General features: G+C 43.6%; 2 protein-coding genes and 1 long non-coding RNA gene across 6 annotated transcripts; 2 read left to right on the top strand and 1 right to left on the bottom strand.

The window, feature by feature from the left end:
- Window positions 1–18,929: 18,929 nt before the first annotated feature.
- HOPX (HOP homeobox) lies at window positions 18,930–50,437 on the top strand. Of its 4 annotated transcripts, XM_040238271.1 has the most exons (4): window positions 18,999–19,348; window positions 25,893–25,901; window positions 41,611–41,789; window positions 49,624–50,437. In XM_040238271.1, the coding sequence occupies exons 3-4, from the start codon at window positions 41,646–41,648 to the stop codon at window positions 49,699–49,701; spliced, it is 222 nt and encodes a 73-aa protein (XP_040094205.1). In that variant the 5' UTR covers window positions 18,999–19,348; window positions 25,893–25,901; window positions 41,611–41,645; the 3' UTR covers window positions 49,702–50,437. The 4 variants fall into 4 exon arrangements, with proteins under 4 accessions (XP_040094204.1, XP_040094205.1, XP_040094206.1 ...); XM_040238270.1 differs by lacking the exon at window positions 25,893–25,901 and having other exon boundaries at window positions 18,930–19,353; window positions 41,607–41,789; XM_040238272.1 differs by lacking the exons at window positions 18,999–19,348; window positions 25,893–25,901 and adding an exon at window positions 23,078–23,192 and having other exon boundaries at window positions 41,630–41,789.
- LOC120862153 lies at window positions 36,684–42,039 on the bottom strand. Its single transcript, XR_005720705.1, has 2 exons — window positions 41,943–42,039; window positions 36,684–36,944 (listed from the first exon to the last, which is right to left on the bottom strand). It is a non-coding gene; the product is annotated as an uncharacterized LOC120862153 (long non-coding RNA).
- A 7,778-nt stretch (window positions 50,438–58,215) lies between the features above and the next one.
- LOC120861586 (40S ribosomal protein S11-like) lies at window positions 58,216–63,890 on the top strand. Its single transcript, XM_040237315.1, is given in 2 exon segments — window positions 58,216–58,312; window positions 63,329–63,890. Coding segments are annotated over 2 exon segments (570 nt in total). The 3' UTR covers window positions 63,802–63,890.
- The last annotated feature ends 7,927 nt before the right edge of the window (window positions 63,891–71,817 follow it).

Genomic DNA, 71,817 nt, shown 5'->3' with positions numbered 1-71,817 from the left:
TCGTTGCCAATATAAACGTTTAAGGGGTTCTCCAGTAAATACGTCAATGGACTTCCCATGTGGCATATTAGTAAAGAACCTGCCTGCCAATGCAGGAGACTCGGAAGACACAGGTTAGATCCCTGGGTTGGGAAGACCCTCTGGAGAAGGAAATGCCAACCCACTCCAGTATTGTTGCCCGGAGAATTCCAGGGACAGAGGAACCTGAAGGGCTATAGTCCATGGGGGTCACAAAGAGTCAGAGACGAATGAGTGACTGAGTATACACACACACACACACACACACACACAGGTAAATAAATCAATACAGCATCTTTCATCTGAAGGGGCCAGATACTGTGCTTCTTCATCTCAGATAAATGGCCAATGATTTCATGCCAGGGGGCACTTTTTTAAATCAGTTGGTTTCCAGAACCTTCTTCCTCCCTCTCTCTCCATCTGCACTGGACCTCCAGTGAGAAATCAGGAGCAGATTCTTTGACCCAGAAAAGTATCAGGTGTTTGTTTTTCCTAAAAAAGCCAAGTCTGGGACTTCTCTGGTGGTCTAATGGTTAAGAATCCACCTTCCAATGCAGGGGACGTGGGTTTGATCCCTGGTCAGGGAACTAAGATCCTAAATGTTTTGGAGCACCTAAGCCCATGCATCACAACTAGAGAGTCCATGCCCATCAACAGAAGATCCTGTGTGCTGCAACTGAGACCCAATGCAGCCAAATAAATAAATACTTTTTAAAAAGCCAAGTACTCAGGTTTCAGGTGCACTTTGAGTGATTTCTGCAGGGTCATTGCTTCCTCTCCATCTGAAAGTCTCATTGCTGAGGGAAAATTGGATGAGATCCTAATCGCTCAGGTCTGTGCTGCAAAGAAAGTGAAGTATATGTGTCCTACTTCCCTCTGCCCTTGATCTCTACAGGAAAGGGGGGAAAGCCCCAAGGAGTCTGGTTTGGGGTAAAAACATGCACCGTACAAGATTTTCATGAAGATTAGACAACTTGGGCCAAGGGCTTGACGACTTGGAAGCTGCCAAGGGCTCTACAGATGAGATATACAGAAGTCTTGGCTGAAAACCGACTTAGATTGACAAGCCTAATGCAGACACAAGAAACTGAAATGGCCTCTGTGGCCTCTGGAGGGGTGAGGGGCAGTGGGTGTTAGCTAGGCAAGGATGGGAAGGGAATCTCCCAAAAGAGGACTAGAATTCTCGACCCAGCAAAAAGCTGAGGAGAGGGGACTGCAAGTAATGTAAGAGGATCTGTGGGGTTTTCCCATTTCTAGTCTCTAGGGCTTTATATGTATGAAGGACACACTCAGTGCTGAGGGCACAGCCCAGGGGCCTGTGGGAAACCAGCCCCGGGAGTCCCTGTCATCTCTCACAGTGCACAGGGTGAAGGACATCCAGAGCGTGGGATCTGGGAAGCATAGGGAATTTTGGCTTCTATATGGTGTTTCCAGACAAAATATTTCTTCCTTTCTGTTTATGAAGCTTTTTTTCTGATGATCCTGGCAATGCAAGCTAGCACAAGGACTGAGCTGACCATGTCTGTCCCACATCTTTCCAGCTCTTTCCAGCGGTGCTTGGCAAAGGAAAACGAGGATGGAAAGTGTGACAGCAAAAAGCCTCAGAAACATGCAGAAGGGGCCACTACTGGGGAGGATGAAGACAAAGCTTAATGTAAGCTAATTGATGACTTGCTATGGGCCAGGCATTCTTCTAAGTATTGTTTATGTATTAGCTCACTTGATCTACAGTACAGTCCTATGAGGCAAGATAATTCTTGTCTCCATTTAATGGACGAGGAAGCCAAGGCACAAAAAAGTAGTTCTCCCAAGGTCACGAGGGTAAAGTCAGGCTTTGAACACAGATCACCTACCTACATAATCTTCCATTCAGTGGATATAACATATTTCCCTAGTTTTGTCATCAGAAAACGAGGAAAAAACATGCCAGAAAGGGTAAGACACAGGGTGGACTATAAAGATGTAGCTAAAGGTATAGCATCACAGCTTAGAAGGTAAAATGGTTTTGGCTACCCTATCAGTAAGTTACTCTACAAATAACAGAATATCTATGGGGCTTCCCAGGCGGCACTAGTGGCAAAGAACCCACCCACCCCTGCAGGAAACTTAAGAGATTCGGGTTTGATCCCTGGGACTGGAGATCCCCTGGAGTAGGGCATGGCAACCCACCCCTGTATTCTTGCCTGGAGAGTACCACAGACAGAGGAGCCTGGCAGGCTACAGCCCACAGGGTCAAAAAGAGTCAGATATGACTGAAGTGACTTAGCATGCACACACACAGAATATCTAACCAAAATTAATTAAACATAAGGACATTTATTCTTTCACATAGCAGTAAACCTAGATTCGGTCCAACTTTAAAGGACTGGATCAGTGATGTCTTCATGGATCTAGATATTTCCCATCTCTTGGCTCTGCCTTCCTGGGTATCTCAACCATGTCTCCCTCCTACTAACAAAGATGGCTGCAGCAGTTCCAGGCACCACGTGCCAACAAGAATATATCCAGCAAAGAAGGAGGTTCCCATAAGGCTCTCAGCAGATGTCACAGGTCAGTTGTACTAAATTGGATCTCATGTCTGTGCCTTATGCTGCAGGAGAATCTGAGGATGTGAGTAGCTACAATTCACAGCTCTACTGAAGGACAAGCACCTCCAACAGTCAGAATGAGGTTGCAATAAGGGGTATAGTGCCACTAATTCGACCACCTACTTATTGTTTTTATATTTTACTTGTCTTTATCCCTAAGGTGTGGATGCACGAAGAACAAAACAAGGTCATGACAACACAAATTGCTAAACCATGACCCAAAGCCAGCTCCAGTCACGTTCCTGATCTGAGGCTGGGTTTAGATTCACATTGCGCAAAACATCCATTTCTGGTGCTGCTACTGGTTCCCTGAAGAGACTGTGCCAACAGTGAGACCCAGGGTCCCCATGGTGTTATGGATGATGGCAGCCTAGAGTCCCTAATTTTAGTCCTACTTTCCCCCACCCATTTAGAAAGAATCTATGTTTCTCTTTTATTCCTCAATCAAATATCTTCCTGCTCACTCAAAGAGAGAGCTGAACAGTTAAATTGGATCATTTCCTCTTAATAGAATGTTTGCAAAATCCTAGAAATTTCTCATGGCCACCAGAGAGATGTTAGCTGTGTGCAGCACTAGAGTGACAGGAATCGTGACTGTTAGAATTAAGTTCAGCTGCAACAAGGATGTTAAACATGGCTTAAATATGACTGGTGTGTATTTCCGTCTCATGTAAAAGTCCTGATTTAGCATTTCAGGGCTGGTTGGAGGGTTCCATAGCGGGGCTAGCTAGGGCATGATCCTCTTACTTCATAGGGTAGATGTTCAGATTAAATAAGATCATTTATACAGTGTCTAGTATTGATACATCATAAACCTTCTTTTGTTTGATAATGAAAATAAAGGTAACTAATATTAACTGAGCTTTATCTATTAATATGTGTCAGTCCTGAGTAAGAGCTCTTTACATATTCACTCATTTAATCCTCACAACACCACTATAAGGAAAGGATCGTCATTATCCTCACCTTACAGAAGAGGACACTGAGAGATTTGTTGTTGTTCAGTTGCTAAGTCGTGTCTGACTCTGTGACCACACGGACTGCAGCATGCCAATCTTCCCAATCCTTCACTATTTCCTGGAGTTTGCTCAAACTTATGTCCATCGAGTTTGTCATAGCTTTTCTTTCAAGGAGCAAGCTCTTTTAATTTCATGGCTGCAGTTACTGTCTGCAGTGATTTTGGAGCCCAAGATTAGGTGTCTTAATAAGACTGTGTCTTTAGTTAGTGCAGAGCTGAGAGTGAACCCAGCTTATATGATTTCTGAGCCCAAGAGCATAACCACCCATCTGCACCACTGTAGCCCACATCACAGGCCTCCCACAACCCCTCTCCCTCAGTCCTCTGGCCGTAAGACAGTCACAACAGGGAAAGTAAAGCATATGCTAAGGGCTAATTGGTAATATGAGGCAGTAGGGGCTGAGTGCTGAATGCGAGGTATGATTCGAACAGGGAGAGGCTCCATTCCCTGGAGTGAGCAGGGAAGGCATCACAGTAGGGAAGGGCTGAGCTGGGCTGTGACAGCTGGAGGAGGGTGAGCCAGGTGTGGGGACTGGAGTGGGTAAAGGCTTGGATTCCCAGGTGGCTCAGTGGTAAAGAACATTTCTGCGATGCAGGAGATTCAAGAGATGCAGTTTCAATCCCTGGGTTGGGAAGATCTCCTGGAGAAAGAAATGGCAACCCACTCCAGTATTCTTGCTTGGAAAATTCCATGGACAGAGGAGTCTGGAGGGTTACAGTCTGTGGGGTCACAAAGAGTTGGACACGACAGAGGATGCACCACCAAAGGCTTGGAGGAAGGAAATAGCATGTTTAAGGAATAACAAGGAAACAGTCGTGGCTAAATCATAGGATTCTTACGGAGGAGTCCTGAGGAAAGCATTTGAAATGAAGATTGGAATTAGATTAAAAAGAAACCTGAATGTTGTTCTAGAAAGCTGAGCTGTATTCAGTAGACACTGGGTAGTCATTAGGGGGTTTTGAACAGTGAAATCACATGATGGAAGCAGTTTCTTGAGGAATAATGTGGTGGAGGGAGGGGTGACATGGAGCCTGGGAGACAGGCTAAGAGGCCCTTGAAATGGTCTGGACATGTTGTAATGTGAACTTGAAGTGTTAGCATAAGGTATGGGTGGAATGGAAAGGACATGAGAGGCATCACTAGAGCAGAAATTCGGTGACTGGTGACTGGAGCTGGGAGCGAGGGAACAGGAGGCGTTGGGAATGACTGCCAGTTTTTAAGGGTGTGTGATGGGAGAATACTGTCATAAACAGAAGCTCTGCCTCTCGTAGTCAGAGGGGAACCCTGTGTGCCATCCTCTGAGAGGTCTCTATCAAGGTACCTGGACCAGCCAGTTGTCTTCTCTTTCTTCTTTGCTGCAAAGTCTCACTTCCTCCAGAGAAGAATCTAGGGTGCAAGGGAAAGCATGGATTTAAGGTCAAAGATAGGAGTTTAAATCTTCCCTGATTGTTACCAGCAGGGGCACATTTCTTATGGCACATTTCTGCCACCTTGGACACATTTCTTCATTTCTCTGAGATTCAGTTCTTTTAAGTTAAGGATGATAACACATACTTGATAGCGTTTCAGGGGGTTTCAATAACACAAAGCAACCCAGTTGGTGCAGTGGTAAAGAATCTGCCTGCCAATGCTGGCAGTTTCAGTCCTTGGGTCAGGAAGATCCTCTGGAGTAGGAAACGGCAACCCACTCCAGTGTTCTTGTCTGGAGAATTCCGTGGACAGAGGAGCTTGGTGGGCTGCAGTCCATAGGGTTGCAAAGAGTTGAACAGACTGAAGTGACTTAGCACACACGTACACACTGTGAAGATTTTATAACTGAAAACCTAGACTAAGACTATGTAACGAAGCTGAGCACTAAACTGGGCTCTGAGTTTCTCAGCAGGCAATGTGAAATGAGAAATAGGATGAATTTCCTAGTAGCGATTATGAAAATAGGCCTAAAAGATTATATCCACATGCTTAGGATTTGTGTGCAAGACACAAAGACGGTACCTTGATATGAACATGAGATACTTCAGTTTATATTCTCGCTCATAAAGAAGTCCACATCGTGTGCTATTCCACCTTAGTATCATATAATCAAAGTATCATATAATCAAAGTGAAGCATACCTTACTAAATATACTTCTGCCTAGTAAAAAGCCAGTCACAGTTTTAAAGTAAATGACTAAAGAAAAAAGCAAGGAAAAGGTATGTTTGATACCCCAGGAGAGGAGAATGCAGTTTGGTAAATGTAATTTTGCTTCAATGGTCTGCCTAAGAGGAATATGCTGGTCTGAGTGGCATCTTGAATTATCTTAAACAAGATAATGTGCGTGCCATTGGTTTCCCTTCACTCAAGTATAAGACCAGCCAATTACATGCAATCTTTCCTCACCAGAGAAATAACAGAGAATTGGGCAAATACTACAGGGCATTATGGTGCCTATCAGTCTTCAGGGAAAGGCTGCCACATAAGATGTCTGGACCTCTTTCCTGCAGAAACTTCCTTGAATTAAGAATACAGGTTGCTATCATTGTTTCTGCATAACACAAGACCAAAGTACTGGCTGCGGGGCTTATTTCTAATAGAGTCCCATGATAAGAAGATGACAGTGTTATACGAACACATTCCGCATCTTTAGCAGTATTGTTATCATACGGCCTGAAGTTCCCAGATTCACTACTCAGTAAGTACCAAAGAAATTGCACTGGGATGCCCACCTGCTGACTCATATTCCAAAATCTTTCCTTAAGATTTCTGGGACTTACAGGGGAAGTTTTATGAACACTAATAACAGGCCTACTCCCAGTGGGTATCTATCTGCTAGTCATCCTCCTTGTTTGCTGGGCATGGGCTAAAATCTGCCTTTCCTGCTGCCCCTCTAATGACAGCAGAGCAAGGGGAAAAGTAGGCATGTGGCTTCTGGGAAGAGAAGATAAGGATCTGGCCATGAGAATCTGTCCCTGGACTTGCCCTGGACAAAGCTTTAGTTAATGGAATGGCAGACCTCTGCGTCTACTCCTGATTTGTTATATCACCTTGCACAGGTCACCTTGGTGCCTTGACTTCAATTTCCTTTACTAAAAATGGCAAGAATGTTCACATTTTACAAAGATGTAGTGGGAACTGGCTATTTAATGATTGGATGGTATTTTGAAAACAACAAGTGCAAGGTAAGTGCTAGGTCAGGAAAGCCAAAGACTTGTGGCTTCCCTAATGAGACAGTGAGATGAGCTTTTTTTTTTTTTTTTTGCTTTAGACACACAAAGAAAATAAAATTTAAAATGTGTGTATAATATTGAGAGAGACCAATATCAAATCCCCTAAATCAATAGATTATTCTTCCAGTCAGTTCAGTTGCTCAGTCATGTCCAACTCTTTGTGACCCCATGGACTGCTGCACGCCAGGCTTCCCTGTCCATAGGCAACTCCTGGTGCTTGTTCAAACTCATGTCCATCAAGTCTGTAATGGCATCCAATTGTTTAAACCTCCTTAAATGAATTAGGTTGCTGCATATGTGAAACCCAGGTTATAAGGAGACCAGATGGTCAACACCGAAATCAGATTGATTATATTCTTTGCAGCCAAAGATGGAGAAGCTTTATACAGTCAGCAAAAACAAGACTGGGAGCTGACTGTGGCTCAGATCATGAACTCCTTATTGCCAAACTTAGATGTAAATTGAAGAAAGTAGGGAAAACCACTAGACCATTCAGGTATGACCTAAATCAAATCCCTTATGATTATAGAGTGGAAGTGAGAAATAGATTTAAGGGACTAGATCTGATAGATAGAGTGCCTGATGAACTATGGATGGAGGTTTGTGACATTGTACAGGAGACAGGGATCAAGACCATTCCCATGGAAAAGAAATGCAAAAAAGCAAAATGGCTGTCTGGGGAGGCCTTACAAATAGCTGTGAAAAGAAGAGAAGCAAAAAGCAAAGGAGAAAAGGAAAGATATAAACATTTGAATGCAGAGTTCTAAAGAATAGCAAGGAGAGATAAGAAAGCCTTCTTCAGTGATCAGTGCAAAGAAATAGAGGAAAAACAACAGAATGCGAAAGACTAGAGATCTGTTCAAGAAAATTAGAGATACCAAGGGAATATTTCATGCAAAGATGCGTTAAATAAAGAACAGAAATGGTATGGACCCAACAGAAGCAGAAGATATTAAGAAGAGGTGGCAAGAATACACAAGAAGAACTGTACAAAAAAGATCTTCACGACCCGGATAATCACGATGGTGTGATCACTCACCTAGAGCCAGACATCCTGGAATGTGAAGTCAAGTGGGCCTTAGAAAGCATCACTATGAACAAAGCTAGTGGAGGTGATGGAATTCCGTTGAGCTATTTCAAATCCTGAAAGATGATGCTGTGAAAGTGCTGCACTCAATATGCCAGCAAATTTGGAAAACTCAGCAGTGGCCACAGGATGGAAAAGGTCAGTTTTCATTCCAATCCCAAAGAAAGGCAATGCCAAAGAATGTTCAAACTACCGCACAATTGCACTCATCTCACACGCTAGTAAAGTAATGCTCAAAATTCTCCAAGCCAGGCTTCAGCAATACATGAACCATGAACTTCCAGATGTTCAAGCTGGTTTTAGAAAAGGCAGAGGAACCAGAGATCAAATTGCCAACATCCACTGGACCATCAAAAAAGCAAGAGAGTTCCAGAAAAACATCTATTTCTGCTTTCTTGACTATGCCAAAGCCTTTGACTGTATGGATCACAATAAATTGTGGAGAATTCTGAAAGAGATGGGAATACCAGACCACCTGACCTGCCTCTTGAGAAACATGTATGCAGGTCAGGAAGCAACAGTTAGAACTGGACATGGAACAACAGACTGGTTCCCAATAGGAAAAGGAGCACGTCAAGGCTGTATATTGTCACCCTGCTTATTTAACTTATATTCAGAGTACATCATGAGAAATGCTGGGCTGGAAGAAGCACAAGCTGGAATCAAGATTTCTGGGAGAAATATCAATAACCTCAGATGACATGCAGATGACACCACCCTCATGGCAGAAAGTAAAGAAGAACTAAAAGGCCTCTTGATGAAAAGTGAAAGAGGAGAGTGAAAAAGTTGGCTTAAAGCTCAACATTCAGAAAACGAAGATCATGGCATCTGGTCCCATCACTTCATGGGAAATAGATGGGGAAACAGTGGAAACAGTGGCAGACTTTATTTTTTTGGGCTCCAAAATCACTGCAGATGGTGACTGCAGCCATGAAATTAAAAGATGCTTACTCCTTGGAAGGAAAGTTATGACCAACCTAGATAGCATATTCAAAAGCAGAGACATTACTTTGCTGACTAAGGTCCATCTAGTCAAGGGTATGGTTTTTCCTGTGGTCATGTATGGATGTGAGAGTTGGACTGTGAAGAAAGCTGAGTGCCGAAGAATTGATGTTTTTAAACTGTGGTGTTGGAGAAGACTCTTGAGAGTCCCTTGGACTGCAAGGACATCCAACCAGTCCATCCTAAAGGAGATAAGTCTTGGGTGTTCATGGGAAGGACTGATGCTGAGACTGAAACTCCAATACTTTGGCCACCTCATGCAAAGAGTTGACTCATTGGAAGAGACTCTGATGCTGGGAGGGATTGAGGGTAGGAGGAGAAGGGGACAACAGAGGATGAGATGGCTGGATGGCATCACCGACTCGATGGACATGAGTTTGGGTAAACTCCGGGAGTTGGTAATGGACAGGGAGGCCTGGCATTCATGGGGTCTCAAACAGTCGGACACGACTGAGCAACTTAACTGAACTGAACTGAAAGTCGTGAAAAACTCTATGCTATGTGAAGTTCCATAACTAGGGGCATTAGGATGATAGAAAATTTGGAGGGGAATGAAATCCCATAGACAACATTTGATCATTACATTTTAACAAAAAGGACATTTAATCCTAAGATATTCTAATGGCATTAACAGCCTTAGTGAAAACCTTTCCTTAAAATTTAAAGAAGGTTTTAAGGAGATGCAAGAATACTGGAGTGGGTTGCCATTTCCTTCTCCAGGGGATCTTCCTGACCCAGGGATCAACCCTGGGTCTCCTGCATTGTAGTCAGATTCTTTGTCCTTTGAGCACTATCCTGCTAATGGGTATGGCTTAACATTCTACTCTGATAATCAAATTTCTTGACTTTTAAACTAATTATTCTAGATTTTAATTGTCTTTAGAAAAGAGTAGGGCACATAGGAGAAAAGATGATCTGGTAACCTAGAAACATCTACTTCTCAGATTTCCCCAGAATCTGGGGGGCAGTTTTGCACACTCCCTAAAGCCAGCACTGTTGCTCTCCTTGACATTCAAAATGTGAAGGAGGTTGAGAACGAAAATGTAAAGGAGGTACTGTAGGCTGGTTTTGACACCTCCGGTTATACTCTCGTTTGTGTAAATCAGTAAATTCCTCATTGCAGAGTTCTTTTTCCTTTCTACTCCCAAAGGCGTCCTAACTATGCAAAATTATTCCATCAGTTGCTTTGAACTTCCCTCGTGGCTCAGACAGTAAAGAACCTACCTGCAGTTCAGGAGACCGGGGTTTGAGCCTCAGGTTGGGAAGATAACCTGGAGAAAGGAATGACTACCCACTCCAGTATTCCTGCCTGGAGAATCCCATGGACAGAGGAGCCTGGCGGGCTACCATCCATGGGGTCACAGAGTTGGACACGACTGAGTGACTAACACTTGCCTTGGACACAAGCTAGTTAGTTATCATTGTGCCAGAGTCTTGCATGCTGAATTTTCCAATTTTTGAAGACTTCTATTTTCAGTTAGACCCTGGCACTAATTGTAATGATTCTTATTTCATTTGCGGTCAGGGTGAGAGGGCTGGGGTGGTGATAATGTTTGTACTTTAAATAATCCCCCGGCCTTCGGATCTTCCTAAATAGGGCCTCCTCCTGTCCTTAGCACTGACAGAACTCTGCTCCATCAATGAAGGACCATTTCCCTCCGTCATTTCCTTCCTTTCAGAGAAAGCCTGGATCCCTTTGACACCTTCATGTTCCAAATACTCCCTATCAGCCTGCGGCTTGTTTTCTATAATAGCATCTTTGATTAAGGCCTTCTTCTATCAAGGCATTTGAATACACAATCCCTACCCCCCCCCCCCACCCCCCCGCCTCTCTTTTGTCATCCAAGTTCTTGCTTGATGCTTCTGGTCTCCAAGACAGCCCTCAGCTGTCACTGCCAGGGATTAAGATGCCTGTGAAATCCACCCTTGTGCTGCAAATGCCTTGCAAAGGAGTCTTTTGAAAACATTGACTTCTTTTCCTTTTTCAGCCCCGAAACAGTAGTTACCAGGAGATATTCGGAACATGGCTATTAGGTAAGACACTCTGCAGACAATAGCTTAGGGGCAGCAAAGAAATTGAAAAGGCTTCATAATCCCTTATTTGTGCCTCCCAAGTGGTAGCTGCTAAAAGTGACTTCTGCAAACAGGCATCTGCTTCTGCCATTTACACTTAATCAGATAATCATAGAGCTGGGAGAGCCCTTAATCTGCCCTTTCGCATTAGCCAGGGCCTGCAAGACTTTCTGCAGACTGTTCCAGAATCTTCAAGTGCTGTCCTCACGCCTACACCTGGAAAAGGAAAAACGCCTGGGGAGACGAGACATCCACTCCTTCTGGGACCAGAGGAAGAAAGATATAATTTTTCTCACCCAATCCTCTTTTCTTCCTGAACAATCTCTGGGTGGATATCAACCCCAGCCCTCAAATACCATATAAGGTTCTTATAATTATCCTCATTTCACATATGGAGAAACAAATGTTCAAAGAGGTTAAATTACCACCTTCCCTGGTGGCTCAGGCGGCAAAGAATCAGCATGCAATGGGGCAGACCCAGGTTCGATCCCTGGGTTGGGAAGATCTCCTGAAGAAGGGAAGGGCAACCCACTCCAGTATTCTTACCTCCTTTAGACAGAGGAGCCTGGTCGGCTAGAGTCCATGGGGTCTCAAAGAGTCAGACACAACTGAGCCGACTAATATTTTGTCACTTTTGATGAAGTGGAAGAACTAGGGTCAAGTGACCATACCAGACGGACTAGAGGGTTTTCTGGGACAAGGAACTTTGAGAGCTAAAACCAGGACAATGATGGGAAAGGCAGGAAGATTGTTTGCCCAAAGGTTGAACCAGGTCTCTAGAGCCTTTCCCCTGAACCCTGAATCATCCTCAGCCTGAGTTCTGACCTTGGAACAGTTGGGACACCATGCAAAATGCAGAGTTCATTTCCCTTTGAGTCAGAGAACAAAGTCAGGGCCGTCGGATTTGGGAGATCAGCTCGGTACACCCAGTTGCAGGCTCCTCAGAACCACCGGGATGATGAGTCTGGGAGCTCCCTCTGCAGAGAGGTGAAAGCCAGACACAGAGCACGCACCAGCACTTATGCAATTCCCCACATCATGAGACACTTACAGGAGACCTCAAATCACTGCCCACTGCACTGCCAGGGCCTCATTACAGAAACCTCAGAGAAGGCCACGGAGGAGTCAGGCTTGTGCTGAAATGCACAGAGCAGGATTGAGCTGAATTAGTTTACAAAATCAGACCACAGCATATTTTTTTCAGGGATGATCTACAGTCCCTTCCCTCTTTTCTCCCCGCACCCTCACCCTCCGGCTTTCTCTTTCAAGATGTCTCCCTGGATGACAGCAGACTAAACAATGATTGGCTAAACACATGGTGGAAGTGTTGTCGGTGGAGTCCAGTCCTGAGTGGGTGGTCCCCCTACACACACACACACACACACACACACACACACTGTGTCAGGTGTTACCCTCTCATTGCTGGATCCTAGGAGGGTAGGGGGTCCCAGGTTATTGAAGGGGAGGACCAGGGAGTGGATACTTACCAATGATAAGGGAGTGGCAGGTTTCAATGTTATAACAAGTGGTAAAGCTGGGCCTGGGTATTGAGTCTCCTTTCAGCCCTAAGTTGGGGAGCCATCCTTCTACTCTAGCTGCTGGGGGTCCCTCCTCTCTACCCACCCGTGCCTGACTCTGTCTTCTTGGAGGACAGAAGATTAAAATAGAAAGGGCTTTGAAGAGATCACCTAGCTGGATTCCCTCCTCACACAAGGTTGAGGCAGCGGAGGAGCCAAGAGCTGGCAACACGGCCAGCCCGGGAGGCCACGGGCGCCTCTGGGGTGGAGAGGAGGAGGCAGGAGGAAGAAGGTCTGCAGCTTCTGATCAAAACTCTCCTCTCCCTTCTGCTGATTCAGTTTTAGCCTGAATTATTTTCAACCCTTTTTCCTCCACTATATAAAACATGAAAATCTCTCTGTTTTGTTTTGTCTTAAAACATCATATTTTTGTTAGCTCTGTCCTTTCTTCTTCCTCTCTGCTCCCAACTCCAATCATTCACGGAAGTCAAGTGTCTTAAATAGACGGAGCTCAGAGCTGGGGGGATCAGGGGGGAGGAGGAGGGGCCGCTCTTCCTCTCCTTCTTGGGGTTCTGCAAGTTGCTGTTAGAAGAGGCTGCAGCATGGGCTCTGGGGGGCGTGGGCTTCAGTAGTCGCAGCACCTCGGCTCAATAGCTGTGGCTCACGGGCTCACCGCAACTAGAGAAAAGGCCCAGCAGCAACCATCAATAAATAAATAGACTTATTTATTTAAAAAAAGAGAAACGGCTGTAGAGATCATCCCACGCAGTGGTCAGGAAAGTGGACTGTACCTGGGTTGGACACCCGGTCAAGCAAGTTTCTACCTAAGGGTTTTGTTTTTCTTTACTCCACTCTCCACCACCTGCTTTCTAAAAGCACAGGGCCCATCCCTGAAATTTCAGTAGTGGGTGTGGGGACTCTTTCCTCACCCCATGTGTTAGGGGATTACAAGTAGGCTGAGGTGGCCCCAAACTGCAACATCTTCCCATTATTCATGGACTAGAAAGCCTCTCTGGTGAGGCTCTACCCTGAGAAAGTCACCATGCTGATTCTCTTGCAGCTCATGTCAGAGATGGTAGGTCCTCATGCTGAGGGAGGCAGGGGTGAAGAAAGGCATCTGGGCTGAAGCGTTGCCCCCCTCCCTCCTCATTTCACAGATAGGGTGGTGCTCCTCATTACCAAGGGCCTTTCCCTCCTCTAACCATTAGCTGAATGGGACTTCAAAGGAAAACAAGGCCCCTGCCCTCCCCATTCATTAGACTCTGGATGAAACTAAATGGAATGAGAAGAAAAGGCAGCGCAGGCCACACCAGATGGAACAGCCTTACCCAGGCCACTTTGTTAATGGGTGCTGCTTCCAGGCAGCAGCATTCTCACCCCCAGTCATCCGCTGACTCAGAACTCTGTACGGATAACAGATGGATTAGGTAAGATGATGGATTCCACACTGAGGATGGAATACCTATGGTTCACCGAGAGAATGACCTAATCACTACTAGGTATACAACAAACTACAACGAATAGAGTGTGGTTATGTTGTAACCGCCAGCCCTATTTCACCAGGGAAAATGTGACACCCACTGATGGGAGCAGCCAAGGGAGACACCTCCTACCCAGGCCAACTGGCATCCTCTTCTGGATCCAGGTTCTCTGTCGTCTGCAGATCCTTTTCTGCCTCCCACGCTGTTCTGTTCTGCACCCTGGACAGGCTGGACCAGGAAGGGCATGCAGGAGTCAGAACTTCCACATCATCTGTAGAGAATTCTCAGTCTCTCTGTCTACAGGTTCATACCTTGGGGGCAGAACGTCCAGCAAGTATGCTTCTGTATTTTAGTTACCCCCTCTTCCCCATCTGCTTCTGTACAAGTCAGATTTGGGCCTTTGGGAGGTTTGTATCCTTCACAGTGAATTTTCTTAAATGCTTTTGATAGTTTCCTGACTCCCAAGGAATGACTTCTCTCTCTGCACTATTGCCCTGTTGCATGTGCTCCCCATTCATACGGGGATGCACCCAGTGACGTCTAGCTTTGGACAGGAAGACAATAGCTATTCAGATATCACTGCCATCTATGTGACTCTACCAAACACCTTTGTTTATTGTAGTACTTGGGGGTTTTAGGCTCAAATACTTTATGCCCACCATGTGTGGGTTCTGCAAAGAAGACCAAGGAAAATCTGGGGTCCTGTTTTAAGTATTAGCAGTAGCTACTAACTGTTGGTCATATACCATGTTCTAGGCACTATACTATAATTTACCTGTATTATATCTGGTCTTTATAGCAAACCTGTGAGATAAGCATCATTATTCCCATTTTACAGCTGAGGAAACTAAGTCTGAGAGAAGTTACACAACTTTCTGTGGGTCACATGGATGGAAAGTGGCAGAGATGGGGCTTAAATCCAAGTCTGTATGATTCAGGAGCCCATGCACTTTCCTTTCTACCATTTTTCCAGTCGCTTGGCAAAAACTTTTTTTTTTTTTTTTACCAATTCCCGGACCTTGTTCCTTCCTTGTAGAGCATAACAACTAGCTCACTTCATTCCTTATCCTAATTCTCTCTCTCTTTTTCCTTCTGGGAAGACAGCAAAAGAGATGATTTATTGTACACGTTACATTCAGCCACATCTGGGAAGAGAACTAGCCCAGAATGTCACAGGTCCAGGGCAAAGGACCAAAAGGTACGGCTTTGATGTGAACAAGGCGAGTCTCCCAAAGGTGGTGGAGGGGATCAGAATGGCCATAGACATTCCAGATCCACTGAGACAAGTTCTAGATAGTAGGCAATTCAACAATTTGTACCACCGTCCCTGGCCTCTGGCTTCTCTTGTTTCTGCTTTGGTGGCTTCCATGGGGTACAAGTTTACTTGGACCTCTGCCTCATCTTTCTTCTTTTGCACTTTAGCCTGCACTTTCACTTCTTTCCTCCACTTCGTTCTGCTGTTTCTCAAAAGATGGCACTAAGGCTGAGAGCCATCCTAATTCTCTTGATGGTGACAACAGATAATTCCTGAAGCTCACCGCAGGGAAGAGGTCTAGAACAGCAAAGCAAGGGAAAGTAATTTCCCATCTGCAGGTGTTAATTTGAAGTGTGTTAACTACCAGGAGGGAGAAGGCAGTGGCACCCAACTCCAGTACTCTTGCCTGGAAATTCCCATGGACAGAGGAACCTGGAAGGCTGCAGTCCATGGGGTCGCTAAGAGTTGGACACAACTGAGCTACTTCACTTTCACTTTTCACTTTCCTGAATTGGAGAAGGAAATGGCAACCCACTCGCACAGAGTCAGACACGACTGAAGCGACTTAGCAGCAGCAACCACCAGGAGAAAAAAAAAACACGTGAGAATTACTGTATCAACCATATATTTCTAATTCACACATCCCAGGCAATAGCTGAAGCCCTCAGGCAGAGGCAGATACATGTGGGATTATGTTGTTCACCAAAAAATAATAAACAAGAGGAGGAGCAGGAACCTGAGCCTTAAACTCCCATACCTTGTTTTGTAATCCTTTTTATAATTAGTTGCATTATTGGACTTGATGTTTCTAAGAAGTCAACAGCTCCATCAACCCCATTTGACATAGGAGAAGATGAGAGGCTAACAGATTATATGCTATTCCTTGGATATGCAGAAAATCAGTGGTCATATAAAGACCTAGGATCTAAATCTATAGAAAAAAACCACTGTGGTCAGCTACTTCTCTTAATTATGCCTTCGTGAAATTGTTTTAATTCTGCTGAGAGCCAAAGCAAGCTTTTCTCATTTAAAACAGGTGCATGCATGCATGCTAAGTTGCTTCAGTTGTGTCTAAACCTTTGCAACGCTATGGACTGTAGCCCGACAAGCTCCTCTGTCCGTGGGGATTCTCCAGGCAAGAATACTGAAGTGGGTTGCCATGCCCTCCTCCAGGGGATCTTTCCGACCAGGGATTGAACCTGTATCTCTTATGTCTCCTGCATTGGCAGGCGGGTTCTTTACCACTAGCACCACCTGAGAAGCTCCCACTTAAAACACACCTACACAAATTGAAAACCTAATTTTTGAGGCCTGGATGGTGCCTAAGCACTAAAGCCGTTGAGGTTGTCATACTTCAAAGGACTTCTTAGATTGACAGAACTGTTGGTAGCACTTCTGTACTACCTCTCTATTCACTGAACCCTGATTTTGTTTAGATAACAGGGAGACTTGTCTGAGGAATATGGAACTTTTCCTCTGGGCTCATGAGATAAACTTTGATCAGTGTGATTCATTTCCTCCCTGCAGATGATGGATTTAGCCAATGTGGTATTCATATGATCCACTTCTCAGCAAGAAGACATAACTGGAAATTTGCTGATGGTTTCTGGATAGATTTTTCCCTCTGACAAAGAGAGATACTAAGGAGAAAGCCCACATTACCTCCCACCTGTCTTGTTGTTGTTTAGTTGCTAAGTCATATCACACTCTTTGCAACCCCATGGATTGCAGCCCACTAGGCTTCCCTGTCCTTCACCATCTTCCAGAGTTTGCTCAAATTCATGTCTATTAAGTCAGTGATGCCATCCAACCATCTCATCCTCTGTTGCCCCCTTATCCTCCTGTCCTCAGTCTTTCCCAGCATCAGGGTCTTTTCCAGTGAGGCAGCTCTTCACATCAGGTGTCTAAAGTACTGGAGCTTCAGCTTCATCTAAGGATGAAATGTACCAAACTACTGCAGCAACCTTGCCACCATGAGGGGTGGTAACACTGCCACTCTGAAGGCTACAGAATGAAAAATAGAAAACTCTGGGTCTTGAGGACCTCATTGCACCACTGGACGAACTGAAACCACATACCTGCAGAGTTCTTAATTGATGTAAAACTGCTCTGTGGTTTCAGCCACTTTTAGTTTCATCTCCATGATACACTGGATAAAGAGAAACAGCTTGAAACCAGTGCATTATACAAGAGCGAAAGAAATGTGTCTGGAGCAAGATAAGACTCTTTTGATGTCAGACTCTATCTCTTGGGATACACAGCCTTCAAAGGAATTTAGAAACTGAACAAGTAGCATATACTTATTGAGCAAGCACCTGCTTTGTACTGTACACTGTGCTGGGGGCTGGGTTTACAGGATTGGACAAGTAGGCAAGGTCATTAAGGTCAAGGAAATCACATTCTGGGAGACTAATGATAAACAAGTAAACAAATAAGAATGGGTGAAAACATTCTTAGGCAACTTTCAAAATATTGCTTCAAATCAATCCTGAGTATCATCAGACGCTGGAACCAGAGGTAGGGATTCAAATTCTACCTCTACCACTTGCTGTGACCTTAGGAAAGTCATTTAATTTTTTCTGAGTATCAGTTCCCTCATCTGTGAAGTGATGACATTAAAAAAAAACTAACTCATAGAATTGTGAGGATTAAATAAGCAAGCAAACTCTCTATAAACCATTTTGCCCAGATGCTGGCATGTAGTCAGTTTCTCTAGATCCTAGATGATGACGATGATCACCTTCATTGTCACAAGAATTTGTGCCAGGCACTGTGGGTGTCAAAAGATGAACAAGACATAGACCTTGTATTCAAGAAACCTGGGAGGTGAGAATCCAGATTTGGCCACAGAACAGTCAGAAGTTAGCCAATGAATTAGGAGAAACAAAAGAATTCCTCTGGTAACCAGGGATGGGGTGGGCTAGGCTCCCTGTCTCCGCTTTTCTCCCACACATGTTTTATGACCATTATCCCCTTTTCCAAGAGAGAAAGAAATATTCTGAATGATTGCTGCTCTTCTTTCACCTACAGCCGCTGTTCCCAAGAGAATCAAGTGGGCCTTTTCTTTCTCCAGTGAAGTGAAAAATATAGGTTGTGTTTATCTGGATGGTACTTACCAGTATGGGCTACGTACCAGCAAATATACACAGATGCTTTCAGAAATGATCTCACCAAACCCTGTCTCCCTTCATCCTCTTAAAATCAAACCCACTTAATGTGTTTAGCGTCATGCAGTTGACTATTAACTCCTGTATCTAGCTGTAAAATCCAGATAAACACTGACTAGCTGGGTCCCCACACCCACACACATACCCTCACCCTTAGGAAGCTTTCCTCTGATGGCCATACAAACCACTGAACATGCACTCTGAGAGAGCATCTTCCCACAGCCTTGCTCACACACTGGTTATTTATTTGAGCTCTCATGGGGAATCCTGCAACTCTCAGCTAGGAATTTCATTAACAAAGGGAGAGGAGGGACAACTGCGAGGACAGTCTAGATGCAGAGGGAAAGAAATTAAAATCTCTTTCAAAAGAGACCTCACGTTGTATCATCCTAGCCTGATCCTCCCTTATAACTGTTATTTGTACATTCTGTGCCTGAAGAAAAAAAAAAAAAACTTTTCATTGATTGGGCTGTTGCCCAGGCTTTTAGTTTGTCATCCTGTCCACGGAGCTGCAAAACCAACCTCACCAAGCCTATGCTTTGAAATGAGGCAACATTTAACTGGAAGTCCACTCAAAATAAGGAGCTCAGCCCAAGGGCCCAGGGTCCTGCGTTTCTTCCTTTTTCTCTCAGCTGCACCTCTCTCATTCGATCTTGGTGAAGAGTTCTCCTTTGCCAAGAAAGAGATCAGGGATAAGAAGGCAGTGCCAAGAAAGTTCCACGAGACTCTCAGAAGTCACCGCCTGAATACCAAACCTGAATTACCAGGAGGGATGGAACTCTCGGCTGTTCTCCTCCTGCCCACGCTGCAGGTTTTTCAGGCCCCTGCTTGAGCGTGCACTCACAGGCGTAAATAAACGTGCTATCCACAGCCTGCGTCAGCCAACCCAGCTATTTAAGCAGGCTGGCATCAGCTAACTCAGCATCCAAATCCAGGGCTTCCACGTAAGTAACTTTCAGAGGTTTGCTTTTCGGGCAGAGGAATGAGCTTGTGTAGAGACTGGACTGAAATGCTGTCGCGACCGTGTTTGCTATTCTGATAGGAAAAGGTAGAGGCAAATTGAGAATTAAAGAGCCGGCCCCAAGCAGGGAGCCAGAGAACGCTGAGGGGTGTGAGGCGTTAGATATTTGCAACCCTGCCTAGGGGTGGAGGGGGATTTGGAGCCAGGGGGAGTCTGTGTTGACCTTTTGACTAGCAGGTGAGATGTTTTTCTTTTTCTCTCTTATCTCTGAAAGACGCAGTGAAAGCAGCGCTTGTGCTCAATGCATATGAATTTCTATCCTTTAGAAGTCGATATTGTTATTCTACACCTTAGTCTAAAATCAGATGTAGTATCATTTAAAAATATTTTTTGACCCAAAAGGAGTCAAAATTTCTCAAAGGGAAGGTGTCTCTGAGTTGATTAGAGGTGGCTCTGCTGAGAATCTGCAATGCTGTTTGTTGTTACTTCTGGTTCTCATAATCCTTATCAGTTATAACAATGAAAACATTGATCTTGTTTAAGATGAAAATAAATATGCTCTGGGGCTTTCAGAAATGTAACTGTGTGATATTTGAGCACCAGGTATCGAGGCAGATTGCTAAGTAAAAGTGGAATAAGAATTAAAAGGCACAACATACCACAAAGCTTAGGTGAGAAGATCTTAGACTAGGAATGCAAAAAAATTTCCATGAGGTAGCACTGACAGTCAACAGGGCCCTGGAGTGTGTTTAGTTCAGTAGGGTTAAGGATAACCAGAGTCCAGAAAACAAAACACAGGTACTGGGGATTGGGGAAGGAAAAAGTAGGGGGAGCAGATAGTAGGGGTTTATAATTAGACCTCATGTTCATAAATGCATAGGACTAGAATAAGGAATGAAACGTGATGTGAATTCCATGTGTGTGTGTTAGTAGCTCAGTCGTGTCCAACTCTGTGCGACCCCATGGACTGTAGCCCACCAGACTCCTCTGTCCATGGAATTCTCCAGGCAAGAATACTGTAGTGGGTTGCCATTCCCTTCTCCAGGGGATCTTCCCGACCCAGGGATCAAACCCGGAATTCCATAGTTCCTCCTTTTGTATCAAGAGTCTGGTGATTAAGAATCTGGGGAAATCCAAGAGCTTTTTCCATGTAGTTCCCCTGCCCTCTGCCCCCAGTACTAATCTGGACGTTCGTTTTCTGGATCCCTAGCAGTCCATGACCCTAAATAAAGACTCAGATTTAAGAAAGTGCATAATTTTTTAACTGAGCTGAAGCTGCTGACTAGGAACCTACAGAGAAGGAGTGAGGAGTCGAGATCATTAACACAGCAGGCACTTCTTGCCACCAAACCGAAGCTCAGTTGTAAGGTCATAAAGGTCTGATTTCCATCGAGCAAATAATGATTAAGGGGCTTCTCTGAGCAAAGGTTAGTTGGGGGCCGAGAGGAAGAGAAAAGAAATATAAGGTGGCTTCTATTCTTAAAGAGTTTGAAATCTCAAGTACAAGGATATAAGAAGCCAAGCAAAAAGTAGTACATACTGCATGGCACAAAATGATAAAATATTCAAACTACTCTATAGTAACAGCAAGCAGCTCAGTGGTTACCTGAGACAAGGGAGCTGGAAAGACAGTTACGCAGATTAGGAGGGTTTGGGGATGATGGGTGTGTTCACTATCATGATTAGGCAACCATTTCTCACTTGTGAAAACTGATCAGATCGCACACTTTAAACGTGCAGTGTTAGAAGCCAGTTATATTCAACAAGCAATAATTTAACAATTCAACTTTTTTTAGATAACTAAAGGCATTTCTAAGAATCTGCCTATGCAGCATAATGAAAATGAAAAACGAGTATTTTGGGGGAAAATTAACTCAGTAAATAGAGTGAAGGCTCAAACCATCAGGACTGTGGACTTTTATAGAACTGGAAGGGTCCCAGAGATCATCTCAGGCAGTGGTTGTGCACCTGGAGAAAAATACCTGGGATTGAGCCTCGCCCCAACCTATTAAATCAGAACCTAGGAATGGGTGGTTCCAGTATTACTTTTTAAAGCTCCGCAGGTGATTCTAATGTGCAGCTCGGGATGGGAACCAGTGAAACCCAAATCACTCACGAGACACATGGACAGGGCAGGGCCTGCCCTTGGCCGCATGACCCCCCAACCCCTCGACCATCGTGTCCCAGGGACCAAGTTGGATAGTGATAGGACCTCAGAGGATGAGGGACCCCCAAGACCACTGCTTCTGAGTCCTCAGCACCACACTTCCAACTCTAGCTAGGGAAGGGTATCCGGCGCATTTCCAGCAAATTCTTGGAACCCAGACATGTTCCCGGTGGCAGGCGTGACGAATTAGTTAGAGCCTCAAAGGTGCATTATTTAAGGATTGTGCTAACATGTGAGAAGGGATGTTTCAAAACTAAAGCTTCCTTTTGTTTCCTACATAATATCTAATCTAAGCCAGGGGATTATAATTATTGAAAAGAATCAGGGCGGATGCACCAGGCGCTCTGCTCTGGGGGACAGCCAAGTCGGTCTTTTGGGAGCTAGCCCGGGTTCTCAGCATTGGGATGAGTCTATTTGGCACCACGGGTCTTTTCATCATGATTCCCAGGGCAGCTCGGGCATAAACATGAGCGGAGTGGAGTTTGTGGTTTCTGCTCTTGCTGTGGGGCCCTCGCCTTGGCACCTGTGTCCATGCAGGGGCGGCTGTGGGGCTGCCCTTGGGGCCACAGAGCCTCACCTGCTCTGCCTGGGCCACCTGCCATATTTTAGGTGGTTTCTTCCATTTCTCCTCCAAGTCCAATAATTTCTAGGGTCTCATCCCCATGGGGCTTTGCTTATCCAGCTCTGGAAAACTAATTAAAGTTATAATGTTAATAGACAATGATTGTTTAATGAGTTACGTCCCTCCCTGGTATATTACATAGGTTCCAGCAAGATAACACATCTGGGAGTTCTTTGAATATAATTACCATTGGGAGTAATCAGCAGAATCAAAGTTTTAGGCAAAATGTGCTGTGCGGGAGACCTGGGTTCAATCCCTGGCTTAGGAAGATCCCCCAGAGAGGGGAATGGCAACCCACTCCAGTATTCTTGCCTGGGAAATCCCATGGACGGAGGAGCCTGCCAGGCTACAGTCCATGGGGTCGCAAAAGAGTTGGATATGACTTGGCAACTAAACCATCACCATAATGCCTATTACTCAGAATCCCAGGCAACTTGATGGGGGAAATTATACCAAGATTGGGAGTTTTCAGTAGAAGTCCTGCAGTCACTTCCCCTATGGACCTTCCTACACATTGTGGGCCCTAAGAGATTTCTTTTTCTGAATGAGTCTATTCTTTGTTAAATGCATTCATCCTCTTCAGAGAGGGCTGCCTTTCGTGTATCTTTCTGAGAAATGGAAAGTCACCGTCAGGTTACTATAGTAGAGATTAAGAAGTCAATAAATTCTGCTCTCAGGGCTCTATAAATATTACCTTCTTCCTTCTCAGGGCAGGAGGCTGGCACTGGCAGAGCGACTTGCCCAGGCTTAGTGACAAGGGGCCTGCTCCCTTGGGGACCCAGTCCTGCAGCCTGGGGCAAGGTGTCCCCTTAGTTCCTGTGACTCTGACAGACTTTCTTCCATTTGGAAAACTCAGATTGCTGCAGCTCTTGTTGGCAAGTGGCCCTATACTAGGTAGGGCCAGCCTCTGAAGAGGGGTGTGGTCGGGGTGATCTGAACCTCTCTTAGCGAAAGCAGAGTCTGCTGGATACAGCAGCCACACGGCACAGAGTCCTGACTGCTGAGAACAGCCGTGAGCGAGGAGGGGAAAGGTGAGCATTGTCCTGGGCCCCTGGGGACCAGAAGACAGCAGACCCAAGCTCTGGGGTAAAGGATTAGACTGTTGTCACCAGGGTAGCACCCTCAAATTTGGCTTAATGCTGCAGATGAAGCCAAATGTTTCTTCTTCTTACCATTCAGAGTTTCACCAAAAAAAATAATAATTTTTTAAAAAATAAGTGACAGGTTTGCACCACTGATGAAATAGGGGTGTAAAACAATGACAGAATTTCATCCTTCTTGGTATGACATGTCTGGATATTTTCCCTTTATCTTTGTTTCTAAATTTTCTCAGTGTGGAATGGCTTACTTTTCTTGGCTATACATATATATTTTAAGGCTTGTCATGATCTGTCACCCAGATCAGTTTTTGGATTTCGTTGATGGTTTCCTGCAAATTGAAAAAGCCAGGTGAACAGGGCTATGCAATGATGGAATTGTTAGAGGGGTGGCCTGTGGCCCGGAGTGATTTATGAAGTACTAACCTGTGATCTTGCCTGGAGAATCCCAGGGATAGGGGAGCCTGGTGGGATGCTGTCTATGGGGTCACACAGAGTCGGACACGACTGAAGTGACTTAGCAGCAGCAGCGGCAGCAGCAACCTGCCTATTAAAAACCAACACCTGAGGAGGGACTCCATGCTTCCATGCAGGGGGCACAGATTAAATCACTGGTCAGGAACTAAGATCCAGAACTCCATGTGATGCGGTACCTCCCACCCCCCACCCCCCATAAAAACCCCAACAACTGAGGATCCCAAGGCAGCCCCTGGACCACACCTGTCCTGTCCACAGGCCTTGGGCCAGTGGAGAACAGGCTTGAGGCTGCAAAGAAGAGGGCCTGTCCCCACACAGGGGTTGCCTGCATCTGCCCTCTTCCTGGCCTGGCTCCTTTAGCCTCCCCTGCCTGCCAGTGACCTTGATGTGGCTTTAGGGTTCCAGTGCTGTAGATTCTGAACACAGGCAGGGTCTGGGTCATATGAGTGCCTGACCAAGCAGGTGCAGATCAGGCTATCCTTTTTAATGGCTGGGGAAGTGCCCTGATCTTTAGGTGATACAGTAAACACTCCTCCACAGATCTCCAAGGTAGACAGGTCCTCACAGTGCAGACAGCCTAGCCTGGGAAGCAGAGCAGGAGTCTGGTGGTCAGGAACCTGTTATATTTTCAGCTCTACTTCAGCTATTATGGAATTTTAAGTGGGAAGGAACATCTTAAAACATCAGTTGTTCCAGTGGATTACTACTAGTGCCTCCTTTCATTCCAGAAAGTACCCGACCTTGAGCAATATACTATTTGGTCACCTGTGACTACAGTATATGAAGGTACAAGAGAGTAGGGTGAGTTGCCCTCTATCTTGAGTTAGTTGGAGGCTGAGCTGACTGTGAACCCAGGCCTCCTCACTCTTCATTCTGGCCTCTCTGCCAAGTCACTCACTCCCCAATGACTCAGGTTCCCTGTGGGAAGCACTGTATCCATCCTGCCCGGCCAGAGAGCTGGTTTATTTATACTGGCACACCAAAAAGAAGTTCAAAATGAATGCTAGGGGTTCAAGGAAACATGTGATCAACAAATCACAAGGTCAAGTTACTCTGATATTTGCTTTAGGCTCTTGCTAGCGCATGGCCATGTTTAGGACATGATAGAAGGTCTTTGAAAGCAGAGAAGTTAAGCTTTTCAGGTGGCACTAGTGGTAAGGAACCCACCTACCAATGCAGGAAACTTAAGAGACTCCGTTTCAGTCCTTGGGTTGGGAAGATCCCCTGGAGAAGGACACGGCAACCCACTAGTATTCTTGCCTGGAGAATCCCAGGGACAGAGGAGCCTGGAGGGCTACAGTCCACAAGGTTGCAAAGAGTTGGACACAACTGAAGAGATTTAGCACGCACATTACTTTTACCCATCCTCATATAATTTCTTGTAACTTACTTCTGGTGGTTTTGATAAAAAGCGATCAAACATAAAAGTCCGGTCAGATCATTCATGAATGAACTATTCTATCTTTATATGTTAAAACAAAAACAAAGTCACATACAACGTAAGGCAGACACTGATCCACTCTAATCTCTTTGTGTACACTGGGCAGGAAACTAATGGCGGTCATTCCAGCTATTAGACCTAGATGGATCATGAAGGAAGCTTCCTGTAATTCTTAAGGGCATGACAGATCTGTTTAGACAGTCTAGTTTTTGTTGATGTATTTTTATTTCCTTCCTGTGTGCTTGCTCCCTGAGGAAATTTACATAAACGACTTTCCCTGGTGCTTATATTCCCTCCCTCCTTTCCAAATTTCTAGTCCACTGGTTCAGGAGTGAAATCTGTTTTTTTTTTTTTAATCTTTAATTCAATAATTTATGCCTGTAAGTGTCTATCACTTTATTATGTGTTCTTCACGCTCTTTGTGAATAGTAGAATAGCATCCTTTGGAGATGACTAGAACTGAGGTTTATGAAGCATGTGTGAAGAAAGAGGGAGGTCTTCTCCTGCCTTCATTAGCCTGATACCCAGTTTACGGTTCCACAGCTTAAAAGGAAAGAGAGTCTTTCCAACTAGCTCAAAAGAAACAAGTCTATGAGAAGTGGCAAAAGGACCCTATACTGTTTCAACTGGGTGAGAGAAGGCTAGAGAGTCATTTGATGATGGCACTGAAAAGCATGGAGTTATGTGGATATGGAGGTCAATAACCAGCTATTCACCTTGCCTTTCGGGAAAAAAAGCCAGCCCAGGTAGTCTGCAGCATGAAGGGTATGAGGTAAGCTATAATATATTCCCTCATTACGCAGCAAATGCATTGGAAAGAATTATACAGGCAAGCTCTGAAAGATGGGGCAGTCCAACAATATTTTCATCTTCAAAGTCTTTTTTTTGTCTTTAGGCTCATGTTGAATTAACACATTCCTTAATTCATAGTACACCACATTTTTGTGGTCTACCTATGTTGCCAGTTATATTTCTAATATTTCCAATGCATTATTTCTAACTCCATTTTAATAGTCTGCTACTTAATCCATTGGTTTATCTAATCCTCTAGTTTTAGACATTTCTTCTGCCTACAATTCTCGCAAATGTTGCTATAATGAATACCCTCACAGGTATATTCAACCACCATTTAGATCTGGTTGGTGGAAGACAGGGGAATGGAGTGGAGTGGGCTAGCTGTCCTGTGTTTTCTCTAAGCAATATGGAATATTGAATCACCCATACAAAATGGAGATGCCGATATTGTAAGTTCTAGTCTAGTATATCACGGAGAAAGAAATGGCAATCCATTCCAGTATTCTTGCCTGGAGACTCCTGTGGATGGAGGAGCCTGGTGGGCTGCTGTCCATGGGGTCACACAGAGTTGGACACGACTGAAGTGACTTGGCATGCATGCATGCATTGGAGAAGGAAATGGCAACCCACTCCAGTGTTCTTTACTGGAGAATCCCAGGGACAGAGGAGCCTGGTGGGCTGCCAGCTATGGGGTCGCAGAGTTGGACACAACTGAAGCGACTTAGCAGCAGCAGCAATCTAGTATTTCAAACATTAGGAAGCTTCACTAAGTTTCTTTTATAAGACTTTAAAAACTGATTGAAATAATTTTCTAGAACTTAAAGAGCATGATCTTTAGCAATCACTCCTCAAAATGTTATTTTCTTAAACTTGGGTTGGCAGTTTTAGAAGCATTTCATTTCTTTGTATTGCTGATTACTGGACAAAGCAAATGAAATATTTTAAGAAATCTTATTAGGAATAAAGCAGAGTAAAGTTTTTATGGTGTTTTGTCAGATTAATGATCGCAAAACCTGATGTTATCAGTTGCCCAGCGTTGTATCCTGAACCACTGAAAGCTGGATTAGAACCTTAACAATGGTATCTTATATCTATACCATGTTTATAATCTATAGTGATATTCATAAACTTAATCTGTCTCGCTGAATCCTACAACAACCCTGTGAGACAAGTGGAGTAGCTTCAATTATAGATGAAGAAATGGAGGTTCAAAACAATTAAGTGAGTTGTCCAAAGTCACTTGGAGACTTAAGTGCTACTGTTGGAAGGAGCATGCAGGTCTTCTGATGCTCCATCCAGGCTCTTTCTGCAAAATTATATCTGATGCTCAGAGGAAATATCTACTGTAGGTTCAGAGCTAGCTTTCTGGTATATCTGTCCTTTCTAATTATTTTGTGATGTTAATTGTTAGGCTAGAGCTGCATGCTCTCTGTTTATCCCATTAGCTGAACACCTGTTCATAAAAACCACTCAATGGGGGAAAAATATAAGGCCCATATAACTGAGTATCATGGCAACAAGCAGCATGCATGGTTGGACTTTGGCTTAATTTGGAGCTCTACAAAGAAACCAGGTGTGTGTCATTTTATCCATTACTTAAAGTACAGTCATAAAATAAGAATGGTAGTTGGACCATAAAAAATAATAATTGATTCAAGTGTATTTGTGCAAAGAGATAATTCCATTCTATCAAAGAACCTTTCCAGCAAATGCACAAACAACCAGAAGGAGTTACGCCTGCTTGCACTGGGCAGGTTTCAACAGCCGATGAGCCAGCAGCCTGAACATCTACTGATCATGCATGTGTAGTCCCATGAAGGTGCCCAACTACTGTTCCTTACTAGGTAATTAGGACTCAGGCAAAAATACTATATAACCCAGCATACATTTTGAAAACAATAAATCATGGTGACGTGTCCCCAGAATTACAAATGAACAGCCCTCTTCAGAGTCAGGCACAGGAGTGAGAATATTTTCAGAAAGAAACTAATTTTTTAACATTCTAAAGTGACAGGATGATGACAGAGAAATATGACAATTCTACTTTATTCTCAATTATCTATGCATGGTTTAGAGGGACCAAATTTTTAAAATACCAGATTGATTTCCATTATCAGAATTTAAAGTTTATTTTTATTTTTTATTTGGCTGTGCTAAGTCTTATGAGGGATCATAGTTGCAGTATGGGAAATCTAGTTCTATGACCAGGGATGGAACCCAGACCCCTTGCATTGGGAGGGCAGAGTCTTAACCACTGGACCACTAGGGAAGTCCCAACTTTTAAGTTTTTGAGCATCCTTCCTTTTCTATGCAACAAACACGTGCACCTCAATACTGACTTAATATAATTAATGTTCTAGATAAAACATAATTAGGAAGCTGAATGGGTGACATAAAAACTAATATTAAAAATATACTCCAAAACATAAAAAGAATGTTAATCTGCCCTTTTGATTTATTTGTGCCATTTTTCTTCTCCACAAACTTCAGAAAGTTGATCTTTTGTTACTTGATTCTGCAAATTTGTCTTTATGTTTAATGGTTCTCTTTAGAAATACCATAACAGAAGTCTAATTTCTTCGTGTGTTAGAGCATCAGACATTTTTCAAACAGAAGGTTTGATGATTCAGTTTTCTTCACAAGTCTCATGCCTCCTGTTTTATCTGGTTTGAAAAGGCTTGGCTGTGATTCATGGAAATCTCTAGTACAAGCTATTTTCGTTTTATTTATGTTTGATCATAGGACCAATCTCTGTTTGATATGTAATAGGTATTCACACTTACTAAGCTCTAGTACAACTCTGCTAACAAAACCCAAAGCAGGCAGAAGCCCAAGCATTATTCACTCTTTGAGATAAATTCTATTCTGTGTATTCAAACTGAAATAAAAATGAAAGTTAGGAAATTTGAAGCTATAGTGTATCCTCTTACCTTTTAACCATAGAGCTGCAAGAGTATGCTTTCTTGAGAGCAAAAAGCAGCTTCCTATTCAATACTTTGGGTAGGTATGTGTGGTCTGTCCTCAAGATCCTAATAAGGCCTGCATCTTGCTAATACATAACAGTAGCTCAGATCCCTAAATTCAAAGGAGAATTTTTACTATCCCACACCAAAATGAGAAATTAAAAATTTTACATGTAATGAGGGGACTAGACGTCCAGGTTTGCCTGGACATTTTTCATATATGCCTGTGGTTCTGGTGTAATTATTCAAGTATCCATTTTACACTTAAATGTCACCACTCAAGTGATGACAAATTATATAGCCATGTTAATTTAACAGATAGACTGAATATTTAAAAAGCACTGTGGCTCAGAATGTTTCTTGGGTCCCTCAGTTGTCCTTTGAAGTACAAACTAGGTACAAAGTGCTGAGTAGATCATGGACATGCTCTAGGGGGACCCCTTTCTCAGGTCCATGACATCATTAAACTGCTGATGAAGAATAACATGAAAATTCAAAACCCAGGCCATTCTCATCATCAGAATTTAAAAAGAGAAACGATCTCAGAGGTCATCTGACCCAATAACTTCACTTTTTCTGGCTGAAGAAATAATCATAACACTCTTAGAAATGTGTATGTTATTTTACAGCTTTCTAAGTTGTTTCATGAGCATAATATTCAGCAAGTGCACTGGATCACAACCAGAGTAAATAGGCAGGAAGGGAAGTTTTTATTCACATTTTACAGAGAAGAAAACTAAATTTCAAATAAGTTAAAAAAGAAAAAATCCCCCAACTGAAAAAACCAAACCTCAGCCAAGATAATGTAACTATTAAGTAGAGGCGTTAAAGTTAAAATCAGCTCTGACTTCTTGCTCAATGATCTTTCCATTATTCAATACCAGTTTAGTATTTTCACTCATTAATGAGGATTTAACATGTATCCCCTACATATAATTCATCTGTTAAAGAAACACAAACATTCCCTCTTTCAAGAGAACTTTATTTCTGCTTCTCTTTCCCTTCCCACCTACAAAGAGCTCTGGCCAGCAACTAAACTGTTCTTGTCTGACAGCGCCACTTAGGGACTGGCTAAAAGGATGAGGAGGAGAGGACCATGCAAAGTAACCTCTGGCTTTTTCTTTACCATTCACATCATTCATCGTATCTCAGATGACCTGCTTTTCTCATCAATCCTTCTCAACATTCCCCTTTTCTTCTTCTTCCTCTTTCCCCCTCCTTAGTTCATCTAGGACACACAGACAAAACGCAGTTCTAATTACTATGCCTTCGTATCAAGACAAAGATAAGTCATGATTTTTGAAAATAAAGTTCAGTCAACATGTGTTTGATCATAAGCCTTCACTACACACCCAACAAAGTGTCAGGGACTATTCTGCATACTTCACATGCATCAAAGTTGTGCTATAAGCATCTAATATTCTCAAAACTTCCCCTGCCAAACCCCTTTCATATCTGCACCAAAACCTCATCTCTCTTAAGTCAAATTTTAATTAATACTCCTTTTTCTTAAGCATTGCTTTCAAAATAAAGAAATGATTTCTTATTAAATTTCACTAGGATAATTTATCAGGATTATTTTCTATTTTTTTCCAGTTGTGAATTATATAGCATTTCAGTTACATTCCCCTTTGTGGGTTAACCTGGGATTCTATCTACTATAATTATAATACTATAGTTTATAGTATTATTTCTAGAGAAAAATTTCTGAATTCATAACAATCATAGTGGAAATAAACCTTTGAAAAGCAACCTGCTTACAAAATGGAGATCTCCTCTAAGATGACTGTGGAAATGGGATTGCCCTCTTTCATTTGCCCATTTATTTCTAAGGAGGTAGACTGAGTGCTCCACTTATTTCACAAAAGGAGTCTAAGGTTTTATTATCGATTTTCACTGTTTCCCCATGTTTCCACATACAAATCTTTGGATTAGAACATGAGTTGGGCTATCAGTGAAAAGAACTCAGTGTTCAGGCAAAGAATTTTATGTCCAAAGTTAATTAATGATTAATTCACTGCTGGAAGTCATTCACTCCCAACAGTTTTTCACAATATCTTGCTATTTTCTGTAAATGGCTATAGAAGGTCTGGACTGCTGAAGGATTTTTTCCAACCATAGTCTTAGGAAGTTCCTTAATCAAGTCAACGAAACTGTGTACATGTAGGGGTTAAAATAGCAGCAATACTCACTAAGATCCAGCTGATCTGGTTGGAACCAACCCATCTGACCCATTCTGTCAGATGCTGTAACTCTTTCTCATTTGTATACTGTATTATTCATATAATGTCATCTTTCAAGTACATCTATACTAATTAAAGAAGAGCATGTGTGGGGGGAAAAAGAGCCAGCCTGACTGGTGGTGCTGCTGGTATTAACTGAAATCACAACTAATCCATTTAGCTGGGTCAGAGTCATGTCTGGTCACCAGGGTTGAGAAACGTGTCACAGGGAAGAAGCTCTGCTCTCAGACCAGCCCCACCCCACAGAAGCTGGAGCAGACAGGGGACACAGCCCACTCCTGTCCCAGGAGCACCACTAACTGCCCCCCTTCCTGCAACCACCTATCAGGGTGCTTCTATCTACCTAGCTACTTGGTACACAGAGGAAAGGCCGTGCAATGGTTAAAATTATGGATGCAGAAATTACACTTTCTGGGCTTTAATGCCTGCTCTGCCACTCACTTGGTTTGTGACTTGGAGAAAGTTACACACATTTCCTTGGGGGAAAGTGTATAATTTCCATCAGTTTACACATGTATTAAGTGGAGACAATAATTGTGTCTATCACATAGTGTTATTGTTCTTCTAACACTTAAATGAGTCAATATGTCTAAGACATTTAGGACTGTGCCTGGCACATAATAATTACTCAATACATATGTTGTTGTGAGGTTTCTGTATCTGATTCAAAAATAGGAATCAGCTCTGTGTTGTTTGGGGCAGTGAGAACCAAAGGGCATTATTAGGAGGCTAGAATGTTATTTTTTCCAGTATTATGTTTTGGTTTTGATCATGGCAGGTCCTGATTGTTGAAAACACAGAGCACTGTCTTCCTAACTTTTGTCCTAAATCAAGTCATGCCAGATGCCACTGGCTACATTCAGTTCAAAAGACACTTAATGAGCACCTATTAAGTGGTAGACACGCCTAATGAATGCTGAAGAAATGGAAATCTGTAAGAGATGACATAAACACCAAGGAAAGCCTATAATTTGGTGGGGAAGACAAGCCCATGAACAAATTATTTCAAAATGACTTCAATTTGGTCATTATTCTCATAGGCCAAGACAGCCTCAAAAACTCTACTCACCAATTCGTAGAATAATTGTTCCTGCTTATTAACTTCCTCACTACTCAACTTCTGTCCTAGTAATGCTTTCTCATTAGTAGATGAAAGTAGAAGTTAGGGAGTGGTGGTGAGGAATGAGCGAAGAAACTAATATTTTATGGAAAATATCAATAGCTAAGTTCAAACCAATATACAATGCGTAGAACTGCTAATGAGAAAACCTGCCACCCTCATCTGGTTAGTATTGAGAAGTTCCATCTAGGAATATCTCTAAAGATGGAGCAATATATACAGCATTTGATTTTTTTTTTTTTTCAAAAAAGGTTCTGATTTCAACCATTGTGCATTACCATTCCAGAAAGATTAAAAAAGGGATTGAAACTCAGAATGAAACTTAAAATTCTTATCAGTTTGCTACCCAGAAGATGCCCTACAGAACTATGGTTTTTGAAAAACAACAGTACAAGGACTGGGGCTTCCTAGGTAGCTCTAGTGGTAAAGAACACTCCTGCCAATGCAGGAGACATAAGAGACGTGGGTTCTATCCCTGGGTCAGGGAAGATCCCCTGGAGGAGAGGATGACAACCCACTCAGTATTCTTGCCTGGGAAATCCCATGGAAAGAGGAGCCTGGCGGGCTATAGTCCATAGGGTGGCAAAGAGTCGGACACGACTGAAGTGACTTAGCATGAACACACGCATAAGGATTTCCCTGGTGATTCAGTGGGTAGGACTCTGCACTCCCAAAGCAGAAGACCTGGGTTCCATCCCTAGTCAGGGAACTAGATCCCACATGCTGCAACTAAAATCCCACATGCCATAAGGAAGACCTGGCACTGCCAAATAAGTTAGTTACTTTAAAAAATAGTATTTTCCATAAGCAAACACTTTACAGTTTAGAAACACTTTCCTTACAACGATATCATATGAACTTTACAACAGAGCTGTGAACTAGACTCAGGTGTGTATTATTATACCCCTTCTTTCCATGAAAGAAACAGAGGCTCAGCAAAGTGATATTTCAAACGATTAGTGCTCAAGATTTCTAATTATTTGACCTTTTGACTACATTAACTCAAGTTTCAGTTTGCTTCTAATTCTGCTGGGTTTCCTGAAATAGAGGAGCTTCTAAGGCAAGAGGAAAGCAAATCTAAAGAGGAGGACCTGGCAAGTACTAAGCTGAATTAGCAAATACACAGAACACATATAAAAGTGTACACAGGATATAGAGAACTTAGAATATAGCAAGGCAGCATTTCATATTTTTAAGTCTTGGCTTAACTCCTAAGAGATACGCAACCCCAGAGCAGGGCTGAAACACTGAAAACTAAATCTGATGATACCTTCGCCTAACAAAACTTTGAGAAATGAGAGGTACTTGGGGTGGTAGCATTGCTGGTGACCAGTTGGAAGGGATGAATTCAAGCACTAAGCCTTCCTGCCCCATGAGGTCAAGTGCAGCATGTTTGGGGAGAATAAAGCGTGCTTGTCATTGTGAGTTGGCAGGTGGTTCCGTGTGTGCCCATAGCTGTTATACTAGATCAGAAGTTAAGAGTTCAGATCTTACCAGACAGACTTGAACGTTTCCCCAAAATGTACTTCAAAGTGTGGAGTCAGAACAAAACTTGAAAGGGGGTGATTTCACTCTCTCTGTTGCCTTGGTGTCAAGTAGATACTAGGGCTTTCCCAGGAGAGGTGAAGAATTCTACAAGAGGGTTGGGCTGTGGCAGCCACTAAGGGAATGAGGCTGGAGAGACCAGTCAGTCAGAAATGGCCTAGCTGCCCCAGTTCCAGTTCTTCACTAAAGGGAAAGACCATGACCAAAACTGGAGCTCAAAGATCCAAGTAGGTGATTTAATCATATCTTAGAGTTCCTGTGACATCAAAAGAGTGTAAGGAGACTGCATTTTTGGAAGTAGGCATCAATCTTGCTCATGACATCAAGAGCTGACGTTACAGCTGTGGCCAGAATAAAAAGGAGAATTTTGAGTCTCCTTCTGACTCTGTAGATAAGTTAGTTAACCTTTCTTGACCACAAAACAGGACCAATTCCATTCTATTTCTAAAAGAGGATTCTGAGCAAAACTGAAAGAGCTAATAGTAACCCGCTTTTAAACTGGAAGGCAGTACCCCCATGATCACGGTATTGCAGTTCAAACACTGAGCACATTAGCTGGTCTCACAGGTTTATATCTTATTTTAAGCCCACAGCCAAATCATCTCTTTCATTCTTCCTGCCTATCCCTACATCCTTTCTTCTTCCTTATTCAGTTGTTTTAAGTCCATCTCTGTCCTTTTGATCTGGAGACTTTGATATTTGCTTTAAGGGTGAGGGAATAATAAATTGATACAGCTAAGGCATTTTTTAAGTGCAGAGTCAAGTCCTGACTCCCAGGAGCTCTGTAGAAGGGAAGATAGAAACATTTTTAGCATTATACAGACAAAAGGTCTGCTGTAATTAGTTTTCCATCCATCTTTCCTATTGTTCTTGGTGACCAGTGGAAATAACGAGCTAGCCTGCAGACAGTCTAAACTCTCCAAAAATACCTCAAATCTCCTTCTGGGCTCCAGCAGGAAACACTCTTTATACACACTAAATAGTAAACGTATGGAAACTTTTAGCGTCAAGAAGTTAAGCAGGATGGAAACATAAACAGCTTCAAGAAGGTTTAGATATTATTCATGGATGAAAAAAAAAAATCTAACCATTTTGGAAAAAAATTAAAAAGTTTGACAGTACAAGTGTTGATGAGAATGTAGAGCAAAGGAAATGCTATCCATTGCTGGTAGCAGTACAGTTTTTCTTTTTTTTTTTTTCCATTTGCAGTTTTTAAAAACTAATCTTTTTTGGAATATTGTTCCTTTACAATGTTGTTAGTTTCTACTGTACAACAAAGTGAGTCAGCTATACATATATATCCCCCCCTTTTTGGGGGATTTTTTTCCATTTAGGTCACCAGAGAGCACCAAGTTCCCTGTGCTATATTAGTCCCCTGTTCTTGTAGTTATCTATTTTATACACGGTATCAATAGTGTATGTATGAGGAGTATAGTATAGTTTTGTTCAACAGTTTTGGAAAAGAAGTTGGTATAATGCTGTAAAGCTACTAGTCACATGCTTTATGACCAGTTCCACTCCTAGAAAAATCTTCCTAAAAGTGCTTCAGAGGACATATACAAAAATGTTCAGAGACACAATGTTCATAATAACAAAACACTGGAGACAACCCAAATATCCACCAACAGGAAAAGACATAAGTACATTGTAGTATGTTCACTAAATGGAAACGACTGAATATAAATGAACTTCTCTACATGTTGAGATATGCAAACATGTTGATGGACAAAGCAATCTACAGAAGAATTATATATAGTGTGATATTATTTCTATAGATCTCAAAAACATAAAAACTTTTAGAAAGCTCTTTTAGGGATGCATACACATGTGATAGAACTAATTTTTCCACAATATTGTAAAGTAACTAGCCTCAAATTAAAATAAGTAAATTAATTTTAAAAATTAAAAATAAATAAAAATAAAAGACTATTTTTTAAAGAAAAATACTAAATCTTCTAATTTCAAGGTAAAAAATATTTAAAAGGAGAAAAATATAAAAAAGAAAAAATTTAGGTCATCTGTTTCCCACAGTCTAGATATAAACACTGTTAACATTTAGTTGTATTTTCCTGTTTTTTTTTTTAACAAGTAAAATTGTAATCAATGTAGCATTAAAAAGTCTTTTCCTATTTAGATTTGGAACCTTGTTTATCTGAAGACAGCAATGATGCTATATGTGTGTAGGTGTATTCATAATCTAATATTCAGCTTTAAGTTGTCTTATATAAATTATCTATATAAATGATAACTTAAACTTTAGCATTTCCTGCATTGGAAAATTCAAAAATGTATAGAATCGTTTGTCAAGGTTGGCAAATCTCTTCCACTGTAATCTTTGGTTTCTAAATCAATTATGGAAATTTGTATGGTAATAAGGTAGAAGGAATTTTCCTTATGATGGTCCGCTTTCTTACATTCTAATCTTGGACCTGGTATCGCAGTGGGTAAGAATCTGCCTGCCGATGCAGGGGACACAGATTGGATCCCTGGTCTGGGAAGATTCTACATGCCGTGGAGCAATAAGCCCATGTGCCACGACTCCTGAGTCCGACCTCTAGAGCCTGTGCTCCGGAACAAGTGAAACCACCCCAACGAGAAGCCCGTGCTCCGCAACAAAGAGTAGCTCGTGCTCACCACAGCTAGAGAAAGCCCGTGTAAGGCAAAGAAGACTCAGCACAGCCAAAAATAAATTAAAAAACAAATTCTAATCTCAACACAAGAATGTGTTTTTCTGTGAGGGAGAGGATATATGCATAAACTTAGTCATGCTGCAGAAAGTTAACAGTGTAGAGCAATTGTACTCCAATTTAAAAAAAAGAAAAAACTTCAAAGAAAATAGAATTTTTTTTTTAAAGATTTATTTTATTTTTTGGACTGTGGTGGGTTTTTTGCTGCTGCATGAAGGCTTTCTCAGTCGAGGTGAGCAGGGGCCACCCTTCATTGTGTGCTCCACTTCTCATTCCGGTGGCTTGTCTTTTCACCGCGATGGCTTGTCTTGCAGCACCGGCTCAGTGGTTGTGGCGCACGGGCTTAGTTGCTCCTCGGCAAGTGGGATCTCCGATTCTTAACCACTGAAGCACCAGGGAAGCCCAAGAATATGTTCTATTTGAAAAAGATTTTTAAAGGGTTTTATATTATTTCTGAACTTTTCAAAGCATAGTGAAATTTCTCATAATAATTTATAATATTGAAGACATTTTCCACATTCCTGACCATATATATGAAAGGTAAATAGTGTAATGTCTAAATTTCTTCTCCAATGTATATTTTTAGAAGTTTATTCCTTTAAAACTACCTCAACCTACTGTCTGCTCAAGTGTTGAGATGATATACAGCAGCAGAGTTAGAAGATACTTTAAAGCATCTTTACAGTATAAGAAATAAGAGGTCCTAAATGTTTATAGTTGATTTTAACAATTAAGTTGTAAAATCTTGTGAGAGCCGAAATATTCTTTGTGTTTCTACCATGCTGGCTTCCTACAATGTGGTTTTGGTTCAAGAGGTCTGTAGTGGTCCTGAACATTTCTACAGGTGATTGTAAGGCCCAGCAGGCATGAGAACTACTGTTCTAAGCTTAAAGACATTAACCACCAGGTTCATATTTGAAGAACAAGTGAAAACAAGAAAAGTCCTTTCCTTTAACATAGCCTTGTGTCAGCCTGAGGAAGCAGATCAATATTCTACTCCTATGTGTCAATTTCTGAGAGACACTGACAGCCTGGGTGATTCCCCCTGGCACTCCATCCAGAGTAGCTCAGTAAGTGATGAGGGAGAAAGCTCTGCTTCCAAAGACCCACGATTTTCCTTGGAGAAATGGTGGCATGTTATTTTTTTCACTTAAGAAAATACAGAATGGTTCAAGAGCTCGTTGCTTCCAGAAAGTCCACAGTCAACATAAAGGAGACACAAGCTAAAGTAAATTGGGAGATGACCCTAAAGAATGATCCATCTGCTTTCTTTGTTTTGTCAGTTCACCATGGGACAGTTTATGAAGAGTATCTGCCACTGATCACTTTTTTTTTTAACATATTTATTTGACTGTACTGGGTCTTAGTTGTGGCTTATGGGATCTAGTTCCCCGACCAGGAATTGAACCCAGGGCCCTTGCATTGGGAGCAAGGATTCTCTGCCACTGGACCACCAGAAAAGTCCAGGAAGTCCCATGCCACTGATAACCTTTTCCTCTTAGTTTGGTATTTTTGGCATTACAGAGATATCAGAATGGCTGGGAGGGGGAGGAAAAGATAGTAAATGTGAGCCCAGAGAGATTTCTGCAGGTCCCAGCTAGTAGCACCCTCCATGAGCTGGTTCATATAGGTAGATGCTTTCAAAAAAATAAATAAATAAATGACTATCGGATTAAGGGCGGAGAAGGCAATGGCACCCCACTCCAGTACTCTTGCCTGGAAAATCCCATGGATGGAGGAGCCTGGTAGGCTGCAGTCCAAGTGGTCACTAAGAGTCAGACACAACTGAGCGACTTCACTTTCTCTTTTCTCTTTCATGCATTGGAGAAGGAAATGGCAACCCACTCCAGTATTCTTGCTTGGAGAATCCCAGGGATGGGGGAGCCTGGTGGGCTGCCATCTATGGGGTCGCACAGAGTCAGACATGACTGAAGTGACTTAGCAATAGCAATAGGATTAAGGGACAAAGGTAAAGCTATAACATTGGCACAAATGTCTATCCAGGCATTGAAATTTACAAAAGAGCCAGCAGTTTTCATTTAACCTCTTGCAAAAGTTTATGCATTGTCTTCTTGCAACCACAAAAGAAAACACAACCACAGGACTCTTTGAATGTTTCATAAGATATTAATAACCACAGCAGTGATACAACTTGTGCTCAGAGTAAAGTTTAAGAAGCTTTAAAATATTTTTAGTTCCTTTCATCTGACATTGTTTAGACTACCTTCAGAGATGTTTTTCAACAGTTTCCTTACTGGAAAGAGTTGAGAAGTTTTGTAAGGCCAAGGTTACTAGAGTGATGTGATTTATAAATTTTCTTTGAAAGAAAGAGAGGGAACGAAGAAATGGAGGAGCAGCAGCAAACACATGTTAACCAAAGATAACCGAAGCAACAGAGACTGAGTTTTGTGGAGAAATAAAAGGTAGATATCTCTATTGTGGTTAGATCTTCTATCCTCGTTTCTAGAAATCAAGTTTGTTTGGTGTACGTTAGAGAAGTAGGTACTTTCTAATGGTCCTCCCATAGCAACCAACCAAGTCCAATGCCCTTAGTCAAATAACTCAAGGAGAATTTTAAAGCCAAGTGGACCTATCCATAAAACTTCATACAAAGTCCTGTAACAGGGAGCCACAAAATTATCAGAGAAAATGCACCTGATTAAGAATCATGTAATAATGGTTAAGAAACAAAAAGAGGGAAAGAAGTACACGAGGAACAGTCCTTGAATCTGAGTTCAGTTTATAAATTTGTGCATTTGATGAACACTTCTGAAAGACTGGGGATTCTACAAAGAAGCAGCAAAAATTTTCCTGGAAGAGCCACCGTAACTGTGTCACTGGAAATAGTTGGACTCTTTCTAGGGCAAGGAATAAAATCCGAGGCAGGAGTTTCCTCTTGCCTGTGTTTTCTTTTCTTTTTTTTTTTTTTTCCAGGCAAAATGAGCAGTGGGGGTGGTTCCAGTGGTCAGGTTTGGCTGGAGTTGGTATCCTATGAGGTCAGTCAGTGCCCATTCAAAATAGCAACAAGCCCCTGCCTGATTTTTTCTGCCAAACTAAAGACAGGATGGCCTGTTGAGAAGGGTCTAGAAGAGCACAGTACTGAAACAGAAGCAAAGGCTTTCCATTCTAGGATGCTGGGCATCAAGGTTCTTTCCAGCTTTGAAGTTCTGTGTCAAAGAAAGAGAGGGACAGGTACCAACAGGAGAAGAGGCATTTACGACCTGGCTTAACCTCATCCTGCCTCACCACTGGGACAGGCATCACTGGGACAGATTTTAAAGTTGGGGAGCACAGAACTGCCTACAAACACCGAGATTTCACTATGACCTAACAACTGGTTTGACCCCAGGCTCTCTCACAGTAGAATGATTTCTTGTCTCACCGGAAACCCTCTTCAAGTGACCGAGAGGAGAGCGAAAAACATTTAGGGAGCCCAGGATGCAGGTCACAATATAAAAGTTTATCACAGCCTCGGGGACATTATGCGGGCAGTTCAGTGGAGTGTGGCTCATCCCCAGGTACAAACTACATCAAAATCCACTCAGGATTGTGCTGGCTGATTTTGCAATTGTTTGTTAAAACAACAAACCAAGGTGTTTCCCACACATGTGCTTGTCTTTTACTGTCAGAGATGGCAAGTCCTGACTTGTCTGTCCCAAGTCTTCAGCCAAGAACTTGAACACTCTAACTTCCTATATCTCAATACATTTTAAACTGGGGAAAGGGGATGGGTGCACATCTGCCATTTTTTAGCCCCATTTCAGAGGCTACTTAGGTATGAGATATGCAGCAGGAAGTCATGTTGCCTCGAATTTGCTAGAACAATCCATACGTGCATGCTATTGCTGCAGTTGTGTCAGACTTTGTGACCGCATGGACTGCAGCCTACCAGGCTCCTCTGTCCCTGGGATTCTCCAGACAAGAATACTTGAGTGGGTTGCCATGCCCTCCTCCAGGGGATCTTCCCTGAACCAGGGATTGAACCGGCATCTCTTATGTCTCCGGTATTGGCAGGTGGTTCTTCACCATTAACGTCACCTGAGAAGCCCCTGCTAGAGCACTGTTTGGCTCTAAAGTAAGGAAATATAAAAGACCTTGAAGCTGGTCAAAGACCTGTTCTCTTGACTTTGCAGTTATTTTTAATACAATCACAGGGGATGTCGGATTAAAAAGATAGTTGCTGTAGATCCTTCCTAGCTGGATTTGGGCTCTGTCTTGGAAATCCTCATCTAGAGAGGCTCACAGTGAAGTGGACTCTACTGCACCCTGCCAGAACCATGTCCAGGCCACCCTGGGCCATGAAAAGCCGGTTGACAGGAAGATTCCTACTCACAGCTTTAGTTCGAAAAACCTGGGGTAGAGGGATGAAGGAGGTTGCAGATTGCAGGGTGACTCACACAAGCCCTCAGGTGGAAATTTCTCCTGCTTCTCAGTCCCTGGCCCTGGGAAGTGCAGGGGTGAAGCGCTGCGGACCTATCTCCACCTCTGTAAAAGGCAGACATTAAAAGCGCCGCCCCCATTTCCCCAACTATGAAAAGTAACCTCTGTCCTGTGGGTCATTTCTCTGAAGGAGGTGTGGGGTGTACCGCCCTCCCTGGAGAGGCTGCAAAGTGCTAAACCGCTTTAGAGGCAGCAGGGCTTGCAAGGGTGAGGCGTCCCGCCGTGGAACCGGGCTGCCAGCCCAGCGATCCGTCAGGACTGTCCCCGGGGCAGTTCCCTCTGCCCGGAGGAAGCGTTTGAAGGCGGTTTTTCAAAAATCACCGCCGCTCTTCCTCCACTCCTTCCTTAAAGCCTCAAGGCGCGGAGGGCGCGGCCGCCTCCTCCTCCCACTGCCTTAGAGCAGGGGCCCCAGGGAAACCTGTTGTAAAAATTGGGGTCAGGAGGGAGGCCCACGGACGCGCAGGTCTACTGGGGGATCCCCTAGGCGGGCCCCCGGAAGGGCCCCGCGCAGGCTCCCGGCACAGCCTGCAGCGCGGGACACCCGCGCGCCGTGCCACCGCGGGCGGGGACACCCCGGCGGGCTGAGGGCACCCCGGATCGCTGTTCCTCCCTGCGCTCTGCCCACGGCCTCGCTCATCATCGCCGCTTCTCCCTCTCCAGCAGCCGTACCGGGACCATGTCGACCGAGACCGCGAGCGGCCCCACTGAGGACCAGGTGGAGATCCTGGAGTACAACTTCAACAAGGTCAACAAGCACCCGGACCCCACCACGCTGTGCCTGATCGCGGCGGAGGCAGGCCTTTCAGAGGAGGAGACCCAGGTAAGCCCAGGCGCCCGCTCGCACGCCCACACTCCCGCCCCTCGGGACAGCCTCGATCTCGAGAAGGTGAGGGCCTCCCTCACCCTCGGCTCCCTCCTGGCCCTCTTCCCCCGGATTTATCAGCGTTTCTGCCCGCACCCCGGGAGCCCAGACCTGCATCGCTTCCACCGCAGCATCCCTGCTTCTCGGCTCCACCCGCGCCGGGTCTGCCCTGCACCCAGCCGAGTGGCTCCCGCAGGAGCTCCTTAGAAACCCCACGCCCGCCCTCCTGTCTGTTTGATTTTCCTCTCTCCCCTACAGCCAGAGAAAGCACTCTCCTCCCGCCGGGCTGGGAGCCGCGTCAATGGGCCCACTTTTGTCTCGCTTTCCCGGGTTTAGTTTCCCCTCTGGGCTCTGAGCGAAATCTTCCGGAGAGGTGCCGTGTGCGCCCACTGAGCCCAGCGTCCACAAATCTATTCCCAGCGGGAATGTCAGAGCTGGACGGGATCCTAGTGATAAGCTATAAATTTAGTCCTCGGGGTTGGTAAACGAGGAAACAGGTTCAGAGGGAGGGAATTGTCATGATGGCACAGGTCGTTATGCATGCTCTTTCCATCACATCTCGCTGCAGCTTCCGTTCAGCTGCAGAGCTAAAATTGAAGGGAGTCAGGGAGATTTGGTTCCGATTTTTAAAAATTCCACGGCCCTAGGAGATCTAGGATCTTCTTTTTCTGGAGTTTTCTGACAAGGTAGACATCTAACATTACAACTGAAGGGAGTGAAGAAAGATGTCACTGTAAGTGCGTTGATTTATCTATTTTAAAAACTTCTGTATTATCCTGAAAATCGTTTAGGACAGAGAATATAACACCGCCCAAGATTTTAACCACTAGGAGCTGACTTGAAGGAGTACTGGCTCCTTCAACCGACTTTTTTTTTTTTTAACCCCTGCCTAAACTCTGACTTCTATTTTCCCTTTGGTCATGGAAAGACAATTAGTTATGCCTGATAATATCACTTGGAACTCCTCTAGCATCTCTCCCATGGGAACCCAAAGCACTTCACCCCACTTGTCTCAAGTCTAAAGCAGAGACTTTCTTAATCTTCCCATTTTATAGACCAGGGCATCAGACATTTTGTTCTCTCCTCACCATGAATCATTCTTAGATGAAGCTTAAGAGCTTATAATGGGTGCTTCAATGGATCCTAGAGTCAAGACCCCAAGATACATCTTGGATCCCAAGTCCAAAATGATTTTTACTAACTAAGCCTTTGAACGTGGTGGGCTACAGTCCATGGGGTTGCAAAGAGTCGGACACGACTGAGCGACTCACACTTTTGAAAAATTTGCCTGTAGGAGATCCTCCCATTTCTAGGTCAAACAGAAAGTCAAACATGTCTTTTTAGAGAAGGAAACAGCTGTCTGGCTAACCAGAACCAGAACTTAATAGAAGGTAATTTAGTGATTTAGTGTAACCCAAGTCTAACAGCTCAAGTTGCTGTGAACCACCCCCTCTTTCCCCAGGAGGCAGCCTGCTGAACTTTTGTCATTTAAAATCCCACGCTATATTTAGAAAAGAGGAGTGATCACAGAGATAGTAACTCAACTTCTTAAAAAGAAAGCTGTGGATTCACTGTGGGCTCTGTGAAAGTGTTAGTCACTCAGTCATGTCCAAGCTCCTCTGTCTGTGGGATTTTCCAGACAAGAATACTGGAGTGGGTCACCATTCCCTTCTCCAGGGGATCTTCCCCACCCAGGGATTGAACCTGAGTCTTCCACATTGCAGGCAGATTCTTTATCATCTGAGTCAGATTCTCCCTTGGCAAGTTACTGTCATTCCCTTACCCGTAAAGCAGAATGATTACGTTGACCTTTATAAGAGATGATACTTGCCACCTATTGTTCCAGGTATTCTCCAAGTATTAAATCCTTTATTTTCCACAACAATGCTGTGAGGTAGGTGCTTTTGGCCCCATTGCACAGATAAGGGAATTGATTTACAGAAAGGTTAAATAATTTGCTTAAGGCCACAGCTAGGAGGTGGCAAAGCTGAGATCTGTGCCCTGGCAGTCTGGCCCCCTGGCCTGGATGCTTAAACACCATGCTGTTTTGTCTCCACAGAAAAGAAATGGAAACAACTGGATGGGATGGGAGGAAACGACTGAAAATTCAATTTATGGTCTCTTTCTTCCTAAAACAAAAAACAAAAAACTATACCATAAATGACAGTCTTCTCAGGCTTCATTCAGTCTTTCCTCAGGATACACCTTATATGAGAGAACTGCACTGAAATCAGGTTTGAGGCAGGAAGAAAGAGAGGGCACCCATCTGTAATCAAGGTCAGCCAGTTCAGACCCCTGCACAGCAGTTTCCTCCACCCTCTCAGGCAGCCCTTCTCTCATCTCACCTCTTCTCCCACCCTCAAATGGGCAAATGGTTGACCCAGCTCTGAAGTGAGCCTTTGCGGGGATGAGTCAGCCTCATAGCAGGGCCCTTTGCTTCCTTTTCCTGCCACAAGGCCAACACCTTCTTCCTCCCCGACATTGCCACAGCTTGGCTTTACCTCTCTGTCTTCCAGCACCAACCACAAGGAAGCATCTGAGACCCCAGAGCTCAGAGAGAGGCAAAATTGAGCGATTTCAGAGGAAGAGGCTTCCTAGGTGACCCTCTGTCCTCTCTTATCAGATTGGATCTCATCTTCCAACTTCCCATCCTCCCCACCAACCCGCCATCCCCTTAACCCCTTGCCAGCCGTCCCACCCCCCACGTGGACTGGTGGGTGGGAATGGTTTCCCTGGAGGGACCCTGTAAATAACTGATGGAGGCCAGGGTGTGCCCGGCCTGCATATAAGCAGTGTCTGCTATCAATGCTTTCTCTGTTTCTTTTCTTTATTAATGTTACCTTTTTCCATAAGAAAAGGTCGTCAAAGCCAAGATAATATTTATTTCACATGCTTGCTCTCTTTATGCCTAATACCACCCACCTCCAGAATTGGATTCATATTCTTTTTCCTAGAACAAGGAATACTAGGAAAAGAAAAATAAGCATGCTATGCTACTGTGAGATATTAACAGTTAACTCAAGCTGATTCACACTGCTGATACTTCGGCAAAAGTAAGAGGGACTAAAAGGTTAAACTGTTCCCTGACTGGGGACTCTGACCCCTTTGTAACTGTCCCGCTGTAGGACAGTGTTCTCTGCTTGGAGGGGACACCAACAGGAACCCAGCATGGGGTGAAGGGTGCTCTAACATAAATAACTTTTTAAGGTGCTTTTGCTGGGATCCTTGTTATCCAGCCATGTCTAACTGTTTGCGACCCCGTGCACTGCAGCACACCAGGCTTCCCTGTCCTTCACTAGGTCCCAAAGTTTGAGCAAGCTCCTGTCCATCGAGTCCATGATGCTGTCCAACCATCTCATCCTCTGCTGTGCCCTTCTCCTTCTGCCTTCAAGCTTTCCCAACATCAGGGTCTTTTCTAATGAGTCAGTTCTTTGCATCAGAGTGCCAAACTATTGGAGCTTCAGCTTCAGTCCCAGAATGGATTTTTTTTTCTCATGACAGTAATTAGTTTTCCCCTATATTTAAATTAGATAAACTTTACAGAATCTCAACCCCTGTGTCTTTTATTATTTTGAAGTCAGTGTGAGAAGGGGCTGGGAAGGCTCTCATCAGCACCTTGGGAGGTTAGGATGATCTGCCATTTTCTATTATCACTGATTCAACCCCAGTGTAGTTGGCTTGGTTCTTAGATTGGTTTCCAGAATTTTTATCTCCTCTTAATATCCTGGGATTCTTCCCAGAACCCTGGTTTTAGTTGTTAGATGTTTCATCAGTGGAAAAAGACCTCTAAAGGTCTCTTCCTAAAAAGAATGAAATGTTAGTTACTGGAGAAAAGGACAGGAACAGTGTTATTTTGCCTCAACCCCTCCACATCACAGGGTCTAATTATCATCTGTTCCCTTGGAGTAAATAAATCTCCATCAATGGGTGAGGCTAATGAGGGCATCCATTTATAAGCAAGCAAGGGATGAATGTCCTTCCCAGGGGATGACCGACCAAAACAAAGAGAAGGAGAAAAGCCAGGTGGAAAATTAGTCTCGACGTGAGTGAGATGTGATAAGATTCCGCTCTGAAGGTGAAAAAAAAGCAAGCAAGGTGTTTAATGGTTTTTGTTGGAGAGCAACTGGTTTGCTAAATTATTATACGTGTGTGTGATTTAAAATATATATCTTCAGAAACTAGCTGAGCTTTTCTTGAGCCTCCCCCCATTCCCCAATGCTAGGGTTCAGTTTATTAAGCATTCGGATGCCAACTCACCGATTCACAAATGTGGTCACTGCTGAAGTTATTTTCAGTAACTGTATATTAATATTCTGCTTCATTACTCATGTAAGAATTGGCTCTTCTGAATGAGTCCAGCTCAATCATTTTGTCCTAAATGAATCCTGACAGAAAATGAACCTTTCTCCCTCCAAGTTTTAATTAGTTGGTCTGTAAAACTCTGCCGTTTATTCAGCTCTAGTAACTGGAAATTCTGTTGAATCAGACCTTGTAGCCTCAAAATCCCTGCAGAGGCACCTCATTAATGAAACTGGAACCATGCTGCTCTCACACCAGATTCCAGGGTTAACTAAATACACACATGGATCCCCAAAGCGAATATGCCCATCTTTAGCAGTAGAACATTGGCTGAAGTGTGAAGTGTTAGTCACTCAGTTGTGTCTGACTCTTTTCGAACCTGTGGACTGCAGCCCACCAAGCTTCTCTGCCCATGGAGTTTTCCAGGCAAGAGTACTGGAGTGTATAGCCATTGCCTTCTGTAGGGGATCTTCCCCACCCAGGGATTGAACCCAGATCTCCAGCACTGCAGGCAGATTCTTTACCATCTGTGCCACCAGGGAAGCCCAGAACATTAGTTAAAGCCACCAAAAACACGTGAGTTCTCTATTCTCCTTGAGGAGGGAGACCCCTAAGGGCGAAATACTGCATCCAGAAAGCAGCCCCTAAGAGAAGGTTTCCCTAAGAGCAATCTGCTGCCACTGGTTTTCAATTCTTTTCTCTGCTGCCACATCAACAGTACAAAGGAATATAAGACCACAGATCTCAGTGGCTGTGTAACGGACTTCAGTGTGTAAACTCTGTTGAACGTGAAGTATAGGCGTGGTCCCTTGCTATTCAGCCAGCTGAACCTTGGTGCAGACCCTACACCATCCTGTTTCCTTGATTCCTAGCTCTCAGGCCTTGAGACACAGAAGCAGTCCTTCCCCTGTGGTCCTTGCCCTTTCTTCTCATCTTGGGTGTGTGCTGAAGTGCCCTTTGATTCCCTAGATCTCTGTAGAGATGAGGTCTTCCTCAGCATGGCCTTCGAGCCCACCCTGTTGGGAGGCTGTGCTAAGTCAGAGATGTATAGGTATCACCACACAATCTCCACACCATCTCCATCCGCACATTCCAGGTCTGGCATCCATCCCACAGCTGTGTTCTTTCTCTCCTCTTCCTTTCTGTCCCCTCATCTACTGGCCCCTAGAATAGGTACATTTAAAGTTCATTTTATCTTTTAATATTTGTTCATTTATTTGGCTGTATTGGGCTTAGTGGCAATGCACAGACCCTCTAGTTGCGGTGCCTGGGCTCAGTTGCTCCCAGGCATGTGGGATCTTAGTTCCCTGCCGGGGGATCGAATCTGCATCCCATGCATAGCAAGGTGGATTCTTAACCACCAGACTCCCAGGGAAGTCCTGCTGCTGCTGCTGCTAAGTTGCTTCAGTTGTGTCCGACTCTGTGCGACCCCATAGACGACAGCCCACCAGGCTCCCCCACCCCTGGGATTCTCCAGGCAAGAACACTGGAGTGGGTTGCCATTTCCTTCTCCAATGCCTGAAAGTGAAAAGTGAAAGTGAAGTCGCTCAGTCGTGTCTGACTCTTTGTGACCCCATGGACTGCAGCCCACCTGTAATCCCTCCATCCATAGGATTTTCCAGACAAGAGTACTGGAGTGGGGTGCCATCGCCTTCTCCAAGGGAAGTCCTAGGAATAGGTAAATGTTAGAAACCCTAACCAGGACAATAGAAACTCCCTAAGCTTCCCTCTTCACTTATAGCTGAGCTGACTGGTACTCTAACTCCCTCAAGTTCTCAGAGCCAGTTGATTAGAATAGAGCTTCCTGTTGGCAGGGCCCAGGACTACAGAGCCGCCAGTGGTCACCTACTCAAGCATTGAGGTAGAGAACGTGTGCCATGTTATGTGGAAGGTTGGGAAGCACAGGAGGATAAAGCCTAGAGGCTCCGTCCCTCCCTCCCATAGAGCCTTCTACTCATTGTCTCCCATGTAGATCAATGCTTGCTGCTTCTATGCCTTCACTCTTCTCTCTTCAATGTTGTTTTCTGAAAAATCCAGATCCCTTCTGGCCAACCTGCTTCATACACCAGACTCTTCCCCAGCATGGATCTCCTCATTTCCCCTTTGCAGAATTCCCACCCCTCAGTGGTATAAATATACAAGCATGTTCAGTCGTGTCTGACTCTTTGTGACCCCATGGACTATAGCCCCTCCAGGCTCCTCTGTCTGTGGAATTTTCCAGGCAAGAATATTGGAATGAGTTGCCATTTCTTTCTCCGATGGTATAATCTCAATGGTGTAATTATGTTGTAATTGATGCTTTTGAACTGTGGTGTTGGAGAAGACTTTTGACAGTCTCTTGGACTGCAAGGAGGTCAAACCAGTCAATCCTAAATGAAATCAGTCCTGAACATTCATTGGAAGGACTGATGCTGAAGCTGAAACTCCAATACTTTGGCCACCTGACGTGAAAAACTGACTCATCGGAAAAGACCCTGATGCTGGGAAAGATTGAAAGTGGGAGGAGAAAGGGACGATAGAGGATGAGTTGGTTGGATAGCATCATTGACTCGATGGACATGAGTTTGAGTAAGCTCCAGAAGTTGGTGATGGACAGGGAAGCCTGGCATGCTGTAGTCCAACTGATATGTTGTAAGGCAATTCTACAACATATGAAGAATGCTTTAGCCTTCACATGGTACCATGTCTAGAACGATCCCATCTGGGGCTTTTCTAAATCCATGGTTAATTTTGTGAGGTATGAATATTTGGGTCACACAAATCTAGAAGATTTTGAGTAAACTGGGAGTTCTACTCTATCTTTTTTCACTGCTCAGTGGCCCTGGAGCAAGAAAGATTGGGCCATACTACTCCATAGATTCCCCCAAAAGAAGAGCCCCAAGGCTATCCAGTGCTTAGTTTTTCATTCATTTTATTCAACAAATTCTAATGAAGCACTGTGGATGACCAAGGCCCTTGGGAATCACCCCACACTGATGAAGTAAAACAGTTATATAGATTTCTCTGGGGCAACAAGGAGATGCTTTGATTTCTTTTATCATTCAACAAACATCGGTCAATCTCTGTTAGGCCCTTATGCTAGGGGCTAATAGTGATAAGACGGATGCAGACTCTGCTTTCATGGCTCTTATCTTTTAGAAGGAAATGTAGACTAAAAGCAAGTGAATGCACAAGTTAATGAATTCATTACAGACATTCAAAGTTCTGGGAAGGTAACCAAGTATTAAAATAGAGACTAAGGAGAGGGATAGAGAATCTACTTTAGATAAAATGGTCAGGGAAGGCTTCAGTGAGAAGGTTTTATTTAAGCATAGGAAATAGTATGTGCAAAGGTCCTGAGGCAGAAAGGTAAGTATCACAGAGAGAAGAACCAGCCCCATGGGCTCAGTTCTTACTTTCCTTTTTTACAACTGGGTCACAGAAGCTACTTTGAGAAAGGGAATGGATATTTTTCAATATGTGACAAGTAACTTTGCACATTTTCCTCCTCCAGAAATGGTTCAAGCAGCGCCTGGCCCAGTGGCGGCGGTCTGAAGGCCTACCCTCTGAGTGCAGATCCGTCACAGACTAAGGAGATGTTGGGCATTGGCGCTCCCCTTCATGAAGACCATCTGCTATTTCTCTTCTCAGCTTCATCAAGCTATTTTGGTTTTTCAGTGTAGCGTTGTTATGTCCCACTGTTGGCTGTCCTGCTATTTAACACAATGTTGTATTTTTTTTTAATGTACATAACTAGAGAAGATAATAACAATCTTTCTGTGTGCAAGCACATAGGAAGCTATGTGCAGCAGCTTCTGTGTAAAGCAGAGGTGTGCCTGCAAATGGTGTGGCTGGCATTTCCTTTTGAGTCATGATAACAGATGGTGTTAAAAACCACCTAAGTTTCCTTTTGACCATCACCTCCCAATAACAATTTACTGTCAACATCCATTTCAGAATGGTCAAGGCTTCTGTTGAAAAGATAACATGACCAAGAGAAAGACGCACTCCTTCTAATTCCACTTCCCTTAGTCATTTTCCTTGTGTTTCATTTAATACATTGAGTGAGAATACAGAGGGACTTTGAGTCATGTGGATTTCATAAAGCAGTTCCTTGGATTATAGCTGAATTAACTTGGAAAGCACTCAGGCTGGAAGTCAGAAATCCCAACTGGCGAAAATCAAATAACTAAGGGGAAAAATCCACAAAAGTCTTGAATTTCCCTTATTTAAATACATTTGTCAATTTATTTTGCTAAACAAAATGAACTGCTTTTTGTCTCTGAAATGATGTTCTAAATAAAACCTTAACATTTTGTGAAAATGCACTGAGTCCTCTGCAGATTTTTAACTGAATAATAAGCATATCAAAGGGAAGCAGAATAGCTCAGCATAAGAGCAGCCTGACAAAAGAGCTGTCATTTTCTAATCCTTGCTATTCAAAGTGTGGTCCAGGACTGGCATCATCAGCATTAGCTGCAAGCTTGTGAGAAAGAAAAGTGCAGAATCTCAGCTCCAACCCAGACCTACTGAATCAGAATCTGCATTTTCAACCAGCTCTCCAGGTGATGTACATGCACACGAAAGCTTGAGCAACACTGATCTGAAAACTCTACAGTCGATTTGCATCCATTTCGTATTATACACAGCATGAAACAGCCTAGCAGGGTCTGTGTTTGAGTGCATGAACAGTAACTTAATTACAATGGATTAACCAAATAGGCTTTCTATATGTTTGTTTAATTGACTGTTTTTACATAAGACATCAGCAGGTAAGGGTGACAAGAAACTGCAGTCATTTTATTTTCCTGCTTTCCTATCTTTAGCATGTGGCTCTTGTGTTCATGGAGACAAGATGGGTGCATTTTAAATAAAAAAAGGAAAAAACAAAGGGCAAATGCTAGGTAAGACTCTTCCCTTTAAAAGTTTCTGGAGGCCCCTTCCTAGGGACTTGCACCTACATCTGTTTGGCCAGAGTTGGGTCACATGGTCACTCCCAATTGCAAGGGAGTCTGGAAAGGTGAGCATATGTAATTGGGGATCATACTGCCTTAAGAAAACATTAGGGTTCTCTTGGTAAGGAAGAAGAAAGGGGAGGATGGATATTGGAAAGGCCGCTAGCAGTATCTGCCAACCCAGCCCAGAATGAGGCTGGTGTGCACTTCTGAACTCTTATGCAGGCACAGTCTTTTCAGTTCTTTATAAAGAGCTCGGAATAAGAAACAGTAACAGTTATTTGGAATACAAATGTTTACAAGATCCCATTAAACATCTGCGGCAAGCTTCCTCCTCCTTTACCTTAAAACATTTCTTCTCTAAACAACACACAGTGAACCAGCATCTGAGCAGAACAGCCTCATCTGGCATATTCCTCTGCAGCCCAGTCAGTGGTAGTCGGAGCATCTGTCAGCACATGGCTTGATGCTGACATCATGTTCTGGAAAGAAAGAAGGGAGATGCACAGGAATGTGTGCACTTCATAAACACCTGCATAGAGAGAGCATTCTTTACTGTTCAAAGCACTTTCATAGTCACGGTCTAACAGGGAAAAAATGCACTGTTAATATTACAGTAGGCGAAGCAAACCCAGACAGAGCATGGAGATGTGCCCATGTCAGGCAATGAGAGAGATACTAAACCAGGTCTAAGCCCCAGCTCAGAAGTCTATCCAACACACCAGAGAAATGATTCAAGAACAAGCCATCCAGAACAAGAAGAGTTAACCAGCTGAGCAGAAAGGGCGCCTTTGGCTTGGAGTTGAGAAGCATGTTTATGATAGAGGATCACTTCCTGTGTTTATCTGGCCCAAGAGTTGAATCCTCAAATGGCAGGTGCTGGAAGGGAATGAAGATAGAGTATCCTTTAACAAATTAATTATTCAATTAATATATGTATCTAACTAGGGTCAGGATCATTGTTTGTTCATTTCTTGCATTTGAAGTATTCCTTGATGATATCGTTGTCATAGTCCTTAACCACCACACAACAGCAACCAACAACTATGCCAGGTTTTTCTCTCTGTCAGTGTTTCAGTGGTCTACCCACTGCCCTCGTTTCTTGATGTCATCAGCCTTAAGGTTGATTTAGTGTTCAGCAAGTGGAGCAAGCCCGGTCTGTGCTTCTGACGGACTGGCTGTAAATTGGAGGTTTCATGATCTTCTCCTCGGGGTGGATTGATTTTCCAGAGCAGCTCACAGAACTCAGGGAAAGGTTACTCCCTAGGTTACCAGTTTATTATAAAGGCTGTAACTCAGCAAAAGTCAGATGGAGGAGAGGCAGAGGGCAAGACTTGGCGGAAGAAGGTGGAGCTCCCAGGCTGGCTCCGGGCACCACTCTCCCAGCACCTTCTCCTCTCCACCAAGCCAGGAGCTCTCAGCACCTTGCACTGTAGGGGCTTTTTACAGAGATTTCATTATGTAGGTGTGATTGATTAAATCATTGGCCAATCATGATTAAACTCAATCCCCAGCCCTGATCCCCTCCCTGGAGGTCAGCAGTGGGACGGTGGGAGGGGGCTGAAAGTTCCAGCTCTCTAACCACCTGCTTGGTTCCCCTGGTGACCGGTCCCCAGTCCTGTGGTTATCTAAGGGCTTTCCAAAAATCACCTCCATAACACAAACTCAGGTGTGGTTGAAAGTGAAGTGAAACTCACTCAGTCATGTCCGACTCTGCGACTCCATGGACTGTAGCCTGCCAGACTACTCTGTCCATTGGCTTACTCAAGCAAGAATACTGGAGTGGGTTGCCATTTCCTTCTCCAGGGGATCTTCCCAACCCAGGCATCGAACCCAGGTCTGCTGCATTGGCAGGTGGATTCTTTACCATCTGAGCCACCAGGGAAGTCCTTGTTATTCATGACAAGAGATTTCTTTCGCCTTTCTTACTCTGGAGCTACTTCAGGAACTGGAGCTATTTGAGGGCAAAAGACCAAATACTATTAAAATAAAAAAAAAGTAAGACATTCCCATTGCTCTTATCACTTAGGAAATTACAAGGGTTTTGGAAACTGTGTGCCAGGAGCAAGATGAAGAGCAAACATATATATTACTTATTAATAATCATAAGGTCACAATATCCTTAGAAAGAATCTTCCTACAGGAGAATTTGTTCTTTTGTTTATGAAAACACCTTGATGAGTTTTGGGGGCCATAAAACATAAGCCTAGAAGGGAAGAAAATGAAGAATTCAGTGGCTGTGCACAAGAAAAAGTAGCAGAAACTTAGGACTGTGTCCCATGGGTGCTCAGGTGGGCAGCTAACTGGGGCCCTCAGGCACTGAGGGGAGAGACGGAGGAGCATGAGCTAGGACAGAGCACAAGCTCCAGCAACCTGCCCGCTGACCCAGAAGGCTGGTGGGGTTGGCTCAGGGACTTTTAAATGCCATTTTATATTAACACCAGACAATTCTCAGCTGATGGGGACTTGAAGCCCGTCTGCACAGTGGCTACCATTCCACCACTGCTCTTTGTTATCCGTCACCTCGAGGATGGCGCTATTACACAAAATGGCCTTGCCTTGGCGATGCTTTGCGGGGTGGAGAGGGCAGGAGCCGTTTGGGCCATGTCTGTGGCCCAGAGTGGGCAGTAGAAGCACTTGTTTCTGTCGGCTGTCTTCCTGTGAAGGGGTAGCAACACCCCTTTACATCTGGGGAACACCTCCCACTTCATGCGGTACAGCGGTTAATCATAGCTCCCCGCCCTACTCAGGGTTAGACACACGACCCAGGCTAGACAGTCACAACGCCACGGCCCTTCACACTTGGGGACTGAACCAAGATATGGGCTTTGTATCTAAGCTGGGCCAATTAAAGTCCCTCACCAGAGTTTTCCCAACTGGAATGGTAGGGGTAGTTCTCTACTGTCCTCGTGCTTAGAGAGTTGTGAGGGTGGAGGCCTGTGGTTGCAGGCAGCCATAGACCCAGCTAGGGAAGGAATGTCATGAGACAGAATGAAGCCAGACCGTGATGAAAGTTAGAAAGAGGGAGACACAGAGAGTGAGAGAGCACTAGGTTCACGCTTCCATCCCTGCCTTCCTAGATCTGTGAACTAGTGAATCCCCTTCTTGGTGTGTATCTGCCATTTGCAGCAAGAAGAATCCTAACTAATGGGAGAGTGAAAAAAGGAAGAGAGGAGTGCATAGAAGGAGGAATACTGGCCACTAGTGTAACTATGAATCCAGAAGAAGCAGGAATTCAGAGTAAAAGAAAGCCAGGAATACATAGGCCAACAAACCCTAAACATAACCAGACAGAACACCAGACAATTCTCAGCTGATGGGGACTTGAGAAAAAAGTTATTTTTGCATATTAAAGGAAAAGATGACCACTGACAGGTAATTTATGGACATTAAATACATACTTTTTGTAATTAAGTGCAAATGTTTGATAGATAGGATTTTGTTACTTTCTCGTGGACATTTGGCGGCTCTCCCTCAACCCTGGCCATCTCCATGCAGCAATCTTGTTCCACATATTCCACTTTCCACTAAAGGGTCATTTGAAAACCTCAACAAACTGTTTCAAACGCATCTCTGCCCAACCTCAATGCCAGAGTAACTAGCAATAACAACGGTAAGAAGAAAAGTCATTTTAAAATGTCATATTCTCAGATTTCCCTGGTGGTACAGTGGATAAGAATTTGCCTGATTCAGAAAGATCCCACATGCCTTGGAGCAACTAAGCCTATGCACCTCAACTACTGGCCCATTCGCTGCAACTACTGAAGCCCGTCTGCCGAGAGCCCACGTTCCACGACGAGAAGCCCCTACAATGAGAAGCGTGTGTGCTGCAACTAAAGAAAGCCTGCTTGCAGCTACAAGGACCCAGTGCAACCAAAAGATAAATAAATAAATAATTTTAAAAAACTTCATATTCTCTTCCCATGATGGAAGTACTAGGAGATGGTAGTGGAGTGCACAGAAGTCAGGCAAGGATACGGAACATGAGCCGTGCTTATATTGACAAGGCAGGAGAATAAGATTTCTTGGTTTTATGAAGCCGGGGGCTTTGATGGTGTGGTCTCCGTGAACAATTATAGGCATGAAGAAGTGAAGGTTTTAGAGAGAGTCTCCCTTCAGTTTCACCATCAGCTGTCATCTTACAAATATTTGAGCACTGCTCCACTGGGGATGTACTCCTATAAAGATAAGTTTCCATGTGACTTCTTATAAGAGTTTTCCACCTAAACTTAGAAAAATATGAGAAACATTGGACTTGAATCTCAATTTATGTAACGCATCCAACTACCGAAATACTCATGACTCACTGACTCACAGTTCATGTGACTCATCCTTGGAGTTCCAGATGAGCAATGCAGAAGGATTTTCTTTCTCTTTCTTCCAGATGCAAGCTCCCTCTCCTCTTGCATTAAACAAACAAACAAACGGAAAAACCTTGTACCTTGGAATTCGACACTGCCGGGAGCGAAGAAGGCAAGTTTCTGGGGATAGTGACGCTGAGGATGAGAATCCTCGAGGCACAGCATAGGAACCATAGTACAGAAGCACAGAATCTTTTCAAGACACAGAATGTGTGTTCATGAACCAGGAGAGGAGTGAGCATGTATATTTATGTCCCCTTTCTCCAGGGGCAGAGCTGAGGCAGAGAACGCTGGTTGTCCCCTTAGGCCTTCTCTCTCTCTCTTTTTAAGAGTGCTTGCTGTTGGGTTTTTGTTTAGCTGGTTGTGTGTACACTAGCTCTTCTCCCTTTCTTCCTGTAATTTTATCTGAGGAGAACGGCTGTCTAGCTAAAGACTAAATAGTCTCATTTCCCATGTAGATAGATTTTTTTAGCCAGCCTCCAACGAGCTCTGCTTCCTGGTATTCACATATCTGCATAGGTCCTTCCCACACTGAACCAGCGCTGGTCTGTGTGACCAGTAAAAAAAAAAAAAAAAAATGATGTGTCACTCCTGAGATTAGTTTCTAAAAGATACTGCAGCTTCTCTCTCTCTCTTTCTCTCTCTCTCTCCCCGTGCTTCTTGGATTAGTTGCTCTGGGGAAAGGCAGCTGCCATGTGGAACTGAGACCCCTGAAAACAGCCAGTGACGATAGAGGTCTGCCAAGAACCCTATGAGTAGGCTTGAAAGTACATCCTCCGGCCCCTGTCTAGCCTTTAGATAACTGCAACCTCAGAACCACAACCATCCAGCTAAGCTGCTCTTGAAATGGTTTGATAGAATAAAGGTCTGTTGTGTTAGTCTGATAAGCTTGGGGATAATTTGTTATGCAGCAATAGATAACTAAAGCACTGGAAGTGACCAGTGAAGTGATGTGTGCTACTTCAAGGTGATGCTCCCAAAAAGAGTAAGTGTGCTCTCTTGTTACTCGTTCCCACTTCCCATGATCAAGGATGTGAGTATCTTAGTAAGCAGGAAGCCCACATGGCCCAGTGGTAAAGAATCCACCTGCCAGCAGGAGATGCAAAAGACACGTGTTTCAATCCCTGGGTCAGGAAGATCTTCTCGAGTAGGAAACAGCGACCCATTCCAGTATCCTTGCCTGGAGAATCCCATGGACAGAGGAGCCTGGGGGGCTACAGTCCACAGAGTCAGACACGACTGAGTGCCATCCATATGAGGTAGTGAGCTGTCTCAGATATGCAGATGATTGCAACCCCTTAGGCTCAGGAGGGCAACAGAAGAGAAAGACCCTGGGTCTGAGGATTAGTCAAGAAATGCCAGGTTTAGCTGTGCTAACAACCTCTGATCTCAGAGGCCTGAGAGCAATGCTGTATTTCTCACATCCACAAATCTGATACAGTTCTCTTTTGCAAGAGTTTCTGAAGAGAAACTCTTCAGGATGGCTGTCCTTCATGTCAATAGTTTGCCCACAAATTTCAGGGAAAGGGAAAACTAGCATGAGAGCCTCGCGTTGGCATCTAAATGCTTCGGTGACACACCTCACACTCACTCACATTGTTGCTGTTGTTCGGTAGCTAAGCTGTGTCCGACTCTTTGTGACCCTATGGACTGCAGCACGCCAGGCTTCCCTGTCCTTCACCATCTCCCAGAGTTTGCTCAAACTCATGTCCATTGAGTTGATGATGCCATCCAAACATCTCATTCTCTGTCACATTTCACTGGCCAAAGCAAGCTGCTTGACCACAACTAACCCCAAGCAGGCAGAGAAGCACATTCCTTCCTTACTCCCAGAGGAAGAAGACTGGAAACACTTTTTCATAGAACTAACAATCACCAAAGTACTCAGCACCACCAAGTCATTACACCAACCCCAGACTTCTGTGCAGGATGATAACTGGTAGAGAAATAAACTTACATATTGACTAAGTCACAGTGTGGGGATCTCTTATTATAGAGCTTAGCTTTTATCCTGAGCAATAAAGGCATATAGATTAATGAATGGATCTATATTTTAGTCAAGGCCATGGCTTCTGGCAGGAGGTCCTTTCACAGCTATAAGTCTCTTAAGCTTCCAGTAACCTCTTCCTTTCCTTGACCCATTCTAATCCAAGAGGTAATAACTGTTATCAGCCGGCATATTTCACTTCCTTGTTGGTTCTCTTAATACCCCTTACATCCTTGTAGAGGCATTTCATTTAGTTCAGTTCAGTAGCTTGTCGTGTCTGATTCTTTGCAACCCCATGGACTGCAGCACACCAGGTTTCCCTGTCCATCACCAACTCCCAGAGCTTGCTCAAACTCATGTCCTTCTCTTAATTACTTCTGATATCTATTTCCTGTCAGTACCCAAACCAATACAACACTCCTCCCTGGACGTATAGCTGTTAGTCAAAATAAGCAATGGCATAAGAAGTAGGCAGATGTGAAAATCTCAGAAGGATGGTGATGATGTTTTAGATCAACAATGTAATAAAAGAGCAAACAGGGATTAGCACCCAGATCTCATAGTCCACAGGAAATCTATCTCCTCTATTGGCATCATCAAGATGGTGAGAAGCCAAGTGGCATCTTAAATACTTGCAACTTTACACTAAAATTGTTTCAGCAAAAGCTATTTGACATACTTATTCCAAAATTAAAGCTTATCCCCAAATATCTCCATTATTCATTTCAAATATCACTGGCTTACCAACTTAATTCCTTAGCTGGAGTTCCACTGAGTTCAGCCAGGAAGCTTTGAATTAGAACATGGAATTTGCCAGGTTTCTCTTTGACCAAGATTCAAGGACCCTCCAAAAATTTCACAGGTTACAAAGAGTACAGCTCACAGCCTCACTCATCTGGGGTAAAAGAAAGAAAGAGAAAAAAATAGTGAATGAGAGAGAGAGTGTGTGAGAGAGAGTGCTGGGGTGGGGGAAGAGAAGGAGGAAGTTTAGGGAGAGAGGGAGGGAGGAAGGAATGAAACTGCCTATCAAATTCATAGTAAGAAAGGTGATTCTTCAAACAAGGAGCTGCCTCTTCCATATTAAAAAACCAAAATATCCTCAGTTTGGAGTGCTCCCCAAGGCCAAACAGCTAGGGGACCCAGAAGAGAATGCGGCTTTGCTGACAGACCCGTCAGCTTCCTGTGCAGGGATCTGCAATGGCTGAAGGAAGAGACAGATCAAGGAAAATGACTTTCATACATAAAGATGTCTGGGATTTAAGTTCCTCTAAGATCAAACAACACAGTTGAGAAGAAAATGAAAAATATGAGTCTTCATCCATTTATTAAAATATTCACTTCAGTTCAGTTCAGTCGCTCAGTCAGTCGTGTCCAACTCTTTGCGACCCCATGAATCGCAGCACGCCAGGCCTCCCTGTCCCTCACCAACTCCCGGAGTTCACTCAGACTCACATCCATCGAGTCAGTGATGCCATCCAGCCATCTCGTCCTCTGTTGTCCCCTTCTCCTCCTGCCCCCAACCCCTCCCAGCATCAGAGTCTTTTCCAATGCGTCAACTCTTTGCATGAGGTGGCCAAAGTTTTGGAGTTTCAGCTTCAGCATCATTCCTTCCAAAGAAATCCCAGGGGTGATCTCCTTCAGAATGGACTGGTTGGATCTCCTTGCAGTCCAAGGACTCTCAAGAGTCTTCTCCAACACCACAGTTCAAAAGCATCAATTCTACAGTGCTCAGCCTTCTTCACAGTCCAACTCTCACATCCATACATGACCACTGGAAAAACCATAGCCTTGACTAGATGGACTTTTGTTGGCAAAGTAATGTCTCTGCTTTTTTTTTTTAATTTTATTTATTTTAATTGGCGATTAATTACTTCACAATACTGTACTGGTTCTGCCATACATCAACATGAATCTGCCACAGGTATACACATGTTCCTTATCCTGAAACCCCCTCCCTCCCCCCTCCCTGTACCACCCCTCCAGGTCGTCCCAGTGCACCAACCCCAAGCATCCAGTATCATGCATCAAACCTGGACTGGTGATTCGTTTCATATATGATATTATACATGTTTCAATGCCATTCTCCCAAATCATCCCACCCTCTCCTTCTCCCAGAGTCCAAAAGACTGTTCTATACATCTGTGTCTCTTTTGCTGTCTCGCATATAGGGTTATTGTTACTATCTTTCTAAATTCCATATATATGCGTTAATATACTGTATTGGTATTTTTCTTTCTGGCTTACTTCACTCTGTACAATAGGCTCCAGTTTCATCCACCTCATTAGAACTGATTCAAATGTATTCTTTTTAATGGCTGAGTAATACTCCCTTGTGTATATGTACCACAGCTTTCTTATCCATTCATCTGCTGATGGACATCTAGGTTGCTTCCACGTCCTGGCTATTATAAACAGTGCTACAATGAACATTGGGGTACACGTGTCTCTTTCAATTCTGGTTTCCTCACTGTGTATGCCCAGCAGTGGGATTCCTGGGTCATAATGCAATTCTATTTCCAGTTTTTTAAGGAATCTCCACACTGTTCTCCATAGTGGCTGTACTAGTTTGCATTCCCACCAACAGTGTAAGAGGGTTCCCTTTTCTCCACACCCTCTCCAGCATTTATTGCTTGTAGACTTTTGGATCACAGCCATTCTGACTGGTGTGAAATGGTACCTCATTGTGGTTTTGATTTGCATTTCTCTGATAATGAATGATGTTGAGCACCTTTTCATGTGTTTGTTAGCCATCTGTATGTCTTCTTTGGAGAAATGCCTATTTAATTCTTTGGCCCATTTTTTGATTGGGTTGTTTATTTTTCTGGAATTGAGCTGCAGGAGTTGCTTGTATATTTTTGAGATTAGTTGTTTGTCAGTTGCTTCATTCACTATTATTTTCTCCCATTCTGAAGGCTGTCTTTTCACCTTGCTTGTAGTTTCCTTTTTAATGTCCTGTCTAGGTTGCTCATAACTTTCCTTCCAAGGAGTAAGTGTCTTTTAATTTCATGGCTGCAGTCACCATCTGCAGTGATTTTGGAGCCCCCCCCCCCCAAAATAAAGTCTGACACTGTTTCCCCATCTATTTCTCATGAAGTGATGGGACCAGATGCCATGATCTTAGTTTTCTGAATGTTGAGCTTTAAGCCAACTTTTTTACTCTCCTCTTTCACTTTCATCAAGAGGCTTTTTAGTTCCTCTTCACTTTCTGCCATAAGGGTGGTGTCATCTGCATATCTGAGGTTATTGATATTTCTCCTGACAGTCTTGATTCCAGCTTGTGCTTCTTCCAGCCCAGCATTTCTCATGATGTACTCTGCATAGAAGTTAAATAAGCAGGGTGACAATATACAGCCTTGATGTACTTCTTTTCCTATTTGGAACCAGTCTGTTGTTCCATGTCCAGTTCTAACTGTTGCTTCCTGACCTGCATATAGGTTTTTCAAGAGGCAAGTCAGGTGGTCTGGTATTCCCATCTCTCTCAGAATTTTCCACAGTGTATTGTGATCCACACAGTCAAAGGCTTTGGCATAGTCAAGAAAGCAGAAATAGATGTTTTTCTGGAACTCTCTTGCTTTTTTGATGATCCAGCGGATGTTGGCAATTTGATCTCTGGTTCTTCTGCCTTTCCTAAAGCCAGCTTGAACATCTGGAAGTTCATGATTCATGTATTGCTGAAGCCTGGCTTGGACAATTTTGAGCATTACTTTACTAGCGTGTGAGATGGGTGCAATTGTGCGATAGTTTGAGCATTCTTTGGCATTGCCTTTTTTTGGGGATTGGGATGAAAACTGACCTTTTCCAGTCCTGTGGCCACTGCTGAGTTTTCCAAATTTGCTGGCATATTGAGTGTAGCACTTTCACAGCATCATCTTTCAGGATTTGAAATAGCTCCACTGGAATTCCATCACCTCCACTAGCTTTGTTCGTAGTGATGCTTCCTAAGGCCCACTTGACTTCACATTCCAGGATGTCTGGCTCTAGGTGAGTGATCACACCATTGGGATTATCTGGGTTGTGAAGATCTTTTTTGTACAGTTCTTCTGTGTATTCTTGCCGGCTCTTCTTAATATCTTCTGCTTCTGTTAGGTCCATACCATTTCTGTCCTTTATTGAGCCCATCTTTGCATGAAATGTTCCCTTGGTATCTCTCATTTTCTTGAAGAGATCGCTAGTCTTTCCCATTCTGTTCTTTTCCTCTGTTTCTTTGCATTGATCACTGAGGAAGGCTTTCTTATCTCTCCTTGCTATTCTTTGGAACTCTGCATTCAGATGCTTATATCTTTCCTTTTCTCCTTTGCTTTTCACTTCTCTTCTTTTCACAGCTATTTGTAAGGCCTCCTCAGACAGCCATTTTGCTTTTTTGCATTTCTTTTCCTTGGGGATGGTCTTAATCCCTGTCTCCGGTACAATGTAACGAACCTCCGTCCATAGTTCATCAGGCACTCTATCTATCAGATCTAGACCCTTAAATCTATTTCTCACTTCCACTGTATAATCATAAGGGATTTGATTTAGGTCATACCTGAATGGTCTAGTGGTTTTCCCTACTTTCTTCAATTTCAGTCCGAATTTGGCAAAAGGAGTTCATGATCTGAGCCACAGTCAGCTCCCGGTCTTGTTTTTGCTGACTGTATAAAGCTTCTCCATCTTTGGCTGCAAAGAATATAATCAATCTGATTTTGGTGTTGCCCATCTGGTGATGTCCATGTGTAGAGTCTTCTCTTGTCTTGTTGGAAGAGGGTGTTTGCTATGACCAGTGTGTTCTCTTAGCAAAATTTTATTAGCCTTTGCCCTGCTTCATTCTGTATTCAAGGCCAAATTTGCCTGTTACCCCAGGTGTTTCTTGACTTCCTACTTTTGCATTCCAGTCCCCTATAATGAAAAGGACATCTTTTTGGGTGTTAGTTCTGAAAGGTCTTGTAGGTCTTCATAGAACTGTTCAACTTCAGCTTCTTCAGTGTTACTGGTTGGGGTATAGACTTGGATTACTGTGATATTGAATGGTTTGCCTTGGAAACAAACAGAGATCATTCTGTCATTTTTGAGATTGCATCCAAGTACTGCATTTCGGACTCTTTTGCTGACCGTGATGGCTTCTCCATTTCTTCTGAGGGATTCCTGCCCACAGTAGTAGACATAATGGTCATCTGAGTTAAATTCACCCATTCCAGTCCGTTTTAGTTCGCTGATTCCTAGAATGTCGACGTTCACTCTTGCCATCTCCTGTTTGACCACTTCCAACTTGCCTTGATTCATGGACCTGACATTCCAGGTTCCTATGCAATATTGCTCTTTACAGCATCATACCTTGCTTTCATCACCAGTCACATCCACAACTGGGTATTGTTTTTGCTTTGGCTCCATCCTTTCATTCTTTCTGGAGTTATTTCTCCACTTATGTCCAGTAGCATATTGGGCACCTACCGACCTGAGGAGTTCCTCTTTCAGAATCTTATCATTTTGCCTTTTCATACTGTTCATGGGGTTCTCAAGGCAAGAATACTGAAGTGGTTTGCAATTCCCTTCTCCAGTGGACCGCATTCTGTCAGACCTCTCCACCATGACCCGCCCATCTTGGGTGGCCCCACTCAGTTTCATTGAGTTAGACAAGGCTGTGGTCCATGTGATTAGATTGACTAGTTTTCTGTGATTATAGTTTCAGTGTGTCTGCCCTCTGATGCCCTCTCACAACACCTACTGTCTTACTTAGGTTTCTCTTACCTTGGACGTGGGGTATCTCTTCATGGCTGCTCCAGTGAATATGCACTTATTCTAATACAAAACAAATAACACCAACAAAATCATGCATATTTTGCCAGGATGCTTTTGGCTACAAGTAAATGAATATCCAACTAAAAGTGTCTTATCAGGCTTTCTGTTGTCTTATATAAGAAAGGCAGGCCTTCCTTTTTTCAGGAAACAGGGAAGACATTCAGACTGAGCATGTATGCCAAAAGCAACCAACCATCTTTCAAAATAAAAAGAGGGTCCTGCTTAGAGAAACTGGCAAGGAGAAGTTCCTACGATACCACAAAAACATCGGTCTGGGCTTCAAGACACCCAAGGAAGCCATTGAGGGCAACTACATTGACAAGAAATGCTCTTTTACTGTCTCCATCCAAGGGCAGATTCTGTCTAGTGATCAAAATGAAGATGGAGAGGACCACTCTGTCATCCACTCAGACTACCTCCACTACATCTAAAAGTAAAACCGCTTTGAGAAAGGCCACAGGAACATGTCTGTGCATCTTTCCCCCTGTTTTAGGGACATCCAGATCAGGGATATTTTCACAGTAGGCAACTGCTGGCCCCTGAGCAAGACGGTGCCCTTCCACGTGCTCAAGGTCACCAAGGCTGCCGACACCAAGAAGCAGTTCCAGAAGTTCTGACACTGGACCCCCTGCCCACTGCTTCAAACAAAATATTGATTCTCCCAGTCCAAAAAGATAAAAAAGTAGGTGACTCTAGGTTTGGCTCATTCGACCACCTAACTAGGCCAGAGCGCTGTGTCCTCCTCTCTGAATTTCTCTTCTCTTTCTCCTCATGGTTGCAAGATTACCATTTCAGTTCCAAGTATCACCTCTCACATAACACTATCCAGACACAGGAAGGGAAGGCCTTGGCTTTCTCTTCAAGTAGCTCTCATTTTACTCTTCTAGAGAGAAAAAGCCTTCCCCAGAAGCCCCAGCAGTCTTCCCCTTTACCCTTATTGTCTGGAATTTGCACCACATGCCCACTCCACACTTATAAGTGGCAAAGATAATCAGCACTTAGAGCAGACTGGTGCATAGCAGGAGCTCATTTACCATTTGCCAAATAAATGAAAGGTGAATTGGACTGCCAAGGTTGCCTTAGACTACTTGCAGACTGTTTCCTAGAAATCATTTTCCTGTAACACATTGTTAGGTGGCTGAAGAAAATTTGTATTTTCTTATCAAAGAAGAAGGAAGGGGCTCGTCTAGTGGCTTAGTGGTAAAGAATCCACCTGCCAATGAGGGGACATGGGTTCAATTCCTGGTCTGGGAAGATCCCACATGCCTCAGAGCAACTAAGCCCATTCACCATAACCACTGAGCCCACATGCTGCAACTACTGAGCCTGCAGCCCAGAGCCTGTGCTCCATAAGGAGAGAAGCCTCTGCAATGAGAAACCCGTGCACAGCAACTATTAATAGAGTAGGCTCCACTAGCCACAACTAGAGAAAGCCTGTGCAGCAACGAAGACCCAGCACAGCCAAAAATAAATAAGTAAAATTATTTTTTTTTAAAGGAGGAAGGAGGAATGGATTTTGAGCAGTCAGCAAACAGCATATGCCACATTAAGCCATTTTTAAAAAAAATTAATTATTTCTTGGCTGTGCTGGATCTTAGTTGCTTTGTACGGGCTTTCTCTAGTTGCAGGGAGCTGGGGCTACTCTTCACCGTTGTGCTCGGGCTTCTCATTGCGGTGGCTTCTCCTGTTGTGGAGCACAGGATCCAGGTGCTCGATCTTCAGTAGTTGCAGCACGCAAGCTCAGTAGTTGCTGCTCACAGGCTCTAGAGGACAGGCTCCGTAGTTGTGGCACATGGGTCTTGTTGTTCTGTGGCATGTGCAATCTTCCCAGATCGGGAATTATATCCATGTCCCCTGCACTGACGTGCACATTCTTATTCACTGTGCCACCAGGGAAGTCCAAGTTATTTCTTTTCTTTCTTTCTTCTTCTTCTTCTTCTTATTTTTATTTTTTTGGTCAAATTGAGTGGCTTGTGGGATCTTAGTTCCTCTATCAAGGATTGAACTCAGGACCCTGGCAGTGAAAGTGCCAGGTTCTAACTACCGGCCCACCAGGGAATTCCCACACCATTTCTTCTTAAAGCAGAGAAAAAGAGTAACCCAAGAAAGAGCTTATTATTCTCCAATGGTTACTTTAGGAAAAAAAAATGTTCTTTGGATTTAAACAAATTGTTCATGGAAGGGAGTAGTATCTTTTTAGGGGAGAAGTTACCATGTTCTAGAGAGAAATGAACTTTTTTCTTCCCAGCTGAGACATCAGTTTCTTCAAGGTATTCTCTGCCCAGACCCAGTCTGGGTTAGGTGTCTTTCCTGTGTATTATCAAAAGTACTCTTTACCTCCCCATAGTATAGCACTTGCCACACCAGACTGTACTTCACTGTCGACCCCTGCTGTAGAGACTGTGTGTGTTCACTAAGCTCTTTCCTTTCTCTTTGGTGCACTCAGCTGTGTTTCCCAACCTCCTCTGCAGTTAGGTGTGACCATGTGACTCAGTCTGGTCAATGCAGTGCGGGTGAAGTGATGTTTGCCACTTCCAGGTTTGGCCTTACCATGAAAACTACCCACGCAGGCTCCTAAACTCTCTTTCTGATCTGCTGGCTGAACGGAGAGGATTCTGTAGACCTAAAAAAAATGTGGAAGGAGCCTTGGACCCAGAGAGACCGCGTGGAGCAGAACACCTGTCTTCATGCTTGAAGAATCCGTTTGTTTTTTTTTTTTTTTTTTTTTGCATGTGTGCTAAGCCACTGAGAATTAGCTGTTTGTTTGTGTATTTTTGTTAGTGAAGTCATCCCACCCTGACTAACACAGTTCCACATTAGAATGAAAACCTCTTGAAAATAAAAATTTCCCCTCTCTTTTCCAGCAGGTATTCCTTGCTTTAGTATAGTGCCTATCACACAACAGGCACTTAAAGCATTTTTTTTCATTGTACTGGGAAATATTTCACTCTTTGGCCTCTTCCTTTGTTCTTTGAAATAACCATCTCTCTGACCCTCCCTGGTTTAATCATGGCCACATAAAGGAATTCCTTCAACAGCAGCTTTTTACCTCAAAGAGGCAGCAATGACAGGTGGATGAAATTTTTTTTTTCTGCTGTTTCTCTGCCCCCAATACCCCATTCTATTTCTTGCTCCTCCATCAAAATCTTAAACATTTTTTCCTAATGAAATAAATGTAACTGTCCCAACATATGTCAAGTACCTGAGTGAGTGTTAGTCAGTCAGTTGTGTCCAACTCTTTGTGACCCCATGGACTGTAGTCTGCCAGGCTCCTCGGTCCATGCAGTTCTCCAGACAAGAATACTGAAGCGGGTCACCATACCCTCCTCCAGCGGATCTTCCCAACCCAGGAACTGAACCTAGATCTCCTGCATTGTAGGCAGATTCTTTACCATTTGAGCCACCAAGGAAGCGTCAAATACCTACTATGTGCCAAAATAGCTTTAACTTTGCAATGATGTATCAGTAATTTTTGATATCTCCTCACAGCTCAACACTGAAACTAACAGTAAATCCTTTTAAAAGAGGACTGGGATCACCTATGTTGATTGTCCTCCTTGGCACTGAGGAAGGGAGGAAAGAAGCTCACTCTCATATGTAAACTCTGCATTGCTAAGAAGATGACACCCAGGGGGCAAAATGAAAGGCACAAGCTTTCCCCCAATTTTTATGTGTTTAAAAAGAATACTCAACAAAACATTTAAGGATCAAAAAGATCAGTGTCAACAAGGTGCACTGATGTAAAATGAGTCGGAAATATTCTTGCTATTATCCCCAGGACACATTACATGCAAGTATTGCTGAACCTCTAACCAATGTTTTGGAGTAGGATTTGAAACACCAGTGATATCACCTGGGGGGTATCTTTAAAAAAAAATTTGTTTATTTGGCCATGCCTGGTCTTAGTTGTGGCACACAGGATCTTCAATCTTTGTTGCAGCATGCGAACTCTTAGTTGCAGTATGTGGGATCTAGTTCCCTGACCAAGGATTGAACCCATGCCCCCTGCATGGGGAGCACCAAGTCTTAGCCACTGGACCACCAGGGAAATCCCTGGAGTATCTCTATAAAATTGCAGATTCCGAATTTTTAACTAGCTTTCCTCCCAGTAAAGTTGGAGGGACATTGCTACTTAGCCTGTTTTGTTTTTTTTTTAATCACCCATTTTCAACAGGCAAATTGGAAACAACTTTAGCATCTCCCATTCTGTCAAATCACTTTCCCTTTTATTAATAACTAGCCAATGTCCCTGCTAGATAGCATATTCAAAAGCAGAGACATTACTTTGCTGACTAAGGTCGGTCTAGTCAAGGCTATGGTTTTTCCTGTGGTCATGTATGGATGTGAGAGTTGGACTGTGAAGAAGGCTGAGCGCCAAAGAATTGATGCTTTTGAACTGTGGTGTTGGAGAAGACTCTTGAGAGTCCCTTGGACTGCAAGGAGGTCCAACCAGTCCATTCTGAAGGAGATCACCCCTGGGATTTCTTTGGAAGGAATGATGCTAAAGCTGAAACTCCAGTACTTTAGCCACCTGATGCGAAGAGTTGACTCATTGGAAAAGACTCTGATGCTGGGAGGGGTTGGGGGCAGGAGGAGAAGGGGATGACGGAGGATGAGATGGCTGGATGGCATCACTGACTCGATGGATGTGAGTCTGAGTGAACTCCGGGAGATGGTGATGGACAGGGAGGCCTGGTGTGCTGCGATTCATGGGGTCCCAAAGAGTCGGACATGACTGAGCGACTGAACTGAACTGAACTGAACTGAACTGAACTGAACTGAATGTCCCTGCTAGGAAACTACCCCAAAATAGCTGCAGGGTTTTCTTCCTGCTGCATTGTTTGAGGTGGGACAGTTACAGGTGCCCTCCATGGCCTGTGTATTATTTTTCTTTCATCACTCAACTGCAAAGCATGGCCAGTTCATATCCCACAGGTCATGGCAAATTTTATGCAGCCAGGAACTTGGCTCAGGTTAAGGTATTTAGTGATTTTCTTTTCATCTCCAAAACACTCACTGGAGTTCTCAATGTTAGTGAATGTGTCAAATGATACAGCCACCTCTGAAAAACTGTTTGATAGTTTCCACTAAAGTTAAAACATATCTTCTGTTTAACTAAAGATAGTTAAACCTATCTTCTGACCCAGAAACTCCTCTCCTAGATATATCCTCAAGAAAAATGAATGTGTATGTCTATGAAAAGGCATGTACTCCAGTGTTCATAACAGCTTTATTCTGAATGATGCCAAACTTTAAATAGCCCAAATGTCCATAAACAGAGGAATGGATAAATTTTATGGCATATTTATGTCATAAAATACTATACAGTAATAATAAGAACAAACAATTGATACACGTAACAATATGGATAGATCCCCAAAACATTAGGCCATGCAAAAGAAGCCATACACAAGTGAATATATGCTGTATGATTCCATTCATATGAATTACCAAGAAAAGGCGAAACTAATTCACAGTGATATGAATAAAATTACAGGCCACTTCTGGGTGAGGAGAGGGGGCTAATGAGCTGGAGGGAGTATGAGAGAATTTTCTGGGAAGTTAGAAATGTTCTAAGTATTGATTTTGCTGGTGGTTTTATAGGTGTATATATGTAAAACTTCATCGAGCTAAATATTTAAGACTTGAGCATTCTACTTCATTTAATAGAAATATGGCTGGTTTCTACTACCTTCTAGGGGCAAATCCACATGCCTTTGTTTGTAACTTTCCTGTCCTTTCTTTTCTGGGTTTCTTCCACTCCAGAGGCCTCTGCAGTTTCATTTGTTCTTACTGGAAGTTTTCGGCGGTTACCAGTCTCTGTTCAATCTCCCTTTTAGAGTTTTCTCTTGTTGCTGCAAGTGGTGCCAGAGCTGATCCTGTGTACAATTGTCCCATGTACACTTGATCCTGAGTCCAATTGTCCTGTGAACACCTGATCCTGTGTACACTTGATCCTTTGTACAATTGTTCCTTGGGGTCCTTGGGTGATTGGTTCCAGGATATGCAACAGATACCAGATGCTTGGCTGCTTAAGTCCCTCATACTAAATAGCATAGTATTTGCAAACAGTCAGTGTACTTCCTCCTATAGACTTTATATCATCTCTAGATTACTTAGGGTGCTGGTATGTGTGTGTGCTCAGTTACTCAGTAGTGTCCAACTCTTTGCAATCCCAGGGACTGTAGCCTACCAGGCTTCTCTGTCTATGAAATTTTCCAGGCAAGAATACTGGAGTAGGTTGCCATGCCCTCCTCCAGGGGATCTTCCTGACCCAGGGATAGAACCCATGTCTCTTACATCTCCTGCATTGGTGGGAAAGTTCTTTACCTCTAGTGCCACCTGGGAAGCCCCATAAATACTGTATAGATTGTTGCAAATACAATGTAAATGATACATAAATAGGTGCTTACAAATGGCAAATTCAAGTTTTGCTTTTTGGAACTCTGGAATTTTTTCTCAAATATCTTTTGATCCATGGTTTGTTGTTTCTGTGGTTTATTGACTCAGTGGATGTGGAACCCTGGGGTTCAGAGGTCTGACTATATTTACCCCCATCACCTACCACCAGGTGGATTACTAGCTAAAACCTCATTGCCCTTTTGTAGCCAAATGTAGCTGTTGCTGATCCTTTATGGCTCTTTGAGATCTTCTAATTTTTTTTTTTTTTGCCCATTTCCATCTTTTTCACAAATCGGCTTCAGCTTCTAGTACCTTGACTGGTGGATTTAACCAGGACCACTTGTGGTTTGGGACACAAGTCCACATAGGTTTGCCAAACAGAATGAATGCTATATAAAAGCAGCTTGGCGAGCTGCTGGCAACAGAGGGTTTAGAACACTAATGGCTAAGGCTCTGGGAAGCCAAGATGAAGATGGTTAAATAAACTATCACAGTTAGATAAGAAATACAAAACAGCACATAGGCCCATGAAAGTCCTCACATTTCTAGCTCCTTTCATCTTAGCTTTTTGCTCAGAACTTCACTAACTATAAAATTCAAGTTTTTCAGGGCAAAAATGCCAACCCATTTGGACAGAATTCAACTTTTGTTCCAAAGGGAACAAATGATTCTCTGCCCACAGTTGAGTCATACCAAGCTAATCCAAACTAAGAAAAAACTTCGAAGCATCAAATATCCCTCTTTAAATTACTGAACATTCTGAGTCATCCACAGAAAGGAAAACAATGGTGAATTAGGAGAAACCAAGGGACCTTCTTGACTTGGAGGAGGAGTCTGTCCTTGAGGACGAGCAGCTTTCTTTGCTGATTACTGTTAATGGAAAGAAGATAGGGCATGAGAGAGGTCACTTCTCGAAGGAACCCAACTTGCTAAGAAGTCACAATGCTCTGGGCTTCTTAAGTGGCTCAGTGGTAAAGAGTCTGCCTTCCAATGCAGGAGACGTTGGAGACCCAGGTTTGATCTCTGGGTCAGGAAGATCCCCTGGAGGAGGACATGGCAACCTACTCCAGTATTCTTGCCTAGGAAATCCCATGGACAGAGGAGCCTGATTAGCTACAGTCCATGGGGTCACAAAGAGTCGGATACGACTCAGCGACAGAACATGCATGCGTGTTTCAAGCTCTAGGCTGGTGGTTCTTAACTTTGGCTGCATGTTGGGATTTCATATGGTGCCCTAAAAACCACTGAGGCTTGGATTCTACCCTGCTGCTGCTGCTGCTGCTGCTGCTGCTGCTGCTGCTAAGTCGCTTCAGTCATGTCCGACTCTGTGTGACCCCATAGATGGCAGCCCACCAGGCTCCCCCATCCCTGGGATTCTCTAGGCAAGAATACTGGAGTGGGTTGCCATTTCCTTCTCCAATGCAGGAAAGTGAAAAGTGAAAGTGAAGTCGCTCAGTCGTGTCTGACTCTTGGCGACCCCATGGACTGCAGCCCACCAGGCTCCTCCATCCATGGGATTTTCCAGGCAAGAGTACTGGAGTGGGGTGCCATTGCCTTCTCCAGGATTCTACCCTAGAGATTCTGATTTACTTGGTCTGGGCTGTGGCCTGGGCATCAAGATTTTTAAAATCTCACACGTGATTTCAATGTGCCGCCAAGGTTGAAAACCACTGACCTAAGCTCCAGAACCCAGCAGAAACTTAGCAGGCTACCAAACATTCAGTAAATACTTGTTACCATTGGTCATAGTAATTTTAAGAAAGAATTTTTATTGAGATAAAATTCACATAACATAAAATTCACCATTTAAAAAAATTTTATTTATTTTTAATTGGAGGGTAATGCTTTACAGTATTGTGTTGGTTTCTGCCATATACCAACAATCACCATTTTAAAGTATATAATTCATTGGATTTTAGTATACTCACAGAGTTGTGTGACCAGCACTATTATATAATTTTAGAACATTTTCATCACTGTAGACACTGTATCTATTAACAGACAGCCCCTATTCCCCCTTCCTCCAAGCCCCTGGCAACCATTTAATCTGTTTTTTCTCTTTGTAGATCTACCTATTCTGGACATTTCATATAAATGGAATCACACAGTATGTGGCCTTGGTGTCAGGCTTTGCAGTTAGTATAATGTCGTCAAGGTTCTTTCATGTTGTTGCGTGTATTGGTGCTTCATTGCTTTTTATGACTGAATAACATTCCATGGGTATACATTCA

This window comes from Oryx dammah, unplaced genomic scaffold, assembly GCF_014754425.2.
Source record: "Oryx dammah isolate SB20612 unplaced genomic scaffold, SCBI_Odam_1.1 HiC_scaffold_3, whole genome shotgun sequence".
Classification (NCBI taxonomy): Eukaryota; Metazoa; Chordata; class Mammalia; order Artiodactyla; family Bovidae; genus Oryx; species Oryx dammah.
The sequence above is the reverse complement of the archived record's forward strand: the minus strand, read 5'-3'. Positions and strand labels throughout refer to the sequence as shown.

Bases quoted from the DNA above. Each gene is read 5' to 3' on its own strand.
- HOPX (XM_040238270.1), top strand. From the start codon at position 41,646: ATGTCGACCGAGACCGCGAGCGGCCCCACTGAGGACCAGGTGGAGATC. The intron at 41,790-49,623 runs GTAAGCCCAGGC...TTCCTCCTCCAG, and splicing joins TTTCAGAGGAGGAGACCCAG to AAATGGTTCAAGCAGCGCCT.